The sequence below is a fragment of the Panicum virgatum genome, chromosome 5N, assembly GCF_016808335.1.
Source record: "Panicum virgatum strain AP13 chromosome 5N, P.virgatum_v5, whole genome shotgun sequence".
NCBI lineage: Eukaryota > Viridiplantae > Streptophyta > Magnoliopsida > Poales > Poaceae > Panicum > Panicum virgatum.
The window spans coordinates 65,281,759-65,345,743 of NC_053149.1; the positions used below are offsets into that span (position 1 = coordinate 65,281,759).

General features: G+C 46.8%; 1 protein-coding gene and 1 long non-coding RNA gene across 2 annotated transcripts; both read left to right on the plus strand.

Moving 5' to 3' along the window:
- The first annotated feature begins 2,552 nt into the window (after nucleotides 1-2,552).
- LOC120674189 lies at nucleotides 2,553-5,095 on the plus strand. Its single transcript, XR_005675004.1, has 3 exons — nucleotides 2,553-2,899; nucleotides 4,110-4,166; nucleotides 4,480-5,095. It is a non-coding gene; the product is annotated as an uncharacterized LOC120674189 (long non-coding RNA).
- Nucleotides 5,096-12,612: 7,517 nt separating this feature from the next.
- LOC120674025 (protein NRT1/ PTR FAMILY 5.16-like) lies at nucleotides 12,613-14,837 on the plus strand. The gene is made up of 4 exons (XM_039955083.1): nucleotides 12,613-12,996; nucleotides 13,067-13,284; nucleotides 13,368-13,843; nucleotides 13,928-14,837. The coding sequence occupies exons 1-4, from the start codon at nucleotides 12,900-12,902 to the stop codon at nucleotides 14,700-14,702; spliced, it is 1,566 nt and encodes a 521-aa protein (XP_039811017.1). The 5' UTR covers nucleotides 12,613-12,899; the 3' UTR covers nucleotides 14,703-14,837.
- Nucleotides 14,838-63,985: the final 49,148 nt, after the last annotated feature.

The window sequence follows — 63,985 nt, forward strand, 5'->3', positions numbered from 1 at the left end:
AACCATGTTTTTAGTTCAAAAACAAATCCAACAAATAATAGATATAGTTTTAAACCATAAAAATATCTCCAAGCCTCTAAAATTCAAATGAAAATATTTTGAAACTAATTAGAGCTCATGAAAATATTTTTGTAAACTTCTAAAATTAGATTTAACTCTAGAAGAATGTGAAAAATGCATTTTCACCTGATATTTTTATGAGCTCCAATTATTTTTATTTAGGCTCCGCTATATCTCAATTATCTTTCTTTGGAATTTTTGGAGAATTTTGGGGGCTTAGAGATATTTTTATGATTTAAAAACTATATCTATTATTTGTTGGATTTGTTTTTGAACTAAAAATATGGTTCGAAACCACTGTAATCATTGCATGGACCCGGATTTCTGGTTTTTCTAAGTTTAGGGATCGAGATGACACATCCTGACAAGTTTAAGGATCCGGATTCCTAGTTTTATAAGTTTAGGAACCGAGACGATATACCCTGACAAGTTTGAAGACCGGCAATGTATTTTACTCTTTTGCGAACAGGCAGAAGTTGCCGTCACTCACATACGTTCCGTCCCGGTCAGCGGCACCTTGTTCATGAGGTGGGCGTGATGTTGGCGACGAAGCCAAAAGGGAAGAGCGAATTGGAGACGTACTGGAGGCAATGGCGTACGACTTGGAAGCTAAGCTCCAGATCAATCGATGGTTGTTTTTTCACATGAACAAATCCACCCCTCACCATTAGCGTCAGGCCATGCGGGAGACTCCCCGGAGATAGAAAAGACGGTAAAGTGGCCGCGTGGGGGATTCTGCGTGAATGGTAACAAAACAAAAATGGGCCGACCAGAACTAAAGAGCATGACAGAACAAAAACAAATAGCCCAGGAACACCTCAACAACACATCAAACACAGAAACGCCCCATGAACGCCATTGCCATCACCATCAACAGAACGAAAAATTGACTGATGAGCAAAATGAAAATCACTCGAGTAATAGTTAGAAACTCCTATATAGTACTTCTTTTTACAAGCTGTAGTTAAACTTGTTGAACTATAAATGAATTATCTATATTTCCCTACCAGCAGAGCCTTTTAGGATAAATAAGCTTTTGGTTAAAATAATCGGTATATGCAATACAGCACGACCATACCTAAATTCACTTTGACCAATATTAGTTCAATACCATGTAAGTCGTGCACTGTTAAATTAGCACTGTAAGATTCATATTAGTGCACCAGAGGTAATATCACCTCTTGTAGCAATGTCTTGACAAAAGAGCAAGAAATCATTCAGACCCAAACATATTTCTTGTATAAAAAAGTCACATCATTAGGTTAGAATCTATTTTCTCGACAAAAAGCAAGAAACCATACAGGTCATAAGATATTTCTTGAATTAAAAATGGGACATTTGTACGGTGTTTTTCTTTTGGATTTGATTTGAGTAGGAATGTTAAAATAGGAGACTGGGTGATGGAGCTAGCAGTCTAGCACTACAGAATAGGAATACTTTTTTTTTTAGCATGCGGGATCCAGGATCTCTCTTGCATAGGGAATGAGCAATGTATATATTTTTTAAAATTACACTGTACAAATCAGACATTCATAATACACATATACTCACACCCCTATGAACAGACGTACGCAAGCGCTACCTATATAAACATCTTCGAAGACTAAACCGGCAAATCACGAAGTCACCACAAGCGTGATAAGTAAAAATCGGAACAGCCAAGCAGTAAACAGTTAAACGAAACTCCACAATAATTATGTTTTGGAGAGTTAAATAAGATGGGTTCCAACCTATCTTAGAAAAACATCCTTCTCCAACCTCCCATGATTCTACCCACAAGAGATGGGAGCAACGGCGAACTGCCCTGCACTTCTTTATTTTAGATGTTCAGAGTTACAGAAGATAGTTTGTATTTTAATTCGTTACTGCCCGATGAGCAAACGCATTGCGAAAAAGCAGCACCACAACCATTTGGGGAGGGAGGGAGGGAGGGAGGGAGAGAGTGAGAGGGCACAGGTGCACGCCGGCGGCGAGCCGGCAAGCAGAGGAGCGACGGCCGCAAAAGGGAACATCCGTCAAGATGCCGATAAGAATAGCCTTCAGGAGACTAATTTCGTGGATCTGGTTCCGACATTGTCGAGTGGTGGCTATGGTTGGAGCTTGCCGTCGTCGCCAATGCCGGGTGTCGGTAGGAAGAGCAAGCAACTCGTCTAATTGGGAAGGGAGCCAACTGGGAAAGACCCCAGGTGTTCAGCTCTTCTCGTGATGCCCGATTTCAAAGGTTTATTTGATTCCCACTGGCAGGAGCACGTGTGCTAGAACATGATACTGGGAATCGAAGGACTGGGAATGAGGCGAGAAGAGGGCGGAGGACTCATTGACCCAGCGCGAATCTTGAAATGTTCAGCACCAACCGATAACGTTTGCGGGCGGCCGCAAACGGTTGGGAAGATACCGGAAAAAAAGCAGCACCACAACCATTTGCGGCCGCAAGGCTTATCCCGGCCGCTTATCTCTGCTTTAATATTTGTGCTTGTCAAAGCTACTCCATTCCAACGTCCTATTCCCGCACCGCCGTCTCCATTCCCTTCTCCCTTCTCCTTCCTCTTTCAGCCTCGTCTTCATTCCCATGAACGAGATATCGTTCCCCTACGCTCTTTATATTCCAATCTGACCAGCTCCAGCAGCACTCCGGCGACGCACTCCGGCGATGTCCTCGATACCCACATCCTCGCCGTCCACCGCTGCCGACCAGCTGGAGCACATCCCCTTCTCTCTCGGCGCGGCCCTGTATCCTGTCCTTGACGGTCCTCCAATACCACCTCCGCGCCGCACGACGGCGACCTCCACGACCCCTGTGCCCTCTGATGGTTATTTTCTTCAAGCGCCGGCATTCAGGGTATTTATCTCCCTTATTCATGCTCCCGCTCTTCTTGTTCTTGCGTATCCTTTTCATTCCCCTTCTGAAGATTCTCATCCGCTTGGATCTGCTACATGATGCCTACTTCTTTGGGCAACGGTGCACCTGAGTTTCTATATTAAAGTTCAGATATAGAGACGATTCACGTCATGTAACTTGTAAAAAGTTTGGAGTTCAGTACTTCAGCTATTAGATTTTGTTTTGGGTCTCAGAATCATGTCTCTCTGAATTCAGTTGTTATTCAGAGATATTAGGGTGTGCTAGTGCTTCTTACCTAAGTTATTAGATTTTGTTTTGGATCTTCAGAATCATGTCTCTCTGAATTCAGTGTGCTAGTGCTGCTCCTCTTCCTAGTTGTTTTTCTTTTATATTTCTTTTGGTATGTATATGCTTTAAAATTTCGAGTTAAATTTCTTCACTATATATTGCAATATGCTCAGCCATCAATTCTCTTGCTCTTTTTCTGGAGGAGCCGCAAAGTTCAGTGATGTAGTTGAGTTGTTAAAAGGTTCAGCGTTTAATTGCCCCTCCTTGAAATATGTTAAAACCGATCTGTATAAGTGTGACTGATGTGCCACATTGTCACATTGCTTGTCGTCTTTTCATACTTATTTGCTGATAACATTATTATGCTTGGAAGTGGCAATTTGTTGTTGGCTATAAAAATTTGATTCAGAAAAGATTAGATTTGTATATATCATAAGTTTCTTTGGCAAACCAAACTAAAGTTTGTTGATGATCCTTTTATTTCGGACAACTTTGTCTTTTTGTCAAAATTTTTGCTAGGTGTATATTTACTTTGGGTAATAAAAATACATATTTTTGGGTGAAGATCCTCGCATCCCAAGTTCCCAACAAACAAGCACAAACATTTCTAGAAGCAGGGATCCTACTGATAGGTAGTTGGAACCTACTCTGAATTATCATGGCACATAATATATGTTAAACAATCAGCATGCTCACCACCTCACCAGCATGAATCCTTATGATAGCATAGTGCTCAATGCATTCATGCATTACTCCTGTGCAATCAACCTGTAATGAATTTCATGACATTATTTGCCACATGACCATTTCCCCAACTTACCCTTTGGTTGTATGCATTTTTGTAGTCAATCTTATACCCGTTTTGAATATATTAGTAGAGGTATTGGGTAATAAGGTTTATTTACCCAATATTCGATTGCAGTGTTGAAAGTATGGAGAATGCATACTAATACATCGTGTTGGAGACAACGGACAATAGGTAAGCATTCAGATCTCATCATAACAACAACAACAACATAGCCTTTTTTCCCAAGCAAGTTGGGGTAGGCTAGAGATCTCATCATAAATGATTTCTAAATTTTTTTGAATCGGTCAAATTTGCCCCCATGAATAATTGTGTCACACTTTCTACATGTAGCTCGTAAATCACAAACTTCCAATGGATATTGCTGAACAACATGTTTATTTCTAGTATAAAAGAAAACTTTCTGATTGTTCATGGCTTTTGTGCAGTTTTCCGTATGCATCTAAAAAGTAATAACTATATATGTATAACTGTTATGTATTAACAGGAGGTTAAAGGATGGGAAGGAACATGCTCATTACCGGACACAGGGTATGGGTGCTGCTTAGAGAGCAATGAGGAAGTACTGTGAGGCAAAAGGAAAAGGGATGCAGCCAGAATACATTTTTGAGCCAGTGGATGTTCAGCAGTGAACAAATGTAGCACTAGAAATTTGACACACCAGTGGCTTTCTTACCCTTATAAACTTTGCAGCCTGAACATGGAAGGTTTGTCCTGTGATAAGTATTGTTCAGTTTCACCTGTGGGCTGTCATGACTCGGCATCCCCCTCGTCTAAAGATCATATTTGTTGCCATTGGAGGCGTGGTTTAGGTATTTCTGGAAGCTTATGACATCCCTCCACGATGGGGATATGTAGATGGTCGTGCTATCTGCCTTGCTGTGGCTATGCTCCTATCGTACCTTTGGTGGAGCTTCGCCAAGAAAGATGCTGAGATGCGCACATCAGAAATCACAATGAAGACATGATAATGAGCAAATACTATCTGCCATCTCTGATTATTTCATGTCTGCACCCAGCCTTTGTAAAGATAAACATTTCACGTGTAATGTTAGGTAACTTAGTATGTGAATTATCATCTATTATTTTTACCATGATGTCTATTGCCTTAGTTCAAATGGCCATATGGTTGAATTGGCCATTTCTATTCTTTAATTTAAAAGGTTCATCTCTTATATTATCAGAAGATTGTTAAGAAGCTTTAGGGACTGCTATCATAAATGTTTTTTATCTCTACCGTTTCTATTCCTTGACATCAAAATCACAGCATGAATGTACAGACAAAAAAGAAACCATCGATGCTTGGGAAAACAAGAGATAAACGTGCAAAGGATATTTACTTTAAACGAATAATAACCAAGGGGGTAATATAGTTGATATTCCTGAATACATCTCAAAGTACACCAGATCCGAAATATCCATCTGAATGACAAAAATGCAGAGGCAGGGAGGGAGGGAGGGAGAGGGAGAGGGAGGGAGCTGAGTCCAGGGGTTAATAAAAAGTAATGAAACGAGCGACTCGGCTCATACAAATGCCAACACACCACAGTACCACACTAGCAGGTAACTACACCATCTCAAGGTCGTTGAAGTACTCATGCTCAAGAGCCTGCCTAGCTGTTATTCTTTTGCTTGGCTCGTATCGAAGCATTTTCTGTCAGCAAACAGAAATAGGTCAATTGAATGCACTGAAATTATTTGATGGCACAGTTATGGTCATCAACCGAAATCCATTTGACTTAGAGAGAGAAGGTCCAAACCAGCAGGTTCAAAATTTGGGACGATTTGTGTAACACCCCAGGTGCTAATTCTCTGTAATTAAATTAATCACGGCCATTAGTTTCGAACCCACGCGACAAAATCACTAAACCAAAGTTTGTTTTTTTGTCAGCTTGGGCTGGACCGGTCTGACCGGTCGGAACAACCGGGCGAACCTGTATGACATGTGTGACCCACAAACATTATAACCACTCTATTTCTCTCTCCCTCACGCTCACCCTCACTCTCTCACGTCACTCTCTCCCTCTCTCACGTCCACTCCCTCCCTCACTCTCTCCCTCAAGTGCTCTCCCTCTCCCTAGAGCCATAAACCCCAAATCCTCCACCCCAACTTGAGCTCAAGACCAAGAAGGCTTTAAGATGGCGAGGAGCACCTTCTTCTCCACATGTTCCTCCCCGGGAAGCCTTGGGTTTCAAGTTCTTCGCGCGTGGAAAAGCTCGTTCAAGGTACTCCAACTTGTGCCGGCCCGATCTATCTTTCTAGGAGGTTCTAAGTGATTTCCTTTGGTCAATCATCTCCTTATGTATCTTTGAATTAGGATTCAAGAGGGTTTCAATTTTAGTGGGCTAGTTTTTCCACCATGAGAATTTCTGTTCTTGGTAGAAAAAAATACTGTCGGGCCCGGAGACTCCGGGTATAAGCCCGGATACTCTGGATTTTTAACGTTCCGGGGACAACTCCGGGTATAGACCCGGAAACTCCGGACTTGAGAGTCCGGATACTCCGAGTAGGTGTCCGGATACTCCGGGTTTTTGGGTATTTTTGGGTGGACAAGATCCTTAGTAGTTGTACTCGGTCGAGGGTTAATTGTAATTTTAAAATCGTATTTGCATTAACTCATATCATATGCATACGTGTAGCAGCCGCGGCAGAGGAGGTGGTATACGAAGTGGTTGCGGAGCCACAGGAGCCCTAGGGGCAAGCCCCGCAGCAGGAGGTTCGCGAGGAGTCGGCCCAAGGCACAACTCACCCTAGTGCTGAGCAGCAGCCCGAAGGCAAACCCCGGTGCATGTCCTACTATTTCAATTTATAAATCACTATGTATGCTTATTACTTGTGCATTACGTTTCAGGAGTTGTTTGAAACCTTAGTTGCATGATCCCTAGGTTTTCCTGGGCCTTATACTAGTATGTGTAGGTTGGTAGCACTACTATGCTTAATAGGTCTCGGTAGAAGTCGAGTGATATCCTGTTACTCGCGAGATATAGGATATTTTAGAGTCGAGAAATTTTCTGTTAATCGCGAGATATATGATGTCTCTATAAATTGAATATATAGAATATTGGAAGATGCAGGAAAGGAAAGGAATTGGAGACCGGGAGGGGAATGTTTAGCCCCGTCTGTGTCGGTTAAGGACCGTACCGTTGTCTGGCCTTGCTGATCAAGTTTGATATTGTACTAACCGCATACCGGGAGTAGGAGGTAGTCGAAACCGGTAAGCCTAGTACTGCCTCGCTTCGAAAGTACAGAACTTCATCACCACCCCTTAGGGCGAGTCGAGTAGTCGCGGAGGAACGGGATGCAAATGTTTACTTTTGGTGGTCTCACGTTGAGCTCGACTGACTATATGTAGGTGGGACGGTTTTATAGTTCGAGGCGGGGAGGGGAATGGTTGGCGCGTGGGGTCCGACGGGGCTTTTGTGTGCCGTGTTGGTTAGGTCCACCTTGCAAGGTTAAATCGAATCGATTCGCCGTCAGTCGCTCTCGGATATGAGCACCTTGATCGCAGCACCGCATCGTAGTGATACAATATGGAATATGGATTATACATTTATGATGATGGTTACATTGAATTATAGTGTATTTGCTCTACCATGTGTGCTCTAGTTGGTTTAGGCAAATATTAGATTATAGTTAATCTATATAGAACCTGGAGCTAAAATATTGAAAATAAAGACTCACCTTTTAGATGTTTTTTCTGCAAAATAAACCACCAGCCAAATGCCTTGCATGTCTAGATATGTGGGCTAAGTATACCCAATAGTCGGGTAAGTCTTGCTGAGTATTAGTTGCTCAGGATTTGTTGTTTACCCTATTTCAGATTTAGGAGCTAACTAGATGTCACATCGGTGGGCTCGATGTGGCGCCTTATCTTCACGTCTTGGTAGTTCTCGAATTATTTAGTTTGTTTTATTTATTCTCTAATAAAAATGATATGCAAGTTAGATTCTCTTCCGTGCTGTCATTTCTTTTGTAAATTTTAAATTTAAAGCCATTTTGTAAAAGTCTTAATTTTAATTACTTTTTTTGTAAGATTTTATCATGCTGATACCTTATGCTGGTACCTTCTGCGCTCACCTTATGTGAGACTTCTGGTGTGTTTCGATCGGCCTGTGGGTTAAAAACAGCATGTCAAGTTATACTTAATTAAACTAATGCGACTAATGTGTTCAAATGATGACAGTTACGCTTAATTAAGCGCTTTAACTCGGCGGGTCTGTCACAATTTGTTGCCAGGTCCCGGAATGAAGGTGCCAACATGGCATGTGTTTACCACACATGCCAGACAGTGTTGGTTTCAAACAAATCAGACAGTATAATATATGCAAAATCATGGAACCTGAATATCTTAAACAATTCATCAATCTCAGAATCACCAGGGAATTGGGGCTTTTGGTTCACCATTTCAGCAAAGATACAACTCACATACCATACATCAACTGGTGTAGAATACTGTGGCCCCAAGAAGAATTTTTTGAGCTCTGTACCATAATGTCACAACCTAAAATGCAATGCCTAATAAAAAGAAAAGGCAGCAATATTGGAGTTGTACCATAATGTCAGGAGCCTTGGACAGAAGCACACATACTCCATGCATTAGAAGCAGATCCACTGAGCTGATCACTTCAGCACGCACAAAGGTGATGAAAAATATGAGAGTAAAATCAGTTTGAAAAGCAATATGCTTTTCTATTGATTAGGAAAATAAAAATAAAACACATAATTGCTGGCAGGGCAGCCTAAATGTAAGGCACAATTAGGGAAAAAGGTCACTAACCCGTACGAACTCAAGCAAACAATAGAATGTGTTAAGAACATGGCATTGTATGAATGTAACAACCTTACATAAAGCTCGATATTTTCTCCATATATTTAGAGCAAAGGTAAAAACCATAAATAATTATCTTACAGGTAAATAAAACATAAATAACATAGTTTGAGGTTTCAACATAACTAGACTATGTGATCAGATTACCTCTGTATCTAAGATACCTGCACATCATACACTAAAACATCAATGTGAAGATTATAGTCTAAAATGCATCATATTCCATGATCCCTGTAAAATGCACCTATTATAATTTCTATTGGTGTGGTAGAATAATGCCATCATTTTGTATTTAGTATGCTTACCTGCTTAAGCCCAAGGCTCACATAAGGGTTCATCATTCATAGCACTGGCATAATTCATTGAAATCTAAAACAAGGTACAAAAAAACGAAGGCAATTAGTCTGCAATTGAGACATAACTGACACCTCATTTCATATGAAAAAAGTGTCTTCTGCCAAAAAAAACCTAAATGCAGCATTATAGATGTCCTAAGAATGATACAAAATGTTGAGATTAAACTGAATCAAACAAGAATTCTGTCGGTAGCCAAAGGGCCTCTAGCTGAATTGGTTAGGAGAACCCAGCGGCACTCCTCAGGTCCTGGGTTCGACTCCCCGTGGGAGCGAATTTCAGTTTGAGGTTAAAAAAATCCCCTCGCTGTGTCTCCCTTCGAGGATGTCCCGGCCTGTGGTAACGGTGCGGCCCAGCCTGGGGGCTGTGGCAGTGGTCGCCGGCCCAGGTTACGGTGCAGGCCTTGGGTGAGGCCGGGGTTCGGGGTTTTTCTCGGCCTGGCGTCGAGAGTTCTTCTCTGTATGACAATACCGTTGGGGCGGTCTTTCCCCAGCCGGCCGAGTTTTTTAGAATTCTGTCGGTACCCTGCAGCTGGGGTATCCACTCCTACTGTGCCAAGACTCGCGTACTTTTTCCGTAACTATGCCCTAAAGAGCTGAGCAGCCGGACCCCTGGGGTCCGACTCCATCTCACCGTCCGACTCCATCTCACCGGACCAACGATCCCTGACTCGCTTCCCGCTCGGGGACAGGTCCGGTGTCACCACGTGTCCCAGAGGTGGAAATGCTCAGCACCTGTGGCCGCGGACCCGGACCCCCACAGGTGGGTCCGGGACCTCCACGTGCCTATCCGGACCCTCGTGAGCTTTCGGCTCAGCTAGCTGCTCGGGAGGGGTCCGGGGCCGCCACGTGTCACGCAGACGCGGGCGCGGGCGCAAATCTTCCGTTGGAAGCTTTTGTCAGGCCTCACAGTAGACTGCATATTACCGAGATACACAGTGCAGCCGCATGCGCCGCATCCGCGCAGAGCCCGTCTGCCGCATTAAATGGATACGACAGCACGACACCTTTTCATCATACCGCCTACGCCGCAAGCTACACAGCCCGTTCAGCTACGCTGCAGGCAACGCCGCAAGCTACACCCTGGCACCGTTTCGACAAGACAGGACATGAATATGCTGGACGGAGGATTCTCACGGGCAGAGCAAGGAAATCCAGGAATGAGATCTCCATCGTCTGCAATGCCATAATGTCTGTACAATATGTCATTTTATACTACATCGTTGGGCCCACCTGTCGGAGACTCAACGGCCATGTACGCGCCTCCCTTGAGATATAAAAGGGAGGCACCCGCAGACTCTCCAGAGGCTAAACTCTAGACACGCGAAGACTCGCACAACACAAGCTCGGTTTCACGCCGAACAATCCTGTTCTCAACCTCTTGAGAGCACAAGCAATACAACACACAGTGGACGTAGGGTATTACGCTCCGGCGGCCCGAACCACTCTAAACCTAACCTGTTGTGTTCTTCGTGTTCTTCCACCGAGATTTAGTTAATCCTAGCTAACCCCCGAGTACTCACCCTCTGGGCTTATGCAGGTGCACTGCGCAACCGGCTATAAGTTTGCACACCACGACAAATTCCATTCAGATTTTAGAATTCATAGGATTATCAATGTGGCAACCAAGGATGCTACTAGAGGTAAACATGCAGGGGAGCAGGGGGAGCAGAGGCTTTGGTGTCATCGCTCTCGGCCGGGCTGTCAGAGAGCGAGCTGCCTCCATTGAGAGCCCCGCTGCTGTGGGAGAGCTGGCCGGAGGTGAGCGGCAACACTTCCTGCTACAGCCCAGTGAAACAAGAAACGCAGGGAAGTCAGATATTAGCCTCAAATTTAGTAGCCCCAGTTGACGGAAACAAAGCTAAGGAATGTATTACAATATACAAGATACAATTATGTTGGAATTTTTACCATAATAAGCAACTTTACCTTTTTTTTTCTATAAAGCAGGGCACTAATACTTACTGAATTCACTAATGACTAGATGCTTCTGCGTGCCTTTAGTGGTGTCTCAAGATATCTAATACTGAACTGAGAAGAATGAGAATAAAAGAAGGGACAAAACTTGATGAGTACATAACAGAAATTAATGAGATGATGCTTCATACTGAAAAGATGCAGACACATAGGTATGACTTCTCAAGAGAAAATAGACAATGTATCTTTACGAGCAGACAATATTTATTTAGTTTTTCTTTTCTTTGAATAGTCTGAACTTATTGTTCAAAGCTAAATACTGCATTAGGAATTGGTAATGATATAGATAAGTAGCATATCAACATCTTGAAATCGGCAGTATTTTGTACAATACTAACATCCTAGTGTATTATGTCGGTTTAAATGGTATGCTATTTATGTGCATGAAAAACGTAACATTGTGTGACCAAACAGTTCAGCTCAGTATAGGAAACTTCTTACAAAAATCAGAACAACAATTATTGATTGTTCGCAACTACAGACTATTTATATATTTAAAGTACTAGTTCACAAACATTTTATTTGCGCATTGTATGGTGCAAGCAAGAGCATGTAAAGAAATGTACTGAAAACAGAAGGGGGCAAGTGACCAACACATAATGCATTAGGATGTGCAACTTAAAATAAAGAAATATTCAGAAGTAGAATACTAAGCCAACAAAATCGAAGACATAGCAAAATATATATCTCTGAACTAGATCAAGATTCAGCAGACATTCTTTTTCTCATCACTAAACACCATGAAGATGAAGAGAAAGAAAAGGCAAAAGAGGAACGGAGAAAGCAGATCCACACTACGAAGTTTAAGACAGAGTTATTGACACCATAATTTGCATGAGGAGGAGATCTTGGATGCAGCCGCATCATCATCCTCGATGGGTTCGGATTCGTAAAGAAACTTGGAAGCGCAGGGACGCCGCCACCGCCACGGTCGTCATCATCGGAGGAGAGAGAGAGAGAGAGAGAGAGAGAGAGAGAGAGAGAGAGAGAGAGAGAGAGAGAGGAGGGAGGGAGGGAGAGAGTGAGAGGGCACAGGTGCACGCCGGCGGCGAGCCGGCAAGCAGAGGAGCGACGGCCGCAAAAGGGAACATCCGTCAAGATGCCGATAAGAATAGCCTTCAGGAGACTAATTTCGTGGATCTGGTTTCGACATTGTCGAGTGGTGGCTATGGTTGGAGCTTGCTGGCGTCGTCAATGGCCGTCGTCGCCAATGCCGGGTGTCGGTAGGAAGAGCAAGCAACTCGTCTAACTGGGAAGGGAGCCAACTGGGAAAGACCCCAGCTGTTCAGCTCTTCTCGTGATGCCCGATTTCAAAGGTTTATTTGATTCCCACTGGCAGGAGCACGTGTGCTAGAACATGATACTGGAAATCGAAGGACTGGGAATGAGGCGAGAACAGGGCGGAGGACTCATTGACCCAGCACGAATCTTGAAATGTTCAGCACCAACCGATATCGGTTGGGAAGATACCGGGTTGAACGCATTGGGGTGGGCACCAGCCCTATGCGCAAAGGAGCATTTCCGCATAACATATGACTCCGACTCACTAAAACAAATAAAGGCGGTCGAGTAAACAATCCAAGCAGATCGAGGTCGAGCAGGCGAGCACGCCACACCAAGACGGACGGCCCAATAAACATTTGCGACTTGACTTGCTTCCTCGCCGTTTGGCACGAGACAACTGAGCTCCCGGATCTACTTTCATAAGCCAGCCGCCGACGGCAAACACTCCCCGCCGAGATTCAGCGATGGAGTCAGGCGAGCTCGTACCCCGACCGGGGCCGTCCGTAGGCTCCAGACTCGCCGACGGCCGCGGCGGCTGGCGCGCCGCGCGCTTCCTCCTCGGTAATCTTCTGAACATCTCGCTTCAGATTGTCACGAAGCTAATCGGTTCGGTTCGGCCTCACCGTTGCAGCGATCTCGTTCTTGGAGATTGTCGGGTTCTGCGGCGTGCAGAGCAACCTGATCATGTACCTGACCGGCCACCTCGGCATGTCCACGGCGGCCGCCGCCGCAAGCGCGAACGCGTGGATCGGAACCGAGATGGTGCTGCCGCTCGCCGGCGCGCTGATCGCCGACTCGCGGCTCGGTCGGTATCGGGCGGTCCTCGTCGCCGGCGTGCTCTATCTGCTGGTTAGTGCTAGTAATTACTTGGGACCACCACCGTGCTTCTGGAATTGCTCCCATGTTTGACAACCAAACTGCCACCATGACAGAGCTTGGGAATGCTGACGGTCTCATCCACGCTGCGAGCCCCGGAACCTCGCGCGGCGAGCTCGCCGTCCATTGCCCAGCTCGCCTTCTTTTACGTCGCGCTCTACCTGCTGGCGGCGGCGCGAGGCTTCCACAGGCCATGCGCGGAAGCCCTCGGTGCTGACCAGTTCGCGCCGAGCGACGGCCAAGACCCCAGCTCCCGCGCGTCCCGGAGCTCCTACTTCAACTGGTTCCACTTCTCCCTCTCCTGTGGCTACAGCATCGCCACGACCGGGCTGAGCTACGTCGAGGACAACGAGAGCTGGACCGTCGGGTTCGGCGCGTGCTGGGCCATGATGGTGCTGTACCTCGCCGTCTTCTTGCTCGGCACGCCCACGTACCGAGCGGAGCGACCCGCCGGCGACGTCCGGTTCGCCGAGACCGTGCGGGCGTGGGCGGCGAGGGTGTTCCGTCGCAAGGACGCCCTTGACACTGAACGGTGAGCACGCGGTAACGTCTGCGTTCTTTTGCCGGGACGGGGACGGAGAGGTCTCGTCGTGATGGAGGTTTTTGATTTGTGCAGGCTTCTAACAGGGGAACTTGAGGACAGTGAAGGAAAAGGACTCGTCGCCAAGCTGCTGCCCATATGGGCGACGAGCCTGATCTTCGCTGCCATCCTTGCTCAGGTCTCCACTCTGTTCACCAAGCAGGGCAGCACGCTGGACCGGCGCCTCGGCATGGGCACAGGCCTCGTCGTGCCGCCCGCGGCGCTGCAGTTCTTCCTCAGCGCTAGCATGGTCACCACGCTCCCGATCTACGACCGCCTGTTCGTGCCCCTCGTCAGACGCGTCACGGGGCACCATGCGGGCCTCACGACGCTCCGGCGCATCGGCGCCGGGATGGCCACCGCCGGCGTCGCCATGGCCGTCGCGGCGCTGGTTGAAGCCAGGCGGCTCCGCGTTGCCAGGGAGGCGGGTCTCGTGGACAAACCGGACGCGGCGTTGCCGATGAGCCTGTGGTGGATGGTGCCCCAGTACATCCTGCTCGGCGTGGCGGTCGTGCTGGGGGAGATTGGACTCCAGGAGTTCTTCTACGACCAGGTGCCCGACGCTCTCCGCAGCGTCGGGCTCGCGCTGTGCATGAGCATCTTTGGCGTGGGGAACTATGTCAGCGGCGTGCTCGTGTCGGCGACCGATTGGGCGACGAGGAGCATGGGCGATAGCTGGTTCTCCGACGACCTCAACCGGGCGCACCTCGACTACTTCTACTGGCTCCTAGCGGGGCTCGCGGCTCTAGAGCTGGTCGTGTTCTTGCATCTCGCAAACCGATACGTCTATCGGAACAAAGACGAGCTATGATCTCTGAAGCTTCCAAGTACAGAAGATTTGGTCGTGCGAAGGAAGTCAGAACTAGAGGGTTAAAATCACGGGGAATTGTATGGATGCCCCTACTTTCAACTTCAATTACTGATTTGATTCTTTTTTTTTCGCGAACGTGCCTTAGCACGTATTTCATTAAGAGGGAAGCAGATTACAAACATAACTTGATGCTAGCCAAACAGTAGTTGACCGGCACAAGCACACAAATGAGTAACAATAGAGAAAAAATTGAAAAGAGGCCAACAAAAACAAATAGCCACAGCACTAGCAGAACGACGACCACAGAGCAGAAGACCTCACCAACCCGCCAAGACCCACGAAACAAACTAGCACAGATGAACTTACAAGAAGAACAACATCACCGAGGCCGCCAACAGACCACGAACACAACCAATGAGTGGCCAAGCATCCACCAGAAAAAGCAGCTCCACAGTGGCGAATCATCCGCCAGAGACGACCAATCAGCAGCGCAAACACGGCGGCAAAGCATCCGCCAGAGAGTAAAAAGGGCGGCAAAGTATCCGCCGGACCGAGCGAAATATGGGCGGCAAAGCATCCGCCATCACAACAACGGCAAAGCATCCGTCAAGGTAGCTGCAGCGTAAGCAGACCAAGGTGATGAAGCATCAATGGAGCACGGTAGGTAACATCCAAAAGCCGACCACCCTGAGCGTGAAAAAGTCCCAAGACAACGCCCTCAACAGGGACCATGACGCGCAAGACGCCAACGTCGTCCGTCCGAGCACCGGACATGGTTTTCACCAGGGAACCAATCTCAAAGCCAGGGCGGATCGCCGCGACCGTAGCCCAAGGCAGACCCGAGGACGGCAGCCGAGATGCGAAGACCAGCAGAGGAGGCATAGGAGGTGTCCATGGCGACGCCCCCAACAGGGACATGACGCACTATGTGCCATCGTCGCCTGTCCGCAGCACGGACATGGTTTTCACCAGGAGCAAACCTCCATGCCATGCCGAGCCGGCATCCAGGCTCCACAAGGGCGGCGTAACCCCGGTCCACCAACCACCAGTGGGGCGGCGGCGGGGACACAGGCCCCCGGTCTCCCAAGCGCCAGGGGGGCGGTGGCAGCGAAAGCCGCAGGGCGGCGGCGTGGCAGCGCCCCTCGGCGCGGCCCCCTGCGGCGGCGGCGTGACCACGGGCGACCATAGGCCCCGGCGGCGGCGGCGCGACCACAGGCCGACCACCCGAGGCGGCGGCGACGCGGCGCGGCCACGGGCCGGCCACCCGAGGCGGCGGAGGCGGTGCGGCCAAGGGCCCCCGCCCCGGCGACGGCGCGGCCACCGCACCCCGCCCGGCAGCAGATCCGGCCATGGAGGGCCCGGATCCGGCGAGGAGGAAGCCGGGACCAGCCCCGGCGGCCGGCGGCGGCGAGGTCGGCGAAGTCCGGGCAGCGGGATGAAGAAGGTAGCGGGAGAGAGAGGAGAGAGCGTGGGGGCCGAAGCCGACTTCGGCTAGGGCACGGGCCGCCGCCGCCGCCCGGACGGAAGCCGCCGCCGGCGGCGGCCACCGGAGGCGGCCCGGGGGGTGGGTGGACGGCGGCGCTCGGAGCCCCCCGAGTCGCCCAGCAGGAGCGACTCGTGGGGTGGCCCTTTCTTTTCCCAACGTTGAGTTACTGATTTGATTCATTTCCAGATTTTGTAGCTTTACCTCTTCTTCTTTTTTTTTGAAATAACTTTACCTCTTGTTTTCATATCTGAACTCCTGTTGCGCCCATACTGCTCTGTGTTCAAGGCATTTAAAGGCAGTTATCATAAAAAAATGCTTTTGCCCACCATTGCGTTATATGGACCTGCATTGAAACTTAAACTGGATAAAAGTTTAAGAGGGTTTTCAACAGTGCGTTCATAGACCTTGATACCAAAAAATTACAAATTAACGTATATTTAATTTTGATTCAATTTTGACATCAACCTCCTAATAATTTCACACCCTATAATACATTCGCCCGCAATGACAAACTGGACCCCAAAAACAAGAAGGATTGGAAGGGGGTAGTTGGAGAGGGGTTTTTCCCTTCATTTTAGAGGTAAGGAGTTTTCAAGTGCCTCTAGAAAAAATATTTGGATGACAGGTTATTTAATAACTGATGGAGACATTCTAAAAATATTCGCATGTACCACACCAATATGTTTAAGGTACAAATGTATGTATAAAAAACATAAAGTTTGCGATTTTGCGAGTAGTTTACCATCTGTCTGAGAATCTTAAAAGTGACGCTTAGCACTTTTAAGATAAATAGCTAGGAGGAAACTGCTAGGTAAGCATTTCACTTTCAACTCTTTTGCTGATGGCATCAAAACCTCATGTAAAAGTGACCCTTGGCACGTCATTTTCTGGAATGTAGTTTCTATTTTGAATTAAATAAAATAGCACGGGACAGATGCTCTGCTTTCGGCTACATCCCCCCCCCCCCCCCAACACACTCCCCACCAAAAAAAAACAATAATTAAAAAGGCTCTGTAGGTCGCGCAAATTGGTTTATGATGAACACTGATTGGTCGATCACGAGCAGGCTGCTTCTCAACCAAATAGGCATATATGAGTTATCTTGCGTTTAATTTACCGACTCGAGCTGCGGTCTTTGTTGACTACTACAACCAGAGAGAGAGAGAGAGAGAGAGAGAGAGAGAGAGATACTGCGATGTGCCGATGTCCCCTTGCTAACTGACATGTGGGGCCAGCAAGTGGCAAATATCTCTTTTGTAGTTCTGTTTTCAGTCCTGTGGCTATCTTTACCATCTTGCTCCTCTCGAACATCTTCACCAGCAGAATCATCAGGATGACATGCCCAACTTTCATCACTATGGCCATTCCTGCACGAATGAGAAAATAGCAATTAAGGCTTACCGTATCCGTATTGTATGATTTCACTTCAACGCACACAAAAAGGGGGTTTGCTTCTAGAGTTTGCATGATCCTTTTGTGTTTGTCAAGTTAAAAAGAAAGTTGTTGAAATGACAAGAAGTCAAGAACAGTTTTCGACCCAGGAGGCCATGAGTAGGAAATGCTTACTCCCTCTGTATTGTAAAGGAAGTCGTTTCGGACATCAACACAGTTTCTAAAAACAACTTTGATCACTATCTTTTTACTATAAAAATTAATATAATATAGTCAAAATATATACTTTTACAAAACTACTTTTCAAGATGAATCTACTTACATCGCTTTCATATTTTCAAACTCAACCCAAAAAAAATTATTTATAGTCAAAGTTTAAAATGTTTGACTTAAGACAAATTAAAAAACGACTTCCTTTATAATACGGAGGGAGTATGTGCTATTGTTTCAGTAATTGTTAATCTGAAATTTTTTTATTCAGTAGTATGGTTAATTTGAATTGACTCGGTTAAGCAATTGACCGACTAGCAATTGGAGGAAGCAACGCAACGCCATTGGGGACATAAGCGTAGCTTGTCCAACTGAAGTGTGTTGAATGACCGTGTTGTTGGGGTCCCAGTCTTGTGGCTGCCGGTGTAACTTGTAGGCCGCCTTGTGCCGTCTCGTGCTTTATGTTATGTTATGTTTTGTTTCGTATGCATGATGGTGTTTTCTGGTTCCCACATGAGTAAAACCCTCTCGTTTTTCTCATGGAACGTGCGTGGTTTGGGTCAGAGCTGCAGATGCGACGACGTTCTCTTTGAACTAATCTCCGTCAGGCCGTCTCTCGTTGCCTTGCAAGAGACCAAGCTCCAGTCCCTGAACAACCCGAAACACAGCACATTTCTCCCCTCCCGGCTTTCGACTTGTGTCACCAGGGACTCTGATGGTGCATCCGGGGGGGATGCTAACGGCTTGGGACGCATCTCAGTGTGACTTGGTGGCTGTTTCCTCCCTGCCGGACACGCTCACGGGCAGCTTCCTGCTGCGTGTGGACGGCACTAGCTTCACGCTTACAAATGTCTATGCTCCCACTGACCGTGCGGAAAAGCCTTCCTTCCTCAGTGAATTAAGCTCTGTCGCTAAAACGGTCACTGGCGCCTGGATGCTGCTTGGTGACTTCAACCTCACGCGTGTTCCGAGCGACAAAAACACGACCAACTTTAACTCGACAGATGCGAACAACTTCAACGACCTGATTAACACTCTTGGGCTCATCGAGATCCCGCTGGTGGATAGAGCATACACCTGGAGCAACCGCCGTGACGACCCGACCCTTGTTCGGTTAGATCGTTGCTTCGTCAAAATCGACTGGGACTCGACGTTCCCCAACACCTCTCTCCGATCGCTCACACGCTCGGCGTCAGATCATGCCCCCCTTGTTAGCCACCGCAGACACAGCTGTTCCACGCAGCTCATGCCGCTTTCGCTTCGAGAACTCTTGGCTGCACCATCGTTCGTCCCCCTCCTCATTATTTCTGTTCTGGATGAACATGTTGCCGGGTCGGTGGCCAATTCCTTCATTAGGCGCCTCAAACACTGTAGGCGTGTGTGTCGGGCTTGGTCTCGTCAGCTATCTCCGATTGACGTCCGGGAGAATGACACCAAAGTCCTTGTCAACGCCCTTGACCTGCTCGAGGAACAACGGCCCCTACACCCTGCTGAAGCGGACCTCCGCCGTCGTGCTATCCAGAGCCTGCAAGACATCCACTCGGAAAAGCTTGCTTTCTGGCGACAACGTTTCCACATCCGCCTTGCTCTGGAATGGGATGAGAATTCCTGCTTCTTCCATGCTGCTGCCTCTGGCCGGCGCCGGCAGAACGCGATCGCCTGCCTGGAACATGATGGCGTGGCCACATGTTCGCACGACGCCAAGAGCACCATCCTCTACAACTTCTACTCGGACCTCCTCGGGCGTGCACGGGACACTGCTTGGCACTTTGACCTCAAGACGCTTTACCCGCACTTGACAGTTTGCTCTGACTCCCTCTCTGGCCCTTTCACGATCTCAGAGATCACTCGCGCCCTATTCAGTATGGACACTCACGCCAGCCCCGGTCCAGATGGGTTTTTGTCCTTCGTTCTACAGACGGTTCTGGCCGGTGCTTAAGATGGACATGCTCAGACTTTTTGAGGCCTTCTATGATGGCTCTTTAGACCTGGACGGCCTGAACCGTGCACTCCTTGTCCTCCTACCCAAAAAGGAAGGAGTGCGCACTGCTGATGTGTTTCGACCCATATCTCTTCAGAACTGCCCAATGAAGCTCTTCACGAAAGTCATGGTCAATCAACTCAAGCCCCACATTACGTCCCTGGTGGACGCTGACAGACTGGCTTTGTTCACGGCCGGAGCATTGCCGAGAACTTTGTGTATGCAGCCGACTTGCTTAGCTGTTGCCACAAACGCCGGGTGCCTACAGCCGTTCTTAAGCTTGATTTCAAGAAGGCTTTTGACTCAGTTGAATGGTCGAGTTTGGATGCAATTCTGCAAGTCCGGGGCTTTGACACCCGTTGGAGGAATTGGATCTCCAACATTCTCTCTAGTGGCAAGACTGCGATAATGCTGAACGGAGTCCCTGGGCGATGGATCACCTGCCGTCGTGGGCTGCGGCAAGGCGATCCCCTCTCCCCCTTTTTGTTTATCATCGTCGCGGACGTTCTTCAGCGGCTGATTCTACAGGCTTCAACAGTTGGGAGCCTCTGTCACCCGGTTGACAACTCCCTCCCGTGCCCCGTGCTACAATACGCCGACGACACGCTGATTATTGCGAAAGGGGACATCCAATCTATGCATATCCTGAAGAAGATCCTTGACGTGTTCTCCCTTGCCACTGGGCTCACCATCAACTTCCATAAGTCCACTTTCATTCCCATGAACGTGGACGATGTCACTGCTTCGGCAATGGCCACTGTGCTTGGTTGCACCGTGTCTAGTTTTCCTCAGACCTACCTTGGGCTGCCTCTCTCGCCCCACAAACTGAAAGTCTCGGACACTACTAGAAAACGGGCCAAAGGTCCTGGCCAAAGGTACCCGCATCAGTACCGGTACCAGTTGCTTTTGCAACTGGTACTGATGCGGGTACCTTTGGCCAGCGGCGATCAAAGGTAAGGGATTTGGTACCGGGTTAAAGCAATACCCGGTACCAAAACCCCAGTATAGGCACCGGTTGGCGCCACCAACCGGTACCTGGCACCAACCGGTGCCTAAAGGGCGGACAATTGCACCGGGTTTTGCCATGACCCGGTGCCGCCACGTGCCCACAACAAAGGCACCGGTTGGTAACTTCAACCGGTGCCTATGCCTATTGTTTGGCACCAGTTGTTGAGCACCAACCGGTGTCTTTGAGCCACGCCTATAAATACCCCAATCCCTCCCCCCTCCAAGCTGCCGTGAACTCACTGTTCATGGCAGCTGAGTGAGGGGAGGGGAGGCGAATTTTTGTTTTTTTTTTCAAAAAAGGTTAGTTATTTTTCTCCATAACTTAGCAATTGGTTTTTAGAAGTAGTTATCACTTAATTTAGTTTATACATGTGATAATTATTTTTAGTTGTAGTATTTTATTGTAGTTATATGCGTTATCAATTTATTTGATATGTGAATACTATCAAATTATTGTATTTATATATTTTATCAATTTATTTGATAAGTGAATAGTATCTATTTATTATAGTTATATGCATTATCAATTATATATTTGAATTCAAATTTTGTATGGAAATATTATCAATTACATATGCAAGGGTGCTTTATTTAGTTCCCTTCAAAATTCCAAAATTTTACAAGATTCCACATTCGAGATGCATGCTGCGCCAATTCGAGACCCGCAGCTTAGCTAGGCCAGAAGGCCACATGCGTCGTTTCTTGTACAAAAATATAAATTTCCATATAAAGAAACAAAGTTTTTACACAGTCATGCAGTCAGAAGGCCATATGCATCGTTATAATTTTGTAGTTCAGTTTTATTAATAGCATATTCAATATTATTTATAAATTGGTAGTATGAATGAACTATTTGTACACTACAATAATATTTGTACACTGTTTCTCTGAGGTGTTCTAGGCGGCGTAAGTTGTGGAACAATTCCGCAACTCTTTAGATGATTGCTAAACTCGTGGCTCAGATATTCACCTCTACGATCAGATCGTAAAGCTTTAATTTTCTTGCCACACTAATTTTCAACTTCACTCTAAAATTCTTTGAACTTTTCAAAAGTTTCAGACTTATGCTTCATGAAGTAGACATAGCCATATCTACTCAAGTCATCAGTGAAAGTTATGAAGTATTGGAATCCACCTCTAGCAATCGAGCTCATTGGTCCACATACATCAGTATGTATGAGTTCCAGTAAGTCCGATGCTCTCTCTAGAAAACCTGTGAATGGCGTCTTGGTCATTTTGCCTAGCAAACAAGCTTCGCATGTCTCGTATGACTCAAAATCAAACGAAGTTAGAAGTCCATCCGAACGGAGCTTCTTCATGCGTTTCTCGCTTATATGACCGAGACGACAATGCCACATGTAGGTAGGATTCAAATCAGCAAGCCAAGACCTTTTAGCATTAATATTACAGATAGTTGAATCATCAAGATTTAAAACAAATAGCCCATTCACAATGGACGCAAAAGCTACAAACATATTATTCTTAGAGATAGCACAACCTTTGTTTTCACTCGCAAAAGAATAACCATCCTTCATCAAACATGAAGGAGACAGAATGTTTCGACTCAAACTAGGAACAAAATAACAATTACTAAGCTCCAAGACAAATCTTGATGGTAGGTGAAGTTGCATCGTCCCGACGGTCACAGCAGCAACTCTTGCATTATTGCCGATGCGGAAGTCAACTTCTCCTCTTTCAACGCTTCTACTCTTTGTCATTCCCTGCATCGAATTGCATATATGAGCAACCGATCCGGTATCAAATACCCAGGAATTAACATAAGAGTCAGCGAGAAATATTTCTGTAATATGAACAACAAGCGTACCCGAGAATTAACATAATAACGATCCGGTACAGCTTGCAATTCCTCTTCCAGTGTCCCTTCTCATGACAATGAAAACACTCATTATCTGCAGCTGGTCCAGATTTAGCCTTGAGTGCAGGGTTTGGCTTAGGGTTCGCAACATTAGCCTTACCCTTCTTCTTCCAAGAAGAACCTTTCTTCTTGAAAGCAGGCTTGTTCTGGACAGCAATCACATGGCTGCCGCTTGTGCTCTTCTTGATGTCACTCTCTGCTGTCTTGAGCATTCCACACAGTTCAGTCAGGCCCTTTTCAGCCCCATGCATATGGTAGTTCGAGATGAAGTTCCCATAGCTTGGCGGTAAAGAGGCGAGAATGAAATCAGTGGCCAACTCTTGGCCAAGTGGGAAGCCCAGCTTCTCCAACCTCTGTGTGTAACCAACCATCTTGATTACATGCGTATCCACTGCAGCGCCTTCTGCCATCTTGCTTTCGACAAAGGCCTTGGACACATTGAACCTTTCAGTCCTGGCCTGAGTTTGAAACATGTCCTGAAGCGCCACGATCATATCGTGTGCCTCATGGTTTGTCTCGAACTGCATCTGTATGTCAGGTTCCATGCAAGCGAGCATAAGGCAGCTTATTTCAAGGTTGTTGTCACAAGCCTTTTTGTAAGCAGTCTTTTTCTCAGCAAGTGCATCATCAGCATGCTCTTCTGGTAATGGGGTATCTAGAACATCTTCCTTTTTCTCTGCCCTGAGAACAATTCTCAGGTTGCGGATTCAATCCGCATAGTTAGTCTCATTCAGTTTGTCCTTCTCAAGGACCGAACGCAATGAAAAGGATTGGGTGTTATTGCGGACCATGATCTACAACAAAATAATAATGCAAAATACTAAGACAAATGTATTCATGATGGAGTAAATGATATTAAGCAATTAACAGAATTTACTCCCACTAAAATCAATATCCCTCTATTGATTCTTAGCGATTCAAGACCCACAACTATCAAGTCGACTAGTGAGCTTTAGCATCACCGCTAGAAGACTAGATAGATCGGTAAGCAACTCTTTGCTAATCATATCACATATGACTCTTATTGTTGGGTGACATCTCCATGTCTCGCTCCCAACCTTTATGCCCCTAGGTCCTTAACCGTTAAGATGACCTTGTCAAGCTAACCAACCCTTTATGCGTGCATCTATCCGATACAGCCTGTCTAGTCAAGGAAAACTAGTGGCGCCCTAATTTCATAGACCCACCACCAATCATACAAGAAATGTGACAGTGCAAGGTTTAGTTGGTAGGGCATGATAGCTCGAAGTTTGTGAGGGATCGTTCTACTTCTACTATGATGCACGTAGTAGTAAAATGTCAAGAACAGCAAGCACATAATTGTGAATCAGTATGGCCCTTGTTCTTCTGGTGATCTCCATCTCCATAGAACTTGTTCACCATGTAGATCTCCATCTTCATGGAACTTGTTCACCATGTTGATCTCCATCTCCATGTACATGTGCACCATCCTTCATGTGATGAAAACTCCAAGAACTAGAACTTGCTATTACACCTAATAGCTAGTAAATAAAATTACATTCACGACTTGGATCATCACAGGTTGGCACGCAGGCCATTACATCAAATGCAACAATTCATATGGCTCCGGCCAAATTGTCATAATCACGACACGCAGGTCATGAAACAATTACACACATGCTTATCACAAAACCTGCAAAACAGAGTTATGCGATTCCGACTTCCGAACTTAAAACGCCGAAAACTCTATCTTCTGGGCCGAACTTTGCAAATCTAAATTTTGCGAAAATAGAAAATCTGTTCTAAACCAAATCTAACTTTTTCTGTAGATACAAATCAATATAAAATTCGCCTAAATCCGAGTTCGTATGCAAAAGTTATGACTGTTTTACTGTAAAACACGCTTTTGCAACAAAACGTAATTCGCAGTAGATCCAATCTACTGCCCTATGCATCTCATGCATCTGGCTTATGCCCTAAGTTTCGATTCGACCAATCACATTGATCTCCAACCGCAGCGACCGGGTTTATGTGCATCACTTAACTCCGATGGCGGAAAACCGACCGGTAGGAGTATGTCGTTGCACAACCTTCGCAGCTAGTTTACGAAACTAGGTCATAGATCGATCTGAAACTACGCATATCTCCATATGCACATATCCGAATCTATAACGAGACAACACTAGCTCTTGATACCGCTGTAGAAGCATATGGGGTAGCAAAAACAAAATTTTCTACAACATAAACTAGGATGACTGCAGTTATAGATCACGGGATTACCACTAGACGCACGGTTGCGGAACTTCTGTAGTGCGTCGGTGTAGTGCAGATGGAAGCCGGCAGTGCAGTTGCGTGAACCTCCTCAAGAACGGCTCGTCCTTGTGCAGCAAGCGCAGCACCTCTACGAAGTCCACACGTACGGGAAGAAGCTTCGCACTCCGGATTGCTAGATCCGTGAGAACGAACTTGGGCTAGATGCACGAGGAGGAGGAACAGGGAGGGGGATGCTACTGTAGCGCGCCGTTAATGTTCATGATACTGTTCATCCACGTGAATAGTAGCAAGATTAGGGTTTTTAGGCGCCCTCCCTCTGTTTATATAGCCCCTTAGGTGGGCTGCCTTGGGCCCCACCTTGGGCGCCCCCTTTTGAGCCGAAAAGGCCCATTAGTGCACCTAAGTCCAATCTAATTCAGATCTCATCCTTATCATGCTTCTTTCCCTTAAGTGTGTGACCCTATGGGCTCACATGCGAATAGACATGGCCCGAGTACTCTTACTCGGCCCAATAGTAGACAGTGGCCTCTAGCAAGACATGTTAACTCCTATACGTACACAAAGATCATATCAGACGAGCCGCCACAATATCATATACTTGCTGTTCCCTTTGCCTCACGATATTTGGTCTAGCTTGAAGCCGACCACTCTTTCTCGATCCTGTGATTCGTAATCCTTGGTTAACTCTTAACCCTAGTATGGCCATGCATTTCTTGATCCGAATCACTCGAGGGGCCCAGAGATATATCTCTCTCTTGTAGAGAGGGGCAAATCCTATCTTGACCGACTATGTCTCATAGCATGCTTCTTGACAGACCCGAAAGCCACCTTTATAACTACCCTGTTACAGTGTAGCGTTTGATGGCTCCTAAGTAAGTCGGTTCACATCTTGAGTACATACGATGATCTCAGGTCTTAGGACACAGCGTACATATTGTGTAATGAGAAGTCATTATCTCGTGTTGGGTCAGTTCAATCTCATGTCTCACATGAGCCCACATTATTAGTTTGACATCACCATATCCATGACTTGTGAAACGTAGTCTATCAACTAATACATGTGCTAGTCTAATATTCATGTGTGTCCTCACATGAACTCCGACTAGGAACACTTTAGAATATTCATACAAGTAAAGAGTTTCACAAATACTTCACATAAGCATTAATCAATGCAAGTTGTCATCCATGAATATTCAAGGAACACTTTATTAACCATGAATACAAGGAAATACGATTGCCTCTAGGGCATATTTCCAACAGTCTCCCACTTGCACTAGAGTCAATCCAGAATGTATCTAATACCCATTGCTCTTGTGTGCCTCTCATGCTTGGGCTATGGAAGGGGTTTTGTCAACGGATCTGAAATGTTCAGGTCCGTGTGTAGAAGAAACAAACAGCACGTACCTCAAGCACTGTAGGAAGATCGTGTATATAGGTCATCGTCGATTTCTTCCGATCAAGCACCCATTAAGGAGGAGGCATGCTCACTACGATGTAAAGGCAGATCATCATACCAAGCCTAGGCACCGTTGTGGGAAAATAGTGTTTGAAATGGTCAAAGATATAAAAGTAGTATTTGGAAAAGGACCCGGCAGCAGATCAGTGCAGAGTGATGACGGACGTGCACCTATGTGGAAGAAGAAGAGTATTTTTTGGGAGTTACCTTATTGGGAAGTGTTAGATGTCCGCCACGCAATTGATGTGATGCACCTAACAAAAAATCTTTGTGTGAACCTTCTAGGCTTCTTTGGTGTCTATGGTAAGCCAAAGGATACATTGGAAGAGCGGCAAGATCTTCAACGTATGAAACAACGGGCCGCCCTACATCCAGAAAAAGGGATAAAGGACGTCATTATCTAGGTCCTGCGTGCTACACTCTTAGTAAGGAAGAGAAGCAAAGTATGTTCGACTGTTTGAACAGTATCAAGGTCCCATCAGGCTACTCTTTGAATATAAAGAGGCTACTGAACTTGAAAGAGAAGAAATTCATACACGTAAAGTCCCATGACTGTCACATGTTGATGACGCAATTGATTCCAGTTGCACTTAGAGGTATTCTACCAGCTAATGTTCGAGCAATAATTATAAAGCTATGCGCCTTTCTCAACATAATTTCTCAGAAGGCAATCGATCCATCCAGTTTAAGCAGGCTACAAGAGGATGTTATCCAAAGTTTAGTCAGTCTTGAAATGATATTCCCTCCATCATTCTTCAATATTATGACACATCTTCTAGTTCACCTGGTCAAAGAGATTGGTATTCTCGGTCCGGTTTTCCTTCATAATATGTTCCCTTTTGAACGATACTTTGCAGTCCTAAAGAAATACGTTCGTAATCGGGCTCGTCCAGAAGGAAGCATTGCGAAGGGTTACGTCACAGAGGAGGTCATTGAGTTTTGTGTTGACTATGTGGAAGAACTCTGCCCAATTGGGATTCCAGTATCATGTCATGAGGGGCGGCTGTTTGGAAAGGGCACACTTGGAAGAAAATCAGTAAATGCTACAGATCTTGCCACGTTGAGCAAAGCACATCTCACAGTTCTGCAACAATCAGCCTTGGTGGCTTCATACATGGAGGAGCACATGCAAATTGTGCGAAGCATATACCCTTTGAAGTCTGAGACATGGATTACAAAACATCATAATGATACATTCGCCACTTGGTTGCAGAAGGAAGTCATGGCCAACGATCAAATTCATGAGCAGCTAGCTTGGCTGGCCAGGGGTCCGGCAAATTCAATCCTGATGTACCAAGGATATGAAATTAATGGTTACACATTTTATACAAGAGCCCAAGATAACAAGAGCACCAATCAAAATAGTGGTGTCCGTATAGATGCCACAGACTCTAGTGGCCAAACGAACTCATATTTTGGTTACATTGAAGAGATCTGGGAACTCGACTATGGGCCGTTGAAGGTACCTCTATTTCGTTGTCAATGGGTTAAACTCACAGGAAAAGGTGTCGATATTGACGAGTACGGAATGACAACGGTAGACCTCAAAGAGCTTGGCTATCGAGACGAACCATTCGTCCTAGCTAAAGATGTCACTCAAGTTTTCTATGTGCAGGACATGTCTAGCAAACCGAGAAAGGACAAGTACAGGAATAAATCAAGTTTTGTAGGTGCCGGAGATGAGCCAAAGCGCCATATTGTTCTGGCAGGAAAAAGTAAAATTGTGGGAGTCGACGATGTCACAGATGAATAAGAATACAATAAGGTTGAAGATATGACTCCGTTCGCAGTGGAGGTTGACACAAGTATTCTTTTAGCCGAAGAGGTGGCTCCGTACGCACGTCATGATCATAATGAAGGGACGATTATAAAGCGAACCGTCGTTAATATTCCCTTAGTTGAATGATTATGTCTTGTAATATTTTCTGTGAACATTATCAGATTTCTTATGCAATGAATTGATTTATTGGGCAATTAAATGATTTATTATGCAATTATTTGATTTATTATGATTTATTATGCAATTAAAATGATTAGTTATACACCTAAATGATTTATCATGTAGTAATTAGAATTATTATGCATTTAAATGATTTATTATGCAATTATTTGATTTATTATGCAATCAAAATAATTAGTTATGCACATAAATGATTTATTATGTAGTAATTAAAATTATTTTACATTTAAATGATTTATTATGCAATTATTTGATTTATTATGATTTATTATGCAATTAAAATAATTAGTTATGCACATAAATGATTTATTATGTGGTAATTAAAATTATTGTGCATTTAAATGATTTATTATGTGGTAATTAATATTATTGTGCATTTAAATGATTTATTATGCAATTATTTGATTTATTATGATTTATTATGCAATTAATATGATTAGTTATATATTTAAAAGATTTACTATTCAATTAATCGATTTTGTAAATAACCTATTGGCACCGGTTGAAACCAATTTTTTTTAAATAAAAAGTGGCGCGCGGGAGTCGAACTCGGGCCTCTGCGATTAGAAAACATAGGGTTACCACTGCGTTACATGGTGCTTTTGGTAGGTTTGGCGGAAAAAGCTTTAAAGTACAAATATTTCAGCAGGCTTAGGCACCGGTTTTTGTTTACTAACCGGTGCCTTAGTCACTGTTCAACTCCCGCCCGTTGTAGCCCTAAGGTACCGGGTGAAATTATCACCCGGTGCCTTTGGGTTACCTAAGGCACCGGGTGGGTTACAAACCGGTGCCTTAGGCCTTCAAAGGCACTAGTTGAAATTATCACCCGGTGCCTAAGACCTTTGGTGTATATAAGGTCGTGCCCTTCTCTTCTTCCTCACTTCTTCCTTCCACGCGCTCCGCCGCCTCGCCTTAACCTCTCCGGCTTCGTCGACGACCCCTCGACGCCGAACCCCGGTGCGCCGCCGCCATTCCCCTTGGCGCCTCCTCTGCGCGCCTGTTATCGCCAGAATTTGACCAGGATTGGTAGGCCAAATGTCAGAAGAAGCCCACGGTAAAGGAGTCCACTTAGCCAGGCTTATATCATAAGTTTGGCCAAATACAATATAATTGGGCACTCAAGGGTCAAGCTGAGATGGGGTCACGGGCCTCATCCATGTTGAAGCCCAGTCTATTCGCGAGGCTGGTTTGGACTGCAGGAAGAGGCCGCACAAAAATGGACGCCCAGGCCACATATGAACTCCGTTTTGGACGTTCTAGATATGCATGGAAAGATAAGGAGATAAGCTTTCCAATACAACTAGAATCACGTCCAGATTCGCTCGGAGTTGATGGGAACTGCCGAAACAATAGGACGACCAGAATCTCCCACAATTATACGGCATGTTTCGGTTGATATTTGGAAGCTTCATGAAGATCTGGACTGGTGGAGGGAAGAGTCCAGATCATATTATCTAATCTTCGAGTCTTTATTGAGTTGTAATCTATCTCTAGTCTTTGTTTAGGAAAGAGTTTAGAGTTTGCCTTGCACGGCAAGAAGTCTCCGGACTATAAATATGTACCCTATGACATTTGTAAAAGGAGGACGTCATCACGTTTCGCAACAACTCTCGGCGCACCGCCACCCCTAATTATAGGGTTTCATCCAAGTAAGCGCCATGCTGCCCTGATCGCTTCTTGCGATCAGGGCAGCATTGTTCTTGTTTTTACCTTGGTATTACTCGTACTGAAACGTTTTTGATGGCGAGTAATGCTAGTTATCTTGATGTTCGTAGCATGATTTTTAGTAGATCTATCATGTTCTTATTGTTTACCATCTACGAATATCATGTTTTTCTCTATGCATTCACGCTTGATCTTAAGCTAATTCTCATTGCAGAGGGTTAGTTGCATAGAGTTAACACCTTGCTTCTTTTTCTATCTAGTAGATCTGATCTGTTATGATTTGTTCTTATTTTATAAGTATTGGCTCAATATCTGTTAGGTTAGGCCCTGCAAACGGATTGGATGTTCCGGTGATGTAATAGATGCTTTATTTTAGCCTTAATAGAGATTGTTCCGGGAATCGGCTCTCGCTAGTTCTTAGGCCTCTGTTTTTGGTTATGGTTTAGTTATCTGTTGTGTTCGCTAGGCCTAGTTACGTGCAGGATGTTCCGATCTAGCAGTGAGGCTTTTACCGTCATGGATTAGATCAGCTAGATTTAATTGAAGCAAGTTTTCCATAATTATTTGTTTTATTCATCAATATCCGGATAGATGCAGATCCAATCTGACACCGGGACTCGATCGGCTCTTTTAAGCCGATGCAAGAGTCGTCCTGGGGAGCCGACCACGGCTCGGACTTACGTTTCCACGTGTTTGTGTATGCAGGCAACTCGTCGCAAGCACGTTCGCACCTTCCTGATCGGGTATAGGTCAGGTGGCACGCCTTACGTTCTCCGGAATCTTCGGCATGTGCCGGATTGCGGGCCGTTGTCCGAGAAAGCAGTGCCTGCCAGCGCCTCGGCGACCTCCCGGCTCTTCGTGTTGCCTGTCGCTACTCGCCGGTGGGTTTTGAAGCTCCCAGAGAATCACAAGCTACCAATGGCACAAGAGCTGCAGGGGAGGCTGTACTGCAAGTGGAACCACTCGTTCACTCATGCCACGAATGACTGCAAGGAGCTGCGTCGGCAGATCCAATCGGCTATCGAGCAAGGCCGATTAATTCTAGCCCAACACATGATGAAAGTGGACAGTCAACCGTTCCCGCAGGCTAACGTGGTGGAGCTGTCGGATCTTGGAGCTGAGGGTCATAATTTGGCGTTTTAGAACAACATGGCAGGACCCATCCGCCGCCGTGTCGAGCAGAGGAAAGAGGCCGTTTCTGGCAAACGGGCCTAGGATGAACACGAGTCGGAACAGCAACATGTTACTGAAGAACAAGTGCGTCACATCCGCAATCAGCTCCCAGCTTCCAATCAGCTTCTGGAAAAGTACCAGTACCAGTACAAAGTGCGCCGCCGATATGAATCGGAAGAGGAGGAGTACGAGCACCGCACAGGGAGGCGCTGGGGAGGTGCCAGGCTATACGCGACCACTGGCATTGCCCGTTCTTCAGGTACTGTTGGAACTCCGGCATGAGCCGATTGCCTACTATAGATGATTGCTTGGAGTGCAGGCCTCGGGGACGCCAGTAAGGCGAGACATCGTTGTTCCGGTGCTTAGGGCCCAGAACATGTCACGATGGCCGTGTGAGGCGGCCATCCGGGGATGATCTCGAGCTAGAAGAGGAAGACAAGTATCATCGTCCACGGTGGTGTCCTGACGGGCTCAGCCGATCACAGAAGCGCAGAGTGCAGCGTCTACGCAATCTCGAAGAGGCGGAAGCAAAATACCTTGACGTGCTGAGGAAAGCATGTCCGGATCTTACAGAGCAAGTCAGGCACCCGCGAAGGGTGGAAAGGCACCCTCCAAGGAGGGAGTGGTGCCCCAAGCAGCCAAGAGCCGATGAAAAGCCATTGGCTGATATGAATATGGTGTTCGTGCTCCAGTCGGAGTTTCGGGCGCCCCAACCAGAGGAATTGGCCGTCGCGTAGCTGGATCTTGGCCCATAGCCGATCATCTTCGAGAAGCCCAAGGAGAAAAGCAACAAGCACCTGAAGGGATTATATCTCAAGGGCCTCATCAACGGCAAGCCTATGAACAGGATGTTGGTCGACACTGGCGCCGCGGTCAATCTGATGCCGTACTCAGTGCTGCGCCGATTGGGTCGTTCTGCTGCTGACCTTATCAAAACCAACGTAATGCTCAATGATTTCAACGGGCAGCCGTCGGAGGCAAAGGGAGTCCTCAATGTGGAATTGACAGTTGGCCACAAGACTGTCCCAACCTCATTCTTCATCGTCAATAGTAAGAGTACGTACACAGTGCTGCTTGGGAGGGATTGGATTCACGCCAATTGTTGTGTTCCTTCTACAATGCACCAGTGTTTGGTTCAATGGGTTGGCGACGAAGTGGAGGTAGTCCGTGCAGATGACTCCAGCGAGGTTTCGCTCACAGAAATGAACGCTTGGGACGCGGAAGGACAAGAGCCGATCTCAGGGATCGTGCCGGAAGACTGTGATCGGATCGAAGCGACAAAAAACGGGTTGAGACTGGTCTTATCCACTGGCCTCACAGAATAAACACATTCTGGCAGCGCTGTGACGAATGCCACCTGCCAAGGTGGTGCCCAGGAGGACTGTCGAGGTCGCAGAAGTGCAGGGTCCAACACCTGTACAGTCTCAAACAAGCTGAAGGGGACTACCTCCAGCTGCTGGAAAGGTTCAACGAGATCTCAGAAATACCAAACCTAAGGTCAAGGCGCAGTTTGGTCTGGAAGCGCAAGCCGCAGATTGATTCAGCTGCAGGAGCTAAAGACGCGACATGACATGATGTCCCGTAGGCTTCATGAATTCTACGGGATCATGCCCTGTAGTGGCCGATCTAAGCGAACAGCCCCAGCCGATGCGATGCCAGAAAAAGAAAATCAAAAGAAATAGTAGCAGAACAAATTAGCTACATGGCTAACATCTAAGTCTGGGCCGATGGGCAGATCAGCCCCAAACACAGCCGATTCTAGCAATCGGCGGCAAAACGTCTGAATTCTCTGGTTCATAGTGAATTGGGCACGGCCGATTGGAGAGCCGATCTCCTCCAATACATGAAGGATCCGGCTCGGGGGGCATAAGCGGAGATTTGGTGATGAAATATGGAGACCCATACAAAAATTTTCGTCCGGATGAAGAACTACCGCCGGTGCTCCTATAGCTTCTTCGCCATCGGCTACTTCTGCTTCTTCGCAGTTCCGGCCATCGACATCGGCTACTTCTGCTCCCATGTGGGCGTGGGAGTGTCTGATACATTAGCTAATCGATCCGGCCAATAGTACTTTTGCATCATCATTGTCATCGGCTATTCCCGTTCCTGCGACACCATCGACATCGGTGAATTCGGCTCCTACGGGGTCAGGGCATTCGTCGCCTACGGACGGGGTCCGTCTCGCCCGATCCCCGCAGATAGAGGGTCAGGGCATTCATCACATCAGCCGGCTGATTCAGCTTCTGTGCTCCTTCGATGCGATCAACATCGGTTACTTCATCCACGTCGACAAAGCATTTGAAGAGCTCTCTACGACAACAGATGTGCTGATTGGACTTTAGGCTACAGATGTTCAGCTTTCTAACAGCCGATAGTTGTGATGAGAATGCATTATAGCAAGTTCGGACCAGGCGGGATTTTAACCATCGGCTCATCAACAGCCAATTTGATTGGTAATATTCAGACCCACCATTGCATCATCATACAGTATATGCGTTTATCACTTGCACTAGCTTCCTTGTATGCTTAGTAGCTTCTACTTGTGTTTCGTGTATATATTTTGAGGTGTGGATGCTGGTGACCATGTGTGGTTAGGCTCAATTGAATATGTTGAATATCTGATACCGAGCATGGCTTTTATTCTTTTGAAAATCTGAAATATGGTCACCGCTTTACTTGGCTACTAGTATGTGTAGGCTGACTTTGCTTTTACTATCTTGTACATGCCTGGTAGCTATATCCTTTTCTTGGAATCATTTATGCAGCTCGAGTCTCAATGCTTATATGATAATCTTGTGCTAAATTACATTAAAATCTAAATGATGTCCATGCTGTGCTATAATGAAAAGATCCAGGTGGGTTTGTTTTGTCTCACTGATCTAGTTCGGGATTGCTTGCTATTGCACTTTAGCATGAACTTGGACTAGGCTGTGAATGACCAAAACCTTGCTTTAAGCTTCTGATGGTTCAACGGACCTAGGCTTAGCATTGGTTGGTAAGAAGTGGCCTGATAAGCAAATAACCCCTGGCACAGAACAAAAGTCTTGTTTGAGTTTCAATGCAATATGTTTTAACCTGCAAGACCTGAGGGCATGAGTAATCAAGCTTGTTAAAAGATCCTTGTATCGGAGAGAGCTCACTGGTGTAGGTACTTGCTGGTTTTTGCTTGTCATACTTTAATGTACTAGTTGGTTGGGCTAAGTGGTGATGCTTTTTATTTTGAAAATCCTAAAAATTGCTTGCTCATGTTCTAATATAGATATATTCTTTTGAGCTTTTCTATGCGGTTTCTTTATGCTATACCCTCACTGTATATACATGCTAGCACTTGTAAATGCTTTGAGACATACCTGGAAGCTCACACTCACTCTTTGCATGACATAGCATATTTTTGTGGGGGGAAGAAATTTTTATCAATGATGATGGTTTGGTTTATGTGGACTGTTTGGCTAACCGAATATGATTCATCAGCTTTTAGCCGATTCACAATGATCTTTGTAGCGTCGGTTCGGCAAGTGATTGTTTTGCAGGAGAGGCCGTATGTGTTGATGTAGAGCTGAAGAAGCACGAGGATGATCACATAAGTCAGTGCCATCCATGGATGTAACACCCTAATTTAAATTTCAGCTTTAATAATAAATTTAATTGGTTTATTTAATATTCTAGGATTTAGTTTGCTTAGCTTTGCATTTATAATTTATTCTTGCTTCATAAAATAATTAAAATTTATTTTAGGGCTAAAATGTGTGTGCATTCATGCTGGTGCATTGTTTTATTTGTTTGAGTGCATAGGGTTTGAATTCAAATTCAAATTTGAATTCAAATAGTTTGAGTATGGTTTGAACAAGAAAAGAAAAAGGAGAAACCCAGGAAAAGACAAACCCAGTCTGGCCCAACCTTTCTCCCCTTCCCCGCCAAAGCCCAACGCCGGTCCAACCCACCTTGGCCCAGCTCGCTCCTCCCCGCATCTCAGCTCTGCCTAAAGTCCGCGTGCGCGGCCTACTAGTATAGCTCCCTCCAGCGTCCCCTCTGGCTGACAAGCAGGCCCTGCGTGGCAGCCTCCCACCGACACACCTCGCGCTCAGCCGCGGACTCTTCCTCGCACTGACCGGCCGGCCCCGCGCCCTGCTCGCCCCACCTGGCAGCCACCGCAGTCCAGCAAGCGGCCGGCCCAGCTTTGCCGCGCTTTCCCCTTTCCTGCCACTGACAGAAGGACCCAGCGCGTCAGCCGCACCCCTTTCCCCTCCCCGCACTCTTCCTCTCTCTCTCTGACCGAGCAGTCCCGCCTGTCGGCGCCCTCCTCTCACCTTCCTTCTTCTTCCCCGTGCCGTCCGCCCGAGCTCGCCGCCGCGATTCCCTCCTTCCCCGCGCGAACCCCACGTGCCCGGGTCTTCCTCCTCCCCTCTTAATTAGCGCTCGAGCCATTCCCCTCTTCCTATCCCCCACTCCCGGCCCTCTCGCTTTGCGCAGCACCGCCGTCTCTGCTCCGCCGCTCGAGAGCCTCACCGTCGAAATTCATCACCGGCCGTGCCGCTCCGGCCGCCAGCATCGCCGGAGGCCCTCGCGATGAGCCATCGGAACCAGAAGCTCCAAGGCGCTCTTCTCCGACTCCTCCGCGAACGCCGCCCCTTCGCCGCTGCCGAGCTCCATCGCCGACGCCCCTACGCGCCGTCTTCCCGTCCGAATTCGAGCCCTAGGTGAACCCTTTCCCCTCTTTTTCTCCTTTCCACTCCGATCCAAGTAGTCTTTAGGCTTTTCGGCCGCCGCCGCCGCTCGCTTGAGGCCACCGCCGCCCAAGCTGCCGCCGCCGCTGTAGGAGGCACCGCCCGAGGCCTTGCCGTGCTTCGCCAAGGCCCTAGAAGGGTTCCCTCTCTCGCGCAGCACTCTCCAGACCCAGGCCCGGGTCATTTGGACCACCGGAACACCGTAAACGGTGAGCTTCGGCAAGTTTTTAAGCAAGTGACGCCGCAGGAATGGTGTCTCCGGCGACTTCCGCCGCCGTCGGTGACTCCTTTCCATGTGAGCCGTCCGATCCGAAGTAGACATCCGAGATTAGATCTAGGATGCAACAAACCCTAGCCGTCCGATCGGGATCTAACGGCCCAGAAACGATCTCACCCGAGTCAAACAGAAGGATAACGGTCAGCGCCGTCCTTTTTGCAAAAGAGTCCCTGCTGTCTTTCAAAATCAACCCGCAGTCCATCTTAGCTCAAAAGTAATTCCAGTTAGGTCCTGTTTTTATCGTTTTGGCCCCTGAGTTTTCCCAAATTAGTACCCGCCGTCCAACCTTGATGTTTTTACGTGTTAGACCCTAGATCTAACTATTAATTACGTTTAGGTCCTCGGTTTTTGCAAAAAACCCCCGAAACTCTGTTTTTATTACAATTAAGCCCCTGGACCTTGTTTTAGCTCTAGTTTTCACGTTCTAGCTCCGTTTTAGGCGTTCTTTATGTCCACGCGATCGTTGTAATGCGTAGAATAGTTCTAGCATAGTTTTGTTTGCTGTTTTCATGTATTGTTGTACTGTTTCTTAGTTTTTGCTATTGTTTGCATGTATGTTTATGTTGTGTATTGTTTTTGGCAATGTGTTCGTGAGCAGACGTTGATCCATCTGAGGAGCCCCAGTACCAGTACCCGGAGCAGCCATCTTCTTATCAGTTTGAGCAGCAGCACAAGCAGTTTGAGGAAGACAAGTATAACATGAACAACACCTATCATTTTAAATACATTTTCATACTGCATTTTAATACTGTATGCCTATAAGGACTTTCCTAGCCACTTTATATCCTTTATATATATCCTTGGGTTGCATTTTGGTTAGTTGTGCTAGGTGCCGCGCTACAACACACTTGGTCCTTTTTAATTAATTTTATTAATGGTATATGCAACTTAATTCTGAGAGTGGCCCGTTTGAGGGGCTCACGTCTCGTTAAAATTGGTTTTGTTAGAAACATGGTTTAGGGGGCCAGCACGGTGCTTACTGCCTGGTTGGCCACTCTCCATAAGGACCGGTTCATAGAGCGACAACCTGGGACAACAACGTTACCACAAGACTGGAATGGGACGATCTTGGCTTACTAATTAGGTCATTTTGGTTCGGGAGTAACTTACCGACGGGGCACGAGGGGGGTCGAGCTTCAATGGTCCCCAGGCTACGAGGCTTGGTCTGCGTACCCCTCGAGGTGGGCACCATCGTTGCATTGCCTGAATCCTTAGCGGTTACACCTTACCAACGTGTCCTTTGTAACGGCCTCATAGTGAGTTTGCTAGTCATCTCACCTAAGGAAGTGTGATGAACAACTAGCGTAGCTCACGACTTGTGGGTAAAGATGTGCAACCTCTGCAGAGTATAAAACTGGTATACTAGCCGTGCTCACGGTCATGAGCGGCCCAGATCCTCCTTTTGATTAGTGAGGTTATCTTCCTTTGACGAGGCAGGTTTCCCCGGGTGGCTTGGTTCGGTTTGGTTCTCAGTAGTTCTTAATTAATTTTGATTAATTTCTATGTAACTGGGTTTATGGTAATTCATCCACTTGTAGTAAATAGCTTTAATAAAATTTTGCCAAGACTTAAAAGCTAATGCAGTCGGGTCAGCCAACCTTAGAGTCTCATAGTTTGTGTTATACTTGTTGAGTACAAGTTGTGTACTCACTCTTACCTACTCTACTCTTTTTCCTCTTGGATACTCTACTGCTGCTCAGTTCCTGCCGACGCGAGGGAGTTCACTCAGCGCTACCAGGACTATGAGGACTTCTAGGCGTTTCGTCTCCCAGTCGACGTCCCTGTGGCGCCCAGCTTCCGAGAGACTTCGTATATGTATTCTACGCTTCCGCATACTCTGTATCAGACATTTTGTCATTAATATAATAAATAACATTCGTATTCGCTTTATTATATCTTTTTACGTGATATGTGCTGTGATATATTGTTCATTCTGTTGTATATACGTGTGACTTGATCCTGGCACGTATATGATTGCTCGGTTTATGTCCTTTTATAAACCGGGTGTTACAGAGTGGTATCAGAGCTATATCGACTGTAGGACGAAAGCCTAGATAGAACTAGACGAGTTTTAGGTCTTCTTTTCTCAAGCCTTGTCTGCTGAAACTATTTTGCTATTATATTCCTTGAATTCCAAGATCTTTACTCATCTTGCCTTGAATCTTCTCTATAGAATTAGTTTTCGTAGATTCTGGCCAGAAGTAAGTCGTCCGACCATCATAAGTGTAAGCTAGATGACCCCTCTATAATAGTGTGATAGAACGTTCTGTGACGCATTGTGTTAGTCGAGTGGTGTGTTAAACTCGGCTAAAGTATAAATTTGTATGCTTGTGATTATGCAAATGTTTGATTTGGATCTTTGGTTGATTGCATAGCTTAGTAGTTAAATTGTTTAATGAAAATCAGTCTTAAGTTAAAGTTAATTAATTAATAAAATGAGTTAGACCGTTGGGAGTAAAACCATCCACTCTATCCTCTCTATCTTATCATGCCTTGGGTTCTTCTGTCTTGCTTGTTGAGAAGAAGGATAGCGCAAAGAGGAGGTGATATCCAGAGATTCACCGACGAGGACGTCGGTTTCTGTAAGGGGGTACGGATGTGACACCCCGGCCTACATATAGTACTGGAGAATTTGAGGATCTCTCAGACGAGACAGAAGAGTTATGCAGATCTGAGCTGAAGAAGTGCCTGTTATCGCCAGAATTTGACAAGGATTGGTAGGCAAAATGTCAGAAGAAGCCCACGGTAAAGGAGTCCACTTAGCCAGGCTTATATCATAAGTTTGGCCAAATACAATGATAATTGGGCACTCAAGGGTCAAGATGAGATGGGGTCACGGGCCTAATCTATGTTGAAGCCCAGTCTATTCGCGAGGCTGGTTCGGACTGCAGGAAGAGGCCGCACAAAAATGGACGCCCAGGCCACATATGGACTCCATTTTGGACGTTCTAGATATGCATGGAAATCTAAGGAGATAAGCTTTCCAATACAACTAGAATCACGTCCAGATTCGCTCGGAGTTGACGGGAACTGCCGAAACAATAGGACGACCAGAATCTGCCACAATTATACGGCATGTTTCGGCTGATATTTGGAAGCTTCATGAAGATCTGGACCGGTGGAGGGAAGAGTCCAGATCATATTATCTAATCTTCGAGTCTTTATTGAGTTGTAATCTATCTCTAGTCTTCATTTAGGAAAGAGTTTAGAGGTTGCCTTGTACGGCAAGAAGTCTCCGGACTATAAATATGTACCCTATGACATTTGTAAAAGGAGGACGTCATCACGTTTCGCAATAACTCTCGGCGCACCGCCACCCCTAATTATAGGGTTTCATCCAAGTAAGTGCCATGCTGCCCTGATCGCTTCTTGCGATCAGGGCAGCATTGTTCTTGTTTTTACCTTAGTATTACTCGTACTGAAGCGTTTTTGATGGCGAGTAATGCTAGTTATCTTGATGTTCGTAGCATGATTTTTAGTAGATCTATCATGTTCTTATTGTTTACCATCTACGAATATCATGTTTTTCTCTATGCATTCACACTTGATCTTAAGCTAATTCTCGTTGCAGAGGGTTAGTTGCATAGAGTTAACACCTTGCTTCTTTTTCTATCTTGTAGATCTGATCTGTTATGATTTGTTCTTATTTTATAAGGATTGGCTCAATATCTGTTAGGTTAGGCCTTGCAAATGGATTGGATGTTCCGGTGATGTAATAGATGCTTTATTTTAGCCTTAATAGGGATTGTTCTGGGAATCAGCTCTTGCTAGTTCTTAGGCCTCTGTTTTTGGTTATGGTTTAGTTATCTGTTGTGTTCGCTAGGCCTAGTTACGTGTAGGATGTTCCGATCTAGCAGTGAGGCTTTTACCGTCATGGATTAGATCAGCTAGATTTAATTGAAGCAAGTTTTCCATAATTATTTGTTTTATTCATCAATATCCGGATAGATGCAGATCCAATCTAACACCGGGACTCGATCGGCTCTTTTAAGCCGATGCAAGAGTCGTCCCGGGGAGCCGACCACGGCTCGGACTTACGTTTCCACGTGTTTGTGTATGCAGGCAACTCGTCGCAAGCACGTTCGCACCTTCCTGATCGGGTATAGGTCAGGTGGCACGCCTTACGTTCTCCGGAATCTTCGGCGTGTGCCGGATTGCGGGCCGTTGTCCGAGGAAGCAGTGCCTGCCAGCGCCCCGGCGACCTCCCGGCTCTTCGTGTTGCCTGTCGCTACTCGCCGGTGGGTTTTGACCGACAACAGCGCCTCCTCGACGTCGGCCTCCCCTGCGCACCTCCTCGACGCCGGCCGCCTCGACGCCGCCGCCCCTTCGGCCGCCGCCGCCCCCTCGCCGTGTCGACGCCGCCTCGATGCCTCTGTCCCCTGGACTGCTGCCGTCCCTCCTCGCCGTAAGTGCAGGCCGGCCGGCCGGCCGGGCCGCCAGAGTGCCGCCGCCCTTTTTTTTAATTTTATGACAATTAGAAGATAATTAGGATAGAATTATTAGTGATTTGGTGGAGAATTAGAGAATTAGGGAGGATTATTAGTGATTTGGTAGAGAATTAGAGAGATCGAAGTAGAGAATTAGGGAGAATTATTAGAGAATTAGTGGACAATTGGAGAGATTTAGTAGACAAATAGAGAGAATTAGAGAATTAAAAAGAATTAGATAGAGAATTTAGTTATTTTATTTATATACATTAGTTAGAGAATTTAGTTAGAGAAGGAAATGGAGAGAATTTAGTTGGAGAGAATGTAGTCATTATTTTTTTGCCATTATTTGATATTATCTAGAATTTAGTTATTTCATATATAGAAGGAAATGAAGAGAATTTAGAGAGACAATTTAGTGAGAATTTAGTTATTTCTATTATTATGTCTTATGTAGTGTAAAATTGTGTCATTCAAAGATTTTATTTAATCATGTATTTAATGGTTAGACGACGACATGTATTTCATTGTATAATGTAATGACAACGACGAGTAATGACGACGACAATGACTAATGACGACGACGAGTAATGACGAGTAACGACGATGAGTAATGACGAGTAACGACGACGAGTAATGACGAGTAACGACGACGAGTAATAATTTTATGTACAATTCTTGATTACATGTATTGTATTTGTAATTTAGATTGATTTAAATTAATTCTCGAGCTCGAACCCGTTCGTATTCGCTCTCTAACTCACTCACGCATTCGCCGTCCCTCGACTCTCGACCTCGACCCTCGACCCCGACTCTCAACCCCGTCCCTCGACTCTCGACCTCGACCCTCAACCCTAGACCTCGACCCTCAACCCTCAACCCCGTTCCTCGACCTGGTTCCGCGACCCCGTTCCACGACACACACACACACACACACACACAGAGTCTAATACACTCTAACACACACACACACACAGTCTAATACACTCTAACACACACACACACACACACTCACACTAACACACACACACACACACACACACACTCTAACACACACATAAACAAACCCTAACACACACACATTTATATAAAGTATCGACCCTCGACCCTTGACACACACACACTGACTCACACACACACTAACTCTCTCTCTCTCTTTCTCTATCCCACTAACACAAAAACACACAGACACACACACCCACACAGACACTGACTCACACACACACACACACACACTCACTAACTCTCTCTCTCTCTTTCTCTGTCCCTCTAACATACACACACACTCTCTCTCTCTCAAACACGCATATTCGTTCAAAGAATTAAATTCTCCTACTTCATTTAAGGATGGACACATACTCTAACACATTTTTACGGTTTCAGTTAAGGATGGACCCCTTCGGTGACGACGAGGTCGCCAAGCAATACATGTTGGACGCAATAAACGAAGATACGAGGGCCAACACCACCCAGCCAATCGCTGAAGAAGATGCTCGGACAGCTGATTCGTTCTTGAATATGTCTGGAGATGCCGATGAAGAAGATGATGAATTTGTGCCACCGCCCAATCAACAACAGCATGTTCTAGTACGAATCTTAAAACTATATGCATGGTGACTTTGGTAGATTAGTTTTGCGATTAACATATCTTTTCTATAATTTAGTCGACCTCCGCATCGATTTCGTTGAGCCAGTCAAAAGGGAGACGCCGGCCAACCAAGAAAATGGAGGGAAGACAGGTCATCACAAAAGTGGACACAGAGGGCTGTCCAAGTGCTCCAGAGGCTGCTAGCACAAAATTTGTCAATCAATGTGGGGTTATTGTTCAGGCAAGAATTCCGATCACCACAAGACTATGAAAAACGAGCAAACCCTAAGAACAGCAACACGCCGTGCCTGTACATCAGAAGGAAATGCTATGGGAAGAACTCAAGGATATGTTCACTCTTCCTGAAGGAGTTGACCAAGAACTTGTGAAGAAATGTGCCTTGAAAAAGATGGCCCTTGCCTTTGCAACTTTCAAGAAGAAGTTGTACATCAATTACATCAAGAAGGATAAGGAGCCGAACTGGGACGATCTTCCTCAGGTTAAACCATACTGGGAGGAGTTCAAACAATACAAACTATCAGAGGAGGCCCAAGAAAAATCCGAACATCCCAAGGTGAATGTAGCAAATAAGAAGTACAGCCATCACCTTGGGGTTGCCGGGTACAAGAAGTCAGTTAAAAATGGCAGAAGATGGAGCAGGACCTTATGTTTAGAGGCATCAGGCCGATGACTTGGGATTGGCTGGATAGATCCAAGTGGTAGTTATTTGCTTATGGCGTGACACTAAACCAGTTGGATGGAAGTTTGGTCGTGCCCGAGCATATGCAAGAAGTATCCCACGATCTAGTCGCTGCAATTGATGAGACCCAATAAGGAACATTCCAGCCTCAAAGGGAGAATGATGAGCTAATAAGGGCATTAAAGAATCTGGAACACCCTGGACGAGCCCGCGGCATCGGCGTGGTCCCATGGAAAGTTGCTTGGGCCGGAGATTCCTCTTACAAGACTCACCGAAAGAGCAAAGCCAAACAGGAAGAGAAATTTCATGCCATACAAGAAGAGATGAACATGAGGGTTGCGTCCTTGGAATCTCAGATGGACGCCAGGGTCAATGAGGCAGTGCAGCTAGCTCTGAGCCAAAGGGGCACTGCTGGGTCGCACCCGGATGTTGTGATAAGCCCGACCTCTCAGCGACGCAGCAGCTGTGCATCCACGGCGGCGCCCGACATACAAGCGGAATAGCAACCCCAGATTGAGCCAACGGCGGTAGATGACCAGAGGTATCAAGTGGATGATGTCACCATGCCGACACCGTGCGAGCTTCATGTGCGGGCAAGAAATATATCCATTCATGTCGCATACGGATTAGCCCTGCCCCTGAATCCTTCTACTACAATTCATGGAAGGCCGATACCCCCTGGCTACACCTCCGTCACAGTCGAGCAGATAGTTGAAAACAATGAGAATCTTGAGCTCGACTTCGTTGGAGGGGATGGAGAGAAGACATTGGGAGACACACTGCACGGAATCGTTCTATGGCGCAAGGCCGACATCAAACTTATTGCAAGCACAACGGCTCCCGTGCAGACCGATCGCCCGTCTCCGCGGCCTCCCTCACCACCGTCCCCACAACCACCTCCTTCACCACCGTCTCCACCGGCGCAAAGGGCCACGAGTACTCCAACTCCTCCTGCACCAGAAAAAGGAAATAAAAAGATAGCATCCCTCCCAGCGGCTGGACCCTCAAAGAAGAAGCAGAAAATGGTCGAAAGAAAATTAACCTACGAGAAAACCGCTGAGGAGTTGGGAGAGGAGACTGCTCGATATATAAAAGAACAATTGAAGCCTAAAGTCCCCCCGCCGAGAGAAAAGGTACCTCTAGAACTAGGGAAAAAGCTTCTCGCAAACCTAGACAACCCACCAAAACCGAAAAGCTTACCCTCGGACTATGATCGTACTCTGACAAAGGCACACAATGTGAGAAATCTGAAGAAAAAATGTGGCAAGACCATTCCTCAACTTGGCACACAACAAAAAGAACTGGAGCCCCTCCGGGTGCCAGGGTTGCCACTCCTACACCCGACGGACGTACAACTCCAGGCGGACCTACAGGCTGCGATATTTCTTTCTGAAATTGGATTAACGTTAGAGGAGGCAACGGGGCAAGTGGAGGCGGAAATCCCTGTCGCTCCCGTTCTTACTCCATTCCAGCATGGAAAACCTTTTGTCACTGAGGAAGAGGAGAAAAGTCTAGGCACGCAGATGTTCAATTTGCATAGATGGTAACTGCGAATGTCGAATGACGAAGGGAAAATGTTTGGAGTCAAGTATCGTGACCATGATTTCTTCCGCGGGGAGGACAACTTCTGGGTGTACTTCGAAAATTTATATCACAATTACCATCGACAAGCCCTCGACGCCTCTATCATCACCATTTGGGTTTTGTAAGTATCACTTACCTCTACATTAATACTTTTTGTTAACAAGAACATAATTATATGTGTGCATTATAAAATTTCTATTGTATCATTTAGATAGGAGACCCAAAGAAGCCGAAAACATGGATGGCACCATCAGATCAGCTTCATGTCTCCTTTGCTAGTCAACCAGAAAGTGCTCAACGAAAATTACAAGGAAACGTGCTAAAACATGTACGATTCGTTGACTAGGCAAAATTACAAATCCTATATATTCATACCATACTACTTTGGGTAAGCCTTGGTCGACTCAATCATCTGTTATATTACTAAATAAATACTAAGTCGTCTAATGCATGTATGTATATATCCTATCTATATCTGCAGTTATCATTGGATTTTACTCATACTTTCCGTAGAAACCGGCAATCTTATAATCTTTGACTCAATGAGAAATCCAAAGTCTGCAATCCAATATATCCTAGACCCCTTGAACAGGTAAGTTCAGTTTGCACAATCAAATTCTTTTTCTGTTAATAACAATTTCTGAATATCAAACTTAACTTTGAGCGTAGAGATTGGAAAAAATTTGTGAAAAATAACAAAGGACGTGGTCAATGGAGGTCCGAACTGAACGTTAACATGGATTATCCGGTATGTTGATTCATAAAGATTTGTCTAGTTAAATATATAATCCCAAATTGTTCTAAATTGAGTAATTTATTTGATTCTCCCTAAGTTTGCGAAACAACAACAAGGAACTGATTGGTGCGGGTACTACGTATGCGACTACTTGCACATCATGACTCCATGCGGAAAGGCTACTGATGAAGACATGAGAGTACGTCCAAACCGTTCACTAGTATATTTTCATAATTGTACTAACGCACATGATGTTAATCTTTTTTTCCTAAATGATAGATGTCTCAAATGGGGGATGAATGTTACTCTACTGATCGGATTAACGCCGTGTGCGAGGAGTTCGCCGGATTCATTTTGAACGAGATCTTGGATCCTAGAGGCGAGTTCTACCACGACGGTCACATCCATAGAGGATTTCCATCGACCTCCTGAGTGGACCAGTAGTTGGACTACAAACATGACTTGTACATTTGTAAATATTTTTAAACATTATGCCTTGATGTTTGTAAATTTATAAATATATTAGTTCATCTAATTAGCTTAATTATATGCTCACATTTCACTTTTAGTTAGTTTCAAATATTCTCTGAAAACGAACACAAACGACCAATGAACGTATAGTACTGTAGAGCTTGAGTGCGTTTAGAAATTATAAAAGAATAAACAGTAATAAATATAACAAACAAAACTGAATTTGGGAAAAAAAAGAAAAAATGTCATTGGTACTGGTTGGAAAGACCAACCGGTACCAAAGGCGCTGCCACCTTGCGTCAGCGTGACAGCCTCTTTGGTACCGGTTGGAATTTCCAACCGGTACCATTGGGTGCCTAAGGCACCGGGTTAAATACCCGGTGTTTTATACCCAAGCTAATGGTCTCGGTTGCGGGGCACCGGTTGGGAAACCGTTACCTTAGCCCCTTCTCAGCCGGTGCTAGAAGCCTGTTTTCTAATAGTGAGACTATCAACTGCTACTGACCTTGTTCGACCGTTACCGAGCTGGATGGAAAGCCCGATTGTTAAGTACTGGTGGGCGTTTAGTCTTGGTAAATGTCGTGCTTGGGAGCCTCCCTATCTACTTCATGTCTTCTATTCTGCTACCGAAAACAGTCAGGGATCTACTCGATGCCAAGAGACGCGCCTTCTTTTGGACTGGGGAAGACAAATGCACTGGCGCCAACTGTCTGGTTGCCTGGGATCGTGTGTGCCAAAGTCGAGCTGCCGGAGGGCTGGGGATCAAGAACTTAGAGGACATGAATCATTGCCTCCTGCTGAAATTTGTCCACAAACTTCATGAAGCCGACCACTTGCCATGGAAGACTTGGTTCATCTCTCATGCTGGCGCCAACTTCCTCAACGCCCCAGACTCATATCTTGCTAAGCTGGTTCTCACTGAACTACCCAGGTACCGATCCCTGACGAAGGTGCAGCTGGGTGATGGCACTTCTGTCTCCTTTTGGCATGACAAATGGCTAACAGACACAACCATTGCCTGTATGTTCCCAGCGCTACACTCCCACAATGTTGATGATGCGGTTAGCGTCCATTCAGTGATAGAAAAGGGGGTTCGCCAACATTTGCGCCCCTGACTCACCCGTGCAGCTGCTGCAGACTGCTAGGTCCTCGACGACTGCCTGACCCATGTTACCCTGACAGATCGTCGTGATGTTAGGGTGCTGGCCAGTGACACGCTGCAACCGTTCTCCTCCCGTGGCGCTTACCACCTTCTACAATCCTCTGAAACGGTGTCAGACATTGTACGCATCTGAGGCGTTCGTCTTCCCACGAAAGTCAAGTTCTTCGCTTGGCTATTGCATCATGGCAGGCTTAACACACGCTCCCATCTTTTCCATAGGAACATTAAACCCCGTGAGGAATCGTGTTGCGAACACTGCACCAACGTGCTGGAAACAGATGAGCACATTTTTTGTGCTTGCCCCAAAGCTCATGCTATCTGGGACCGGCTTCGCTTCTCTGTCCAGGAAACCACCTTGCGGCGACCATGGGACGTCACAGTCCCCTCATTTCTCCCTACTGCGGTCCGGGACGACATGATGATTCTCATCATCTGGCACATGTGGAAATCATGTAACACTATGGTGTTTGATCAGCAAGACCTCTCCCCGTCGGATGTGCTATGGCGTGTTGTTGCGGACATTGACGCCTGGAGCTGCCGATACAAAAAGTCGTCTGTGGAACTACATGTTTGGCGAGAATGGATTGTCTCTAGCTAGATCCCTCTTCTTGTTCGCCTAGATTACTCATCTTGTATCTCTCCACCTCGGTATGCCGAGGATTTGCTTGTAACTGAACTCACAAGATTCAATGAAATAGTAGGTGGGATCTCCCCCCAATTTATTTCAAAAAAAAGTGTGTTGAATGATTAAATGCTTTGAGCTAAAGCTTGTAAAAATGTTTAGTCTGACCAAGTGAACATCCCAAAAAGCAATGATCCCCCGACGGCACGATCTGATTCTGAAGGCACATCGGTGGAAGTACTGCTGATGAATAACCCGTAAAGACCAATGGTTATTCCAGCAATACAAACATCTGCAAAAAGATCGAGCTAGATGTCACCGCTTGCATGTCGAATAGAATACGACGACACCAGCGCCAAACAATTTGCAGCAGCTGCCTAAAAGGATAGATGCTGAGGAAATATCGTGATATTATATTTTCATATTGTGACATCCCGAAAAATCTACCAAATTAAAACACGTACTAAAAATAATTTCCAAAGCTTTTCATCGTTGAGCTCAGACCTTTCCCGCCCGAACTCCCGATCTCCCGAAAAACCGGTCCCGTCATTCGAATCCATCGCTGTCCCGTCTCCCTGTTCGCTCTCGTCCCGTGCATCACGCCCGACCGGCGCGCGTGCGCGTCCAGTCGCGGCCGCCGCCGCGATTCCCGCCGTCTCTCTCTACTTTTATTTTTCTTTTTCTTTTTCCTTTTTCCATTTTCCTTCTTTTTCTTTTTTTCCCTCCCTCTCCTCCCTTCCTTTCCTCTCTCCTTTCCCCCGAACACTGCAGAGCAGCTCACCGCTGCGCCGACCCTGCTCCCCGCACGCGCGCCCGCTCCCGGCCGCCTCCACGCGCACCACGCGGCCGCGCCGCTCGCCGTGCCGCTCGCCGACCCGTCCCGTCGCCTGGCCGCCTCGCCGCCCCGCCCGCCGAAGCGGCACTGCTCGCACAACGCCCCGCCTCAATGCTCGAGCGCGCACAGCTCGACGTAGAGCTCCGCGGCCGGCCCCTCCTCGTGCCCACTACCCGAGCCGTAGCGTCGCCGCCGCGAATCGCGCCGCCGATGCTCGCAAGCGGCCGAGCGCCATTAATGGCGCTCCGCCGAGCTCGCCGGCCGCCACCACCACCGCGCTCCTCCCCCACCACCTCATTCAGCCTATAAATAGGCCCGTCGCGTCGCCCACCACCACCACAACGCCGACCACCACCGCTAGCCTCCTCCCAAGCTGCACAGCGCCGCCGCTCCGAGCTCCTCCGCCCGCCGCCGTAGGCCGTCGTCGCGCCGCCTCCTCGCTCCATCCCAGTCCAAGGTGAGGGGGGCAATAGAATGCCCTCGCCTCCCTCGACGTTTTCCCCTAGCCCTAGCCACTGCCGAGCCTCGTAGTGCCGCCGCCGCACACGCCGGCCGCTGCCATGGCGCCGCCCCTGCAGACCGCCTCCGCCCAAATCAAGAGGGGGAAACGATTCCCCGCGGGCCCCTTTCTCTTTCCCCCCTGACCCCGGCCGCCGCCGTGCCCTGGTCCGCCGGCGAGGGCCGCCGCCGGCGCCCAGTGTGACACCCTAGGTGTCTGCACAGTAGGACTGCATTTATTTTATGCATCATGTGCTTGAATTGCTTGAGCAAGGATCTTATTTTAAAAGTATAAGGTCATTTGTGTAAATATGATTTGATGCAAGGTCCTTTTTATAATTTGATTTGAATAGGATGGGTGAATATTGCTTTTTTGGAGGGTTTATTTGCAAAATTCAGTGCAATCATTACATGGCAGAAAATTTTACTTTTTAGTCTGAATTTGAGGTGAATTTACATTGGAAAAGACAGAAGTCCATTAAATTCAAAATCCTTCTTATGTTTTCAAAATAACTTTTTAACCTTTGGTCAAATCAAATTTTTGCGCAACATCAAAGTTGTAGATATTCAAAAGTTGAACAACTTTCATGTTGGACACTTTTTCATTTGAGCCCTAGTTTATGAGATATTTTTGTTTTACAGTGGAGCACCTAAGCTTTGCAGAAATTACAAACCAGTCCAGCCTTCATCTTCCACCTCCCTGCTCCTCTGCTTGCTCGGCCGCCGGCGCTGAGCAGCGCCGCCCGCCGCCGTGGAGGGCCGCAGGCCACCTCCTACTACTCCACCGCCACACATGGCACCCCCGCAACCCCCTGGCCCCACCTCCACTCGCGCTGGATCCCTCCTTCCCTCACCACGCCACCCCGACGAGCTCTGCGGCCGCCACCTCGCCGCCGCTGTGGCCAGCCTAGGGCAGTGCCCTGGCTCCCCTCCTCTCGCGCGCAGCAGCACCAGCAGAACCCCCTCATTCTGTTTCTCTCGCTTCCTCGCCAAATCCTCGACCCGAAACCCCAGAACACCACTGCTGCCACCTTAACTCCAGTGAGCTAGACGCCGCCGTGAACCCGCCGCTCCAGACCATTTCTGACCCTCTCGACCCGCTAGCGAGCTCCACCTTGGGCCCGCGAAGCTCACCAGCCTCCCCTTGTCACCAATCCCTCACCGGAGAACCTCACCGCCGTTGAACCTCCGCGCCGCTCCCTATCCACCGCCGTCGAGCACCTTCCCGACCTTCTCCCACCGATCCAAGACCACCAAAAGGTGCGCAGGGACTTCCTCCTTCTTTCCGCTAACCTACCCCCTCGCCCTAGGGCTGGACTTCGCCGGGATCTGCAGCGCCATTCCTCCCCTGCTCCGGCTAGGGACCTCGTTTGAAAAGAAAAGAAAGTTCCAGGGGCTAATTTGAGAAATATTCATGAACTCTAGAATTCAAATCAGTGAACTTTGAAAATGCCTAGAAATTCGTAGAAAAATCAGAAAAATGCAAATCCAAATGTTTTGGAATCCTTGTTATAAGAACTACAAGTTTTGTTACATGCACATTTCTCAATTCTGGTCTGTATTTTAATCTAAGAAAAATAATTGAATAATTAGGCTTTAATTATTCTAGGAGTTCTACTTAGTAATTGCATGTGATTTTTGTCTTGATTGTGTCTTGAAATATTACTAGTGTCTGGTAAAAATTTGAAGCCTATTTGACATTATTAGCTAGGTCAAAGTTTCAAGATTCCTTGATCAACTAGTTATGCTAATATATTTGTGCTGGTTGAAATATTAGAGTTCTGAGTTTGAAACTTTTTCTTTGCTTACATATTACTAAATCCTTGCTGTTACCCAAGTTTGGGAAATTTTAGAACTGTCTAACTATATATCTTATTTAATGCTTATTAAGTAGGATTTAATTATGGTAAATAGTTTACCTGCTTATAAAATTCTGAGAATTTTTGTGTGACTCTAGTTTGGTCATATATACATGTCTGTAAAATTTGAGAACTAGAAACATGATATAATTTTCTGTGCTAATTAGTTTTTTCATATGTGGTTTAGTTTTTTCATAATTATTACTTCACTTTTATGTATAAATAAATTCTGAAAAATTTATGTAACGTTCATAAGAATATGAGTCATGTTATTAAAAATTTTGAGCTTCATAAGTGTTGTTTTTTGTTCTGTAGAATTCAATCTTTTTGTAGATGTTGTCTGAGTAAATAAATTGTTCTGAATAATTGGCTGCATGAGTTGATATGAAATTTTCAGGATTAATTACTCTGTATACCTTCTGTTTAGAGTAAATTTTTACTGAATTTATTTCTGTTTTAATGCTGAGTTGTTGATTTATTAGGAAACCATGTTTTATTTGCTATAGGAAACAACTACCACTTGCTTTATGAAGTTATTGTAGTTCTTTTGTGAAGTTGATCATGTTGTTTTGTGGAGTAAGTGATGTTTATTAGCTACTCCATAAATGACTGCCCATGTGTTAAGTTGATTTGCTAATTGTTAGACTGCAGTGTCTTCACCTCGTGTGTATGTTTATAATACTGTTCTTGCATCACATATAGATACGACTGATCTAGCTGACGGGACGTACGAGCTGATCCCGGAATCTGAAGAAGGTGATCAAGAAACCCAGCTGAACGCTGTTGTACTGACTGAAGACCCGGACCAAAGTTCGGAAGAGCCTAAGGCTATTTTAGCTAGCGACTACCGAGAAGGCAAGCCCCGGACATAACCCATTATTTCAAATTATTACAATTTATCGTTATTACTTACTTGTGCATTTACAGTTCTTAGGATTTGAATTGAAACCCTAGATGCATGATCCTAGAAACCTATGGACTGAACACTAGACCTGAGTTCGAATAATTGCTAAGCTTATAGGACTGGTAAAAGTCAAGTGATTGCCTGTCACTCGCGAGCTCTATAGGAATTGCTTGTTTACTTTTTGCTATCAATATAAGGACGACGGACGGGGTCGTGTTCGATATCATGACCTTGGGTGAGACCCTGTCTGTGTTGATTAATTTTGCTAATGCCGTGGTGTGGTAGCGGTGGTTAAGTTTTTGAACGTACTAACCACATGCCGAAAATATGGTACGCGGTAAGCCTAGTAGCCGATCGGACCGGGGAGTGGATATACCTTTCACTCTCTCTTAGAGATAGGTTTTATTTATGTTTATGTTGCGCAACACCACGGGTGCAGGGACGAGGTTGGTGCCCTGTAGTCAGGGAGAGTGACCCTGTCCACAAGCCGGAATGAAAGGTAAACGGTTGTTTGGGAACGACACGACGGTGTTCCAAACATGTGTGTTAGGTCTGCCTAGCCAGGTCAACAAATTTCGATTCGAATCGTCCGCTTCTCACGGTTTGGGACTGCTTGATCCCTTTGCCACACAGAGTAATAAGAGTAACATTATTATGATCAATCTTGATGTTTGCTTAAAGTTCTACCATGGTTGAATAGGAGTAATGGCTTACATAGAATGATTAATCAACTAGAATCTTGGAAGCTAAAATTTGAAAGTAAGGACCTTCTCTTTATTGTTTTTCAGCAAAAGAAAAACCAGAACCTACAAAACCCGGCATAGTCTAGCTAGGTGGACTAAGTATATCCATTGACGATTAAGTCTTGCTGAGTATTAGAATACTCAGCCTTGCTTTTGCAACCTTTTTCAGGTATGAGTTTTGAGGACCAGATCGCTAATCTGTCTTGGCCCTGCTCTTTGCCTCCTGGCTAGTCCGTAGAGTGGGATCCGTCTTCGGCTGGCAATGACCCTGACGAGTGATACCTTGCTTGGGCTAGCTTGGTATACTTTTGCGACGTGTTGTAGCCGTCGTGTTTTCTTTCCGCTGCTTTTCAACTCTGAACTTAAACTTATGTCTTCAATAATGTTTTACTAAGTTTGGATCTGTAATAAGTACTTTGAAACTTGTTGTAATAAATGCTATGCCTGTGTTGTAAAATATGTATGGTTGTAATATCTCTGGACTCGCCTTCGTGCGGGGTATGCTTGTTCGATCCGAGAACCGGTGGTTGTATCGGGATGTTACCCGACAGACCAAGAATTGTTCCGTTTGAAGTGCGTTTGAGCCAGTGTTGCCTTTATGGTGATGGCCAGCGCACTTGAGCTGGGATAATTCAGGTAGTTCTGCCACACCCAGCACCCCCCTCCTCTGCTCTGCGTCGAGAGGAGGAAGAAGGGGCTATTTTGCCCTTAAGCCCCTTCCCTTCTCCCATTTTAATTAAGAACCCCCACCCTTTATAACCCTTTTTCCAAAAAGTCCCATCCTGTTTTCCTTTTTGCAAATAAACCCTTCCACTAAATGAAGATAATTCTAAATAGATCCCTGCACTTTCCAAGAGTGACCCTGACATTGTCAAATATTATAATCAAGCCCTTGCCAAAATTACGAATAAGCCCCTGAACCCCCGATTGGCCCTAAACCTCCCGTTAACCTGTCATTTCATGCGCCAAAAATCCTCTAATCACCTCCAAACTTTACCATACCATTCCTAACATAGTTTTGGCCATGCCATTAGGAAACCACCCAAAAATATTACTCCTATCTCCATATCTCAATTGTTTCCGATTCGAGCTCAACGGCAAAACCTTTATTTCTTTTTCTTGATTGTGTGCTTGTTTATGTGCGTCGTAGATCACGGTGTGCACGAGGGAGAACCCGTCAACGAGCAGTGCTGCGAGCAAGCAAACGAGGACCAGTTCCGCGACCCCGAACCCGAAGGACAGTACCTCGATCAGGACTTCCCGGAAGGCTTTGAGGACGATAAGTTCAATCCCATCCTTTGATGCATGTTTTGTCCTAGTTTTATAAAAACAACCCATTGGCCTGTTTTACAAAACTGCATATATTTTGATTGCTGAAAACATGGTTGGATAGCCACCCCTTGATTTGTTATAACCATTCCTTCACCACTTAGATTAATGTCTGAATATGATTTATTCTATTTGGATGTTAATCGCTGCTAGAATGCTTAGGACCTTAAAAACGATACAACTGTTCTATACAAAGAAAAGGGGTGTGTGTGTGGGAAGGGAAAACGTGGAATTTTCGAAAGATGAGTTTAGACGGGATGGATGGCACTTCTGTGTGAATTGCCAAAAGGTGTGCTCGTGCCTGTGTGGTTGAGCAAGGAAGGGAAATATCCATCTTGTAACAATTAAGGACCGAGTTGGTGTGTCATCTCACCTAACTCCACTATCGTGTAAACCACTCGACCGTTGTATGGGCAATGGCTTAGCATAAACCCCACTAGTTAGTCTGATAGCCATCAGGAGAGCTGAGAGCAACGGGTGACTAAGGGGAAGGGAGAAGCTCTGTGTGACTTATGCCCCGGTTAAACCTAGGTGAAAGGTCGATGACCCCTTGGTGGATCCCGTGGTGGCTAGTCAGGTCTAGCTAAGGTGGGTAATGGTTTTGTTGGGATCTGCACCGACACTAAGGTGATCGAGTTGCGGTACCCCGCTTGTGGGTAAAGTTGCACACCTCTGCAGAGTTAAGAATCTATTCGAATAGCCATGCCCACGGTACTGGGCGAGTTACGGTTTGGTCACACAACTAGTGTTTCTTCTGGGAATGGATGGGTTGGCGTGAGTTGTTTTGGAAAAGTGTCCGGCAGCTGTGCCATGTGCTACGGTAGATGAGGAGTCCGGTAGCAATCTAAAACTTGGATCCTGTGTGGATCATTCCTACGTGTTACTCAGTGCAAGATAATTGCTTTTGAAAATCCCGTTTCTTTCAAATAAACCCCTGTATAAAAGTTGTCTTTCCAAAAATTAACCCTAGCCTTATCCTTGATTTATCCTGTGCATTATATTCTGTTTATACCCCCTCCGTGGGTGTGGTTGGACTTGCTGAGTATATTTGTACTCACCCCATTCTTAATTTTTATAGAGGAAGATCCAGAGTTCGTTCCCGAAGACGTTGAGTAGAGGTTTTTTTCTGCACCCAACCTTGCCTGTGGTTAGGGTTACCCGTAGGGAGTTCCGCATGGCGCAAGACTTTGATGACCCCCTCTTCGTAGTTAATATCGTTGTGTGGGTGTTAGTTGTTATCCTCGCGATAGTGGCGCTTCACGGCCCACTTACGCGTAGAGTTGTACGGTGATGTACCATCTGATGTAATAAAAGTGTTATCAGCTCCTGTGACTGATATTGTATCACTTTTAAGTCTTCTCTTATGAGGGGATGCTTCAGGTGGTATCAGAGCCGTAGGTTGGCCGTAGGACGTGACCCTAGGAGCGAGACCCTTTTTCTGGCCTTTTCACATTAAGACTCTTCCTTACTTAATCCTTTTTCCACACAAACATTCACTGCTGATTCTTGCCCTGTTCCAGATTGCTGAGGAAGGATGGACCCAGGGCAATTGCCAAGCTGCACCTAGTTTCCCCAGCCTCTTAATCAATGCCCTAGAAAGCCTTGGCGTTAAAGAACACCCAAGGTACTACAGCAGAAAATACGAGCACCATGGTACCCTCCGCTGTAGGGTGATTCTGGTCATCGCCAGAAGTGACCGCTACCCCGACATCCAGCCATGGCGAGTGACCACCACAGGGTTTAGGCACCAAGACACCTATACCTTGGCCGTCAGGAAGGCACTCTGTTATCTGTGCCGGATTTTTTAAGGACACCTAGCTCTCACACCAATGAGGTTCTTCCCTCCGGCCATCAGAACCCAAGTTTGGGAAGCTCGTATGAGAAGCCTGGAATGGCGCCGCCATGAAGAAGACCCCCTGTACCAAGTGGCTACCTACCTAGCCTCCTTGAATAAGCTCTTTGACGAGCAAGCCAGCATCCTGAGGGAGCAGACCCATCGAGCCGAGCAAGCAGAGCTCGCGGTAAGACTGCAACAAATCCAGGCAGCCCAATCCGAGGCAAGAGCCATAGCCGCGGTCAGCAGCGAAGCGGTTGCCCAGGAGAGCCTCAGGCAAGCCCGAGACCGGCGCATGCAAGAATGGACCAGAAGTGTTACGCCAGTCCCGGCAATTGGGGAAGACCATGTTCTACTTGGGACGCACATAATAGGATGGGGACCACTCTTGAGAACCCCACAAGCCCCACCCGAGAACCCCGAAGGGTCTACTGCCGCCGTTGAGGGAGAAGATGCTGCGCAACCCTTGGAAAATGGAAACCTAGAGGACAGCGAGCAAGGACTTCTCGCACACTCTGCTCCAGAAGAAGGCTCGCCCCACGAGTAGCATGACCCGAAGCCACCCCAGCCCCTTTGGCCTAAGTTGTACCCTTAAGTGTGACCCTGTACCCGGACGTGTAGTACGCGTGTGGCCTTATCCCAGTGTGTACCCCCCTTGCAGAAATAAAGTTGTTTGTGCTTGTTGTTTGCTAGTTTGTGTGCTTGTTGTTAGTTTGTGTGCTTTCGGCGGAAGATTTTGCCTTTTCAAAAATACGAATTAAACAACTTAAACAACACTTAATCCTAATCCCAATCTCACAAAGACTTTGCCCAATCTACAGATGGCTTTCCGAAGCGGTACGAGGGCCTCCCGCAACCGGACCCCTGCAGCCGCTGGCGTGGGAGTACAGCCTAATGGATAGAACCCTCCTCTGGAGGAATAGGAAGTGAGCCAAAATAGAGGAGAAAATCCAGGAGAAGTGCCACTGCCACCACCGCCACCCCTCGGGGACCTGGCACAGATAATACACAACCAGAACCTCATACTGGAAACACTAGCCAATGCCCTCGTCAACAAGCGGCCACGAGATCAGACCATGAATGACAAGCTGGCAGCTTTTTTGAGGGCCAAGCCACCCACCTTTGCCGGATCCAGCAATCCCTTGGATGCGGACGACTGGCTGTGTGTGATCCAGAGGAAGCTCGAGCCGTTCGAATGCCAAGACCTAGACAAAGTGCTCCTCGCAGCCCACCAACTCACCGGGACTGCCTTAGCCTGTTGGGAGAATTACTGTGCCGCTGCCGAAGATGCTTCCACCATCACTTGGAAAGAATTTGTGAAGGAGTTCCGCCGCTATCATATCCCCTCGGCCACCATGAAGCGTAAGGCGGATGAATTCCGCGCACTGTAGCAAGGAAGCATGTCAGTAGAAGAGTACACCCACCAGTTCATGGATCTGGCCGGATATGCACCAGAGGAAGTGGATGATGATGAAAAGAAGCAGGACATGTTCAAGAAGGGATTGAACCCAGAACTCCAGACCCTGCTTACCCCTCAGATCTACCCGGATTTCAACACTCTGATGAACAAGGCCATTCTCACAGAAAGGGCCAAAGCGGAAGAAAGGAAGGATAACAAGCGCAAGTTTCTGGAAAGCAAGGCCCGCCAACAGGACCGCTTCCAGAAACTAAGGAATTCCAACTATATGGCACCAAGATATCAGGCCCCAATGCAGTATAGAACCCAGTCACAAGTGACAGGATCCCAAGCCCCTAACACACAGTTCAGAAGCCAGAACACCATGAAGGCCCCGCAGAGCAATGCCAGCCAAGTCACCACCAACAACAGCAATGCTAGGGCCTGTTTCAACTGCCGTGAGATGGGGCATTTCATTGCTAACTGCCCGTATGCCAGCAACAAGCCGACATAATCAGCCTTCTCCAACTCTGTGAATGGACCAAGGCCAGTTCTGTCAGGTGCCAACCGAGTGCCCATCCGCAACAACAACAACACCAACAACAACAGTCAGCAGATGAGGCAGCCCCAGCAGTCATTTGGACGAGCCCGCGTCAACCACATAAACGTGCAGGAGGCTCAAGGAGCTCAGGGCGTAGTGCTCGATGAGTACCTAGTCAGTTCAGCTCTTGCAATAGTACTATTTGATTCTGGAGCATCACACTCATTCATATCCTCGAGTTTTGTGGAAAAGCACAATATACCTACTGTACTACTAAAAACACCCCTATTAACCCGGATGCCTGGAGGCGACATCAAGTGTCAACTAGGTTGTCTATGGCTAAGGATCAATTTAAGTGGGGTAGAATTTCTAGCAGACCTAGTAGTACTTAAGTCTAAGGGAATAGACGTGATCCTTGGAATGGACTGGTTAAGCCGACACAATGGTCTCATAGGTTCTACTGACAAGATAGTACACCTAACAAACCCAGAAGGAGTACGAGTGACCTGCCATACCCGGGGAAGTGGATCTGACCCAATGGTGTTTAGCATGGAAGCCAAGTCCTTGGAAGAAGTCCCGGTAGTAAACGAATACCCAGATGTTTTCCCTGAAGAACTTCCCGGAATGCCACCAGATAGGGATATAGAGTTTGTCATCGACCTTGTCCCTGGAACCTCTCCTATAGCCAAGAGACCCTATAGGATGGCAGCCTCTGAATTGGCAGAATTAAAGAAGCAACTGGAAGAACTACAACAAATTGGCTTCATCGGGCCAAGCTCGTCGCCTTGGGGAGCCCAAGTCCTATTTGTCAAGAAGAAGGATGGGAGTATGAGGTTGTGTGTAGATTATCGGGCATTGAATGAAGTTACCATCAAGAATAAGTACCCCCTCCCCAGGATTGATGACCTTTTCGATCAACTAAAAGGGGCCAAGTACTTCTCCAAGATTGATCTGAGGTCAGGATGTTTTCAGCTCAAGATTAGAGAAAGTGACATTCCAAAGACAGGTTTTGTCACCCGTTACGGGCAATTTGAGTTTACGGTGATGACTTTTGGACTCACCAATGCACCTGCTTATTTCATGAATCTCATGAATAAGGTGTTTATGGACGAGTTAGATAAGTTTGTCGTAGTCTTTATCGACGACATACTTATTTACTCCAAGAGTGTTCAGGAACACGAGCAACATCTGCGGGTAGTATTGGAAAAGATGAGAGTACATAAGCTATATGCCAAATTAAGCAAGTGTGAATTCTGGCTTGAGAAAGTAGCTTTCCTTGGTCATATTCTGACCGCAGAAGGAGTAGCAGTGGACCCCGAGAAGGTCGAAGCAGTTTCCAACTGGCAGCAACCGACCAATGTTAGTGAAATCAGAAGCTTTCTTGGATTAGCTGGGTATTATCGGAGGTTCATTAAAGGATTTTTCAAGATAGCCCGACCCATGACAGAGATGCTCAAGAAGGATAAGAAATTCACCTGGATAGAGTCATGTGAAAGAAGCTTTCAGGAATTGAAGAATAGGTTGACAACCGCTCCAGTGCTGACCCTACCGGATATTCACCGAAATTTTGTCATTTATTGTGACGCATCCCGACAAAGATTAGGATGTGTCCTCATGCGAGATGGGAAGGTAGTAGCTTATGCCTCCCGATAGCTCAGGCCTCATGAGCAGAATTACCCAACACATGATTTGGAGTTTGCAGCCGTTGTGCATGCCCTCAAAATTTGGAGACATTATCTAATTGGGAATAAGTGTGAGATTTACACCGACCATAAGAGTTTGAAGTATATTTTCACCCAGCCAGATTTGAACTTAAGGAAAAGAAGGTGGTTAGAACTGGTTAAGGATTATAATGTGGAAATTCATTACCATCCTGGCAAAGCCAATGTGGTAGCTGATGCCCTAAGCCGGAAATCTTATGGACCCAAAGATGCTCATCTACAGGAAGAAATGGCACGATTGAATGTGCACATTGTCCCTCAAGGTTCCATTCGCAAGATGAGCATTCAACCTACTCTAGAGGATAAAATCAGAAAGGCCCAAAGTTCAGACAAGGACTTGATGGAAATCCGAATGCAGACTGGAGAAAATAAGGCACCGGATTTTAGAATGGATAATGAGGGAATTTTATGGTACAAAAATAGGGTTTGTTTGCCCCAGGAAGGAGACTTCTGGCAAATAATCATGGATGAAGCCCATAACTCAGTCTACTCCATCCACCCAGGATCCACCAAGATGTATATGGACTTAAAACAAAAATATTGGTGGAAGGGAATGAAGGCGGATATTGCACGGTTTGTCGCCCATTGTGATATGTGTCAAAGGATCAAGGCCGAACATCAGAAGCCAGCAGGATTGTTGCAACCCCTACCCATCCCGGTTTGTAAATGGGATGTGATAGGAATGGATTTTGTAGTGGGTTTGCCCAGAACACAGAAAGGACATGACTCCATATGGGTCATAGTGGACCGACTCACTAAATCGGCTCATTTCATACCTGTGCGGACCAATTACGGTGGAGAAAAGCTAGCCAAACTTTATGTGGAAAACATAGTAAAATTGCCTGGAGTGCCTAGCAGAATCGTTTCAGATAGAGGGACCCAATTCACCTCTAGGTTTTGGAAAGGTTTGCATAAAGCCATGGGCACCAAATTGGATTTCAGCTCCGCCTATCACCCACAAACAGATGGCCAAACGGAAAGGGTGAATCAGATTATGGAGGATATGTTGAGAGCATGTGTCCTTACCTATGGCAAGGATTGGGAGCAGAGTTTGCCCTATGCGGAATTTTCATACAACAATGGTTATCAAGCAAGCTTGGGCATGTCACCATTCGAAGCTCTTTATGGAAGAAAATACAGGACTCCCCTGATGTGGTCAGAAGTTGGGGAACGTGCTCTAGTCGGACCCGCACTCATAAAGGAAGCAGAAGAAAGAGTGGCCGAGATTAGAGAAAAGCTGAAGGCCGCCCAGTATCGACAGAAGAGCTACGCAGACAAAAAGAGATGAGAAATAAGCTTCAACCCGGGAGAGTTCGTCTACCTTAAGGTTTCACCAATTCGGGGAACTCGAAGGTTTCATGTACAAGGAAAGTTGGCCCCTCGGTACATTGGGCCGTACCAAGTTCTGAAGAAAGTCGGAGCCGTAGCATACCGACTGAAGCTACCAGAAGGAATGTCAGATATACACCCGGTGTTCCATGTATCCTAGCTAAGGAGATATTTGAGGGTACCTGAGAAAGAGCATGTGCTAGAAGAAGAAATAGACCTACAACAACCTTCGATACCAGGAAGTACTTGTCAAGATTTTGGACACTGTCACTAGGAGGACAAGAAACTCCGAAGTAAGGATTTGCAGAGTTCAGTGGAGCAGACACAGAGTAGAAGAGGCTACGTGGGAACGTGAAGATGCTCTGAAGAAAGAGTTTCCCCATCTGTTTAGGAGCCAACCCAATCTCAAGGACGAGATTCATTTTAATTGGGGTAGGTTTGTGACATCCCAAAAAATCTACCAAATTAAAACACGTACTAAAATTAATTTCCAAAGCTTTTCATCGTTGAGCTCAGACCTTTCCCGCCCAAACTCCCGATCTCCCGAAAAACCGGTCCCGACATCCGAATCCATCGCTGTCCCATCTCCTTGTTCGCCCTCGTCCCGCGCGTCACGCCCGACCGGCGCGCGTGCGCGTCCAGTCGCGGTCGCCGCCGCGATTCCCGCCGTCTCTCTCTCTCCCTCTCTCTTTCCCTCTCTTCTTTTCTTTTTCTTTTTCTTTTTCCTTTTTCCATTTTCCTTCTTTTTCTTTTTTCCCTCCCTCTCCTCCCTTCCTTTCCTCTCTCCTTTCCCCCGAACGCTGCAGAGCAGCTCGCCGCCGCGCCGACCCTGCTCCCCGCACACACGCGCGCGCGCCCGCTCCTGGCGGCCTCCACGCGCTCCACGTGCGTGCCCACATGCACCACGTAGCCGCGCCGCTCGCCGTGCCACTCACCGACCCGTCCCGTCGCCTGGCTACCTCGCCGTGCCGCCCGCCGAAGCGGCACTGCTCGCACAGCGCCCCGCCTCGACCCTCGAGCTTGCACAGCTCGACGTCGAGCTCCGCGGCCGGCCCCTCCATGTGCCCATTGCCCGAGCCGTTGCGTCACCACCGCAAATCGTGTCCCCGACGCTCGCAAGCGGCCGAGCGCCATTAATGGCGCCCCGCCGAGCTCGCCGGCCGCCACCACCGCCGCGCTCCTCCCCCACCGCCTCATTCAGCTTATAAATAGGCCCCTCGTGTTGCCCACCACCACCACAATGCCGACCACCGCTGCTAGCCTCCTCCCAAGCTGCACAGCACCGCCGCTCTGAGCTCCTCCGCCCGCCGCCTCCTCGCTCCATCCCAGTCCAAGGTAAGGGGGGCAATAGAATGCCCTCGCCTCTCTTGATGTTTTCCCCTAGCCCTAGCCACTGCCGAGCCTCTTAGTGCCGCCGCCGCACACGCCGGCTACCGGCCGCCACCCGCTGCCATGGCTTTGCCCCTGCAGACCGACTCCGCCCAAATCAAGAGGGGGAAACGATTCCCCACGGGCCCCTTTCTCTTTCCCCCCTGACCCCGGCCGCCACCGTGCCCTGGGCCGCCGGAGCGGGCCGCCGCTGGCGCCTAGCACCCCCCTCCTCTGCTCTTCGTCGAGAGGAGGAAGAAGATGCTATTTTGCCCTTATGCCCCTCCCCTTCTCCCATTTTAATTAAGAACCCTAACCCTTTATAACCCTTTTTCCAAAAAGGCCCATCCTGTTTTCCTTATTGCAAATAAACCCTTCCACTAAATGAAGATAATTCTAAATAGATCCCTGCACTTTCCAAGAGTGACCCTGACATTGTCAAATATTATAATCAAGCCCTTGCCATAATTACGAATAAGCCCCTGAACCCCCGATTAGCCCTAAACCTCCCGTTAACCTGTCATTTCACGCGCCAAAAATCCTCCAATCACCTCCAAACTTTACCACGCCATTCCTAACATAGTTTTGGCCATGCCATTAGGAAACCACCCAAAAATATTACTCCTATCTCCATATCTCAATTATTTCCGATTCGAGCTCAATGACAAAACCTTTATTTCTTTTTCTTGATTGTGTGCTTGTTTGTGTGCATCGTAGATCACGGTGTGAACTAGGGAGAACCCGTCAACGAGTAGTGCTGCGAGCAAGCGAACGAGGACCAGTTGTGATTCATCTATTGCAAGCACTAGGAAGAGTCACACATACCATCTACACATCTAGATTGGTTCTTCATCTAAATAAAGTAAGCCTGCATTATGTTTTCATGCACATACATGTGATTCATTAGGATCTAGTTGATCCAGAGCATTTGACAGTGGTACCAGAGCCATGCTAGATCTTTTTGGATCCTTATTCATGTGTAATTCATGCCTCTCTAGATCAATTAGTGCCCAAAGTTCATGTCTGTGTGCATGCCCGTGAAAATATTCATGCAATTCAAGTTGCATATGCTTCAATTAGACTTCTATCTAGCACAATCATGCTTTGATTTATGAAATTCATGATGATTATGGTTCAATCTTTTCACTGCATAAGCAGTTCATGTCTAATTTAAGTTTTTGTTCATGATTTTCATCATGATTAGTTCGATGTTTATATGATTTATGTTTATTTCAAGCCTATGCTCATGATGTTTATCATGTTCTTGCATGATTTATTACTGCTAGACCCAAAATCATGAAACCCTAGCCATAGTTTTCCCCAAAATTTCTTGAACCTTAGGCTAAATCCTAAGTTAAGGAATAGCGTCGGACATACCTTAGGGCCGCCATGGATGTCGTTGACTGCAGCATCACCATGGCCACCACCTCTGAGTGGGTGCCCACTCCGGGTTTTTGTCCCTGAGCGGCCCCTAGTCCGCCGCCGCAGATGCTCAACGCCGGCTCCCCTCGTGCGCACTGACATCTGGGGAGGCCGCTGCTGGACATGGCCGCCGCCGTGGGCCTTTCGTGCTCGCGTGCGAGCAGGCCCTAAGGGCGTCGTCGAGCAGCGCTCGACGGGGCTGCGCGCCTGGACAGGCGACACGCAGCTCCGGCGAGTAGAGCTCGGCAGCGCTGCCGGCCCCTCCGCCCTCGATCCGCACGCGCGCCGCTGCGCCGCGGTCCGGCTCGCCCGCCGCCGCCGGGTGAGTAGAGGGAGGATAGAGAAAGGGCAAGAGAAAATGGGATTAGGGTTTTTCAGGGGGCTGGGGCGGCCGTTGTTTTTGTTCACCGTGGGCGCGTCCTCAGCTATCGGATTAGGATCCGACGGTGTGAGGCGGCCGGCCGGCCCGTGGGCCTAATGGGCCGTCATAGGAGGCGGTGCCGGTTAATGGGCCAGGCCGAATTCGGCCTGGTTCGGGAAGCAATGATTTATATATATATATATATATATATATATATATATATATATATATATATATATATATATATATATAGCCATTTTAAAAAGAATTGAGATGATGTTAAGTTTTTTTTAATGGCCCAAATTATTTTTGGGGGTTTTCTTTTATGATGAAGTTCTTCCAATAATTCAATAGCTGCACACACACATATATTTATATATTGGGCATTTTTCTACTAAATTCTATTCATG

Bases quoted from the DNA above. Each gene is read 5' to 3' on its own strand.
- LOC120674025 (XM_039955083.1), top strand. From the start codon at position 12,900: ATGGAGTCAGGCGAGCTCGTACCCCGACCGGGGCCGTCCGTAGGCTCC. The intron at 12,997-13,066 runs GTAATCTTCTGA...TCACCGTTGCAG, and splicing joins CGCCGCGCGCTTCCTCCTCG to CGATCTCGTTCTTGGAGATT. The intron at 13,844-13,927 runs GTGAGCACGCGG...TGATTTGTGCAG, and splicing joins GACGCCCTTGACACTGAACG to GCTTCTAACAGGGGAACTTG.